At 42.4% G+C, this 67790-nt stretch overlaps 4 protein-coding genes across 4 annotated transcripts; 1 reads left to right on the forward strand and 3 right to left on the reverse strand.

The window, feature by feature from the left end:
• Nucleotides 1-14686: 14686 nt before the first annotated feature.
• On the reverse strand, nucleotides 14687-28208 carry stxbp6l (syntaxin binding protein 6 (amisyn), like). The gene is made up of 6 exons (XM_029495771.1): nucleotides 27928-28208; nucleotides 22926-23056; nucleotides 20189-20516; nucleotides 20017-20109; nucleotides 15479-15636; nucleotides 14687-15378 (listed from the first exon to the last, which is right to left on the reverse strand). The coding sequence occupies exons 1-6, from the start codon at nucleotides 28079-28081 to the stop codon at nucleotides 15355-15357; spliced, it is 888 nt and encodes a 295-aa protein (XP_029351631.1). The 5' UTR covers nucleotides 28082-28208; the 3' UTR covers nucleotides 14687-15354.
• Nucleotides 28209-31513: 3305 nt separating this feature from the next.
• Nucleotides 31514-43202, reverse strand: ddhd1b (DDHD domain containing 1b). The gene is made up of 13 exons (XM_029495768.1): nucleotides 42307-43202; nucleotides 41500-41676; nucleotides 41268-41396; nucleotides 40556-40703; nucleotides 40362-40471; nucleotides 39554-39660; nucleotides 39090-39346; nucleotides 34254-34329; nucleotides 33661-33810; nucleotides 33474-33538; nucleotides 33113-33291; nucleotides 32314-32571; nucleotides 31514-31907 (listed from the first exon to the last, which is right to left on the reverse strand). The coding sequence occupies exons 1-13, from the start codon at nucleotides 42992-42994 to the stop codon at nucleotides 31723-31725; spliced, it is 2529 nt and encodes an 842-aa protein (XP_029351628.1). The 5' UTR covers nucleotides 42995-43202; the 3' UTR covers nucleotides 31514-31722.
• A 301-nt stretch (nucleotides 43203-43503) lies between these two features.
• cgrrf1 (cell growth regulator with ring finger domain 1) lies at nucleotides 43504-49073 on the forward strand. The gene is made up of 6 exons (XM_029495770.1): nucleotides 43504-43877; nucleotides 44319-44455; nucleotides 46429-46606; nucleotides 46813-46957; nucleotides 47051-47158; nucleotides 47611-49073. The coding sequence occupies exons 1-6, from the start codon at nucleotides 43774-43776 to the stop codon at nucleotides 47914-47916; spliced, it is 978 nt and encodes a 325-aa protein (XP_029351630.1). The 5' UTR covers nucleotides 43504-43773; the 3' UTR covers nucleotides 47917-49073.
• psmc6 (proteasome 26S subunit, ATPase 6) lies at nucleotides 48531-57593 on the reverse strand. Its single transcript, XM_029495769.1, has 14 exons — nucleotides 57495-57593; nucleotides 57041-57120; nucleotides 55451-55490; nucleotides 55290-55342; nucleotides 54743-54810; nucleotides 54195-54309; nucleotides 53921-54008; nucleotides 53656-53717; nucleotides 53457-53580; nucleotides 52309-52370; nucleotides 51259-51379; nucleotides 51084-51164; nucleotides 49849-49920; nucleotides 48531-49765 (listed from the first exon to the last, which is right to left on the reverse strand). The coding sequence occupies exons 1-14, from the start codon at nucleotides 57577-57579 to the stop codon at nucleotides 49647-49649; spliced, it is 1170 nt and encodes a 389-aa protein (XP_029351629.1). The 5' UTR covers nucleotides 57580-57593; the 3' UTR covers nucleotides 48531-49646.
• Between the last annotated feature and the right edge of the window lie 10197 nt (nucleotides 57594-67790).

Consider the following 67790-nt stretch of genomic DNA (forward strand, 5'->3'; position numbering starts at 1 on the left):
GCAACAGGTGGAAACAATGGTAATCAGGGCGACGCACATGAGGAAGGGCAAGTGCTCTGAGAGGAGAGAGGAGAGGAGAGTTAGGACTTTCAAAATAAAACAGGAAATAAAACCAAGACGAGCCAACCTCACTACGATGTGACAGTCAATAATTCATACTGCCATACAATAGCTATTTTTATCTCTTTTCTAAATAAATCTCCGTTTGGTTTTTATTGGAGGGTTTTTTTTTTATTTATTTTTCTTTATTCAGCGACTTGCATGATTGATTTAGCTACAGTCTTATGCTGGATGCCTAAGAAATGCGCAACTCTTGGGACTGGCACAAGTACACCACTAGTCGGCGCCTTGTGGCTTGGATTCCTCATCGTTATCGTTAGTTATACTCACCAATATACTGACGAGGCCTTCTGAAACAATCTCAATTATTGGATGCAAAATGTCCATTATTCCCATTTTCATGCATAGGGTTAGGGTGGCATTTCATCCTTAGTGGTCCCACTGTCTCTACCTTTTGTTAAGATTTTAGGAGTACACAATTAATCAATCAGCAATGCTTTATTAAACACAACTTGAGTTTTATTTGATCTGTTTGGACACTGCCATGAATCTTGATTTAGTCCATTAGTTTTTACATGAATTTAATGGTTCTTTAATGTTCAACTGCCGGTCATCAGGGCCAACATAGAGAGAAACACAATCACACTTGCACCAAAGAGCAGTTTTAAAGTGACCTAGACATGCATGTGTTTGGACTGCTGGAGGAAACTGGAGTACCCAGAAGAAACTCATGGAGGCACAGGGAGAGCATGCACACTCTCATGGGAATCTAAATATTCATTACAATTACTATTGACATTTAGGAGGTTGGTGGTTTGTGAGATGTGCTATGCTGAAATAAAGGTGCTTTTGAGTCAATAATTGTAAGGTTCACAGATATCTTAAATGCAACATTTTATTGACATTGTTTTTATATGCTTTGCATTGTTTTAATGTGTTTTTATCCTCATATCCTACTTTCTGTACAGCACTGTGAAGCGTAAATGTATTATTATTATTATTTTGTTATTGAGACCAGGTAGAGAAGTCATATCTCAACAGATGAATCTTCAATACATTCTTAAAGTAGAGAAGAATGCTCTTACTTTGATGTTCTTCAGGAGCCATACACAGTATTACAGTATATACATGGTATTCACAAAAGAATCACGAGGGCCATTCAATCTGCCAGTGAGGCTGCAGAAAAAGCCACTAGGTGGCTTTGGTTAAAGAGGGCTGTGAGGTGAGGTGCAACACTCAGTTCTTGTACCTGGTGAGATGCAGGAGGAACCCACAGAGTCCCATGTTCCAGAGCCTCCCAATCCTGGCAGAAGAGTTCCACAGCAGTGACCCCAAGCCAGCAGATGGACAGAGTGCCTGCAGTTTGACCCGGATATGTCCAACATCATCCATGAAACCGCCAACTGTGAGCAAATTTGTAAAAAAAATCATTCATTTTGGTATAAAAGCATTAAGTTTGGCACAGATACTCTCTAAGGGCCACTATTTTGGAAAAAGGCGTTGGCCACTCAAAAATGCAATATGGCGGCCTCCTCCACACAGCCTCTGACTGGCAGCTGCAGGCTGCCCTGGGAAAACGGCTGACACTCCCACAGCACATTGTAACAACTTCGCTCAATCCAGACAAAATAATAATCTCAGAAGCCCAAAAACATCTGATCATGCTGGAACGGACAGTGCCTTGAGAAGAGCGCATTTAGAAAGCCATTGAGGGGAAGTGCACCACACTTTAAAAAAATCAAGCAAGGGGGCAGTAAATTCAGCTTAAATAAATATGCAGTTTCTGTCAGGGATGGTGTTGTGTTGCGGGTGAGGACCCAAACACAGAAGCCAGAGAACCAAGTAGGTGTGAAGATAGGACTTTAATTAACAAAACCAAAACTACAAAATACCAAAGACACTGTGAGGATGCACAGAACCAAAAACTACAAAAAAAACCGAGACGGAGGGACGACAGGTAGACAAGCACAGACAATAGGCTCAGACAGTAGACAGGAACAACAGGCAGAGAGACATGGGCAAAGACACAGGCAGGAGGGAAGGCAGGCCAAAACACCACCAAGAATAAAAGGGACAAGCAACAAAGTGACAAGTGACAAAAGACAAGGATCTCATGTAGACTAAACAGAAAAAAGGACTTAAATACACAGTGACTAGACACAGGTGATCCACATTAGGGCAAGGCTGCCTCTCAGACCGATATTGGAAGTTGGCTCCATAGAGGAGGAGCCTGATAACTGAAAGATCTGCCTCCAGACTTACTCTTGAAGACTCTAGGAACCACAAGTAAACCTCCATCTAGAGAGCGGAGTGGCCTACTAGGACAGTAAGGAACTATGAGCTCTCTGAGATATGATGGAGATTGGCCATTGTTAGCTTTATGTTAACAGAGGGATTTTAAATTTTACTCTGTATTTTACTAGCAGCCAATGAAGAGCAGATAACACAGGAGAGATGTGATCTCTTTTCCTAGTTCCTGTTAATATTTGTGCAGCAGCATTCTGAATCAACTGAAGGCCTTCCAGAAATTTGTTTGGACGTCCGGCTAGTAATGAGTTACAGTAGTCTAGCCTACAAGTTAAAAATGCATGGACTAGCTTTTCTGCATCATCTTGAGAGAGTAGGTATATACACGACACAAACAACGCCAAACTCATCTATCACTTCACCATTTCGCCTCGAAGTGACAGGAACAGTCAAATAATGTTTAGCATACTGGGATCCCTGTGTTTGGTGGGAGATTATTACTGTCACAGCTTTTATGGATTAGCTTGGACCAGCTCAGATTCAGCTGTGGGGTGTGTGGACTGTACATTAGCACCGATATCAGAGGTCCAGCCAGGCAGCAGTATTTTGGTGATTGACAGATGGAGGTGGCTGCCCAGAAGACATGTAGCCAATCTACGGCCAAACAGCGAGGGGCCAATTATGTCAGGAGAAACAGGGTAATTCATCATTTGGTTAGACACCTGTCAGACCACACAAAAGAGACTGGAGAGATTCAGCCAACATCCTGAGACAGAGATGATGCTCTTTACATGGGAAAGCAAACCTAGGGTTCACATTTGGAGCATACAGCACGAAGGCAACATGGTTGACTGAAAATTGAAGCAGAGGATCAAAGTGTTTGTTGTCCTAAGGAGGCACAGACAGATGTGGCTCACACCCAGAAGTGCACTAACACAGGTCCTCACTCTGTTAAAAAAATTTGATATTAATACTGTAGTGGTAATTGTGAACTTTTCATCTGGAATCATCCTTAATTATTGATACTGACTCTGATGGTCTCATCAGACTGCTTTTTCTCTACTTTTCCACTGGAGAATGTGGTGTAACAGATAGACTAACACAGGTTTCAAAGAGTATTGTTAAACTGAAGGTTCTCTTTTAAAAGTGAGGGTGCATGTCAGCTTCCTGGTCATATTTCTCCAGACCTGGCTCTGTCTACTGATCACAGGCAATAAACTCCTGAATAATGCTAAAATTAACAAATGCTTGACATTTGCTACACATCCAATTACTCAATATCCAAGGCTAACCACATGTTTAATCAACATTCATATCCCCCAGGGATTCATCCTACATCCACATTAGGCCCATTACCCTGGGTCCTCTTGCAGGCCTCAGTGTGTACCTTCTCCCAAAATCTCCCCTCCTCTGTGATTCCAGCTGCACAAAAGAATGTTGGTTGGGGAGCAAGCACACAATCTAACTCCCATAAAGGGGTCAGGAATATTAAATTAAACCCACACAGCCAGACAGAGGGCTGAGAGCAGGTTGGATGAACCATGGAGAGCTGCTTTAGGACGCCAAGGGCCTCTGCTTTGCTAAGCCCCTTATCAACTAGAGGTCCGGGAAGGGAGGGTTCTTTTCTAAAACAACAACTACTGTCAAACCACAGAGATTAGATGAGAGAGGGACAGTGAGACTGTCCAATCAGAGAAATCTAATCCATATCCCCTGCAAGAATGCACCATTCAGTTCTACTCCAGCTGATCTTAAAGACGCAGCACTCAATGTCCTTGAAATGTTTGGTCTAACTCAGCATGTTACTGAGCCCACCTACAGAAGAGGGCACACTCTGGATGTGATCATTACCAAGGGTGTTATTATCTCAAATGTGAATGTTGTTGATATTGTTTTGTCTGATCATTTTTGTGTTTCCTTTGACTTGTCTTTTACATCCAAACAGGTAGCTGGGTCTGCAGTATTTCAAGGAAGACTCATAAATGACAGCACAGGGACACAGTTTATGTAAATGATTAGGTTTAAAAATACCCTCTAATTCTAATGTTGATAACCTGTTGAACTCTTGTTTTAGTGTCTAAACCAGACTTGGAGAGACTAATTCATGCATTTGTCTCCAGCCGGTTAGACTACTGTAACGGCCTGCTCACTGGACTCTCTAAATGAGCTGTAAGACAGCTGCAGTACATCCATAATGCTGCTGCTCGAGTCCTGAACCAGGAAATATGACCATATTAGTCCAGTGCGCAGGTGTCTACATTGGCTTCCTGTCGCTCAGAGAATAGACTTTAAAACAGCTCTGCTTGTGTATAAGTTTCTTCATGGTCTAGCACCAAAGTACATCTCTGACATGCTAGAGCCATATGAACCATCTTGGGCTCTGAGAGCCGCGAGGAGTGGTCTCCTGGTGGTACCCAGAGTCAGGACTAAACATGGTGAGGCTGCATTCCAGTTTTATGCTGGTAAAATCTGGAACAGTCTTTCAGAAGATGAGAGATTAACTCAACTCTGGCAACATTAAAATCCAGGCTGAAAACAATTCTATTTAGGTGTGCATATGACAACTGAAAGCATTTTATCTGTGCTTTTTTTTAATTCATCAAATGATTATTTATGTTCTATGTAATGATTTTATCTGCCTTGTAATTTTTTGTATCTGTAATGCACTTTGAATTACCCTGTGTACAAATTGTGCTTTATAAATAAATGTGCCTTGTCTCGGTATATCCAGGAGGTCTCCCTTTTTTTCTGATTATTTGGTCAGGTTTAAGACATAATGATTAATCAAATCTCTCAGTGGAACTCAATCACACAAAAGAGGAGCTTCACTCATTCATTGTTATGACAATAATATCCTGTCAGAACAGAAGCATGTATCCAACACCAGGACAATCACAGAGAGGCCAAACAACAATAACACAAAAGCGTTGGCACAGTCATTACAGCTGTTTAAGTGACAGCGGAACTTATTCATACTAATTATTGAAGTGTGTTGTATCTGGTGGAGGATAATGAAATCCAGACAAATATGGAAGGGACTTAGTAACAGTTTAACAGTCAGTCTAGTAGTTTTCTCTTCACTTGTTTTTGCAATTTGAGTGAACAAGCCATTTAACTATAAACCAACCTCAGCCAAAATCAAATTCTCTTGTGTGAAGGAAAGAGGCAGAGACAGGGATCAGTAGAGAAAAGTAAAAAAGAGATAGGGAGGAAAGACTGAGACAAGGACGGTTGGAGACAAAAGGCAGGACAATGACAGGTACAGAGGGACAGTCAGATCTACACAAACACAAAGAAAAGACAATGACAAGGAGGCAGACAAGGATCGGAGGTACAATAATAGGGAAAAATCCAGGGACGCAAGAAGGAACAATGAAAGGGACAGTGTCATAATGAGGAATTGAGGCAGGAACAGGTAGGATCAGGGAAAGACACTGGTACAGAGCAGGCCTAAATGTGTGGTTTGTAGGAATTACCCAGCTGCTGATCAAACATAGGATTACATCTATATGTATGTGTAGTGCAGATATAAGAGGATGTGTCAGCAGATGATGGATGACCAGGGGAATCAGCTGCACCCCTGAAGTTTTTTATATAACAGGCTTGATTCCCCATCCATCTGAGTGTGCCCCAGCTCCCTCATCTGTCAGGGAAAAACCATTTTCTGTGCAGCAGTGCATGACGCCTAGGGCTATTCAATTTCTTTATTACAAAGCAGTCCTAGTGCACTGGACACCAGTCCAAATATTATCCAGCTGTGTCAAAATGTATTTATTCAAGGTGCTAAGAACCTTTACCCATAGTTACCACAATGTATAATATATCCTTCAGTGAATTAAAACGAATACCTCCCATTCGCCATTCACACAAATTAAATGTAACAGAAGGCGATGTGATAGCAGCCCAAATTTGCATGCCATTGTTGCAAGCTGTGGGTCAAGCTGTGTGGGGTTAACATGTGAGAGGTGAGGTTTTTGGAAACTGTGCTGAGCAGCCACACAGTGAGACAAAGACAGGGCTACCGTCATCATTAATCTTAGTCAGTAGGCAAGGCTGGCCAATCTGCATGACCAAGGCAGTGACAAATGCCACGACTGGGGCGTCACATCTTCCTGGCTTCGATTCCTGTTAATGTCACATCCATCACGGCCAGCCTTGTCTTGCCATGTCAGAGGAGATGAGACTAGTCATGGGTAAGAATTAATTGGTAGGACAGGAGCAAGGTAATCCGACGGAGGCAGTGTCTCAGGAGTACACCAAAACTTAAACAGGAATTCAGTCTTTTATTTACCATAAATATGCATTTCCAAAAACATGTTTAATTGTGACTGACAGATGGTCAAATGGAAGGAATTTAAAATTGCATTTTTTTTATTCTGTGTTATGACTTATAAAAACCTATAAAGTCATAAGATTAGGGAAATGTTTGGAAATGAGGACACATTTACTGAGACTGGGTTTGGCTTATGCAGCTCCTAGTGATATTCTACTGCCATCTGGTGGTAGAATATGTCCTGACCGGTTAAAACAACATGTTGGTCCCATTTAGCATGAATTCTGTATTACAGCTCAACTCCATGAACTTCATGCAACAACATGTTCCTGCCTACACCCCCCCACCCCACCCCCCCCTCCAATGCCTCTCTCTCTCTCTCTCTCTCTCTCCCATTCTCAACCCAACCGGTCGAGGCAGATGGCCGCCCCCCCTGAGCCTGGTTCTGCTCGAGGTTTCTGCCTCTTAAAGGAAGTTTTTCCTTGCCACTGTTGCCAAGTGCTTGCTCATCGGGGGATCTGTTGGGTCTCTTTAAATAAATTTATAAAGAGTTTGGTCTAGACCTGCTCTATATGTAAAGTGCCTTGATGTAACTTTGTTATGATTTGGCGCTTACAAATTTATCCATGAAATTGTGGTCTCTGGTGTAGAAAGGTGAGTGACTGAGTTCAGGAGGAGAAGCACAGCGAGACAGATGAAGTACAAGGGCTAACAGGTGAAGTATAGAAGACGATAGGGGAGGTATGGGAGGAGACTGGTAAAAAAAGATGCAAAAGTTTCAGTATAGTAGGTGACAGGTGAAGAGCAGGAGGAAACAGGTGAATTATTTGCCACGACGATTTGACATAATTAAAATTAAATGTGTGTACAGTCTCTGTCTATGTAAACGGAATGTAGGATGCAGAGCAATGTAAAAGGATGACTCAATCAGTACAGCTAAGTCTCAGGTCCTTCTCCTCTGTTTGGACGACTTACACTAATATCAGAAGTTAACTTAAAACTTGATTCATTAAAACAAACAATCAAACAACAATAACAATTAAGGGGTTTTTTGTTTTTAAAATACATGTGAATGAACTGTAGACTGTAGAAGAATAAATTTTAAAAAAGCTAGACAAATATTAATTGAGGCAGCATCCTGATCGCCACCAGGGAGCTCAGTGGGAATATTAAGGGAGCATGTGGTATTGAGCCCAGTGCAGACCTTGTGCCAGACCATGGTGGTGGAGAAGCAGCTGAATCAGAAGGCACGGCTTTAGATTTACCAACTGATGTAAACAGCCTTATTTTAGTTTGAACGTGTGGAGCTTGGCACAGAGCTGATGCTGTTTCTTGCTGAAGAGAGCCAATTGAAGTAACTGCAGTGAAAATACAAATAGGCACTGAAAATGTATTACAAAATGAACATGTAATGTAAAAACTAAATGGAAAACCAAAGACCAAACTCAACATGAAGTCGTGTGTGTGTGTGTGCGTGCGTGTGAATTCATGCAAATGAGTGGCATGTGACACTCAGGTCAGAGTGGGCCTTGTAAACAGGCATCACATTTGCAGCATATCAGGCTTGTTTTGTTGTCTCTAGGGGCACAGAGCTCACAGCACTTCCTTTTCTGCCCATGTCCTTGTTGAGGGAGAGCAGCCAGGGCAGTGGCTGGGGCTGGGCTTGCACACTCTTAACCAGACTGGCAGAGGCTGGTGTGCGGGGAATATGCTGGCGCCTTTGAATAAGAGGAGTCACCAATGCTGCCCAGATCTTTATTTCCCTGGTTTGCTTGGAATGTACACCTTGAAGGAACAGCGACTTCTGAAAGGAACCAGGCACTCATCAACTGTCACGTCAGGGCCTGGATTGTACATAAGTGGTAGGCGCTCCATCCACCTGTTTCTGATGGCAGCCAGTTTGTCATTTCGCCAGCGGATGGGTCGTCTATCTCTGTTATCAAATCGAATAATTCTTGAAAGGACATGAAACTGTTGTAAGGACATAGTTGTCTGTGCATCCCACAGACTTTTTGTAGCCTCATTGTTTGAGCGATATACTAAATCAACAGACCTCGTAGGCTTGGAGGTCTACCAGGTCGATTTCTCTTCAGGTGTCCCCAAACACACGCTTCCCCTCCAGGTTTGTCATCTCGAGTATAATTCCCTCAATGGACTCTGAGAGTTGGAAGCTGGACTTGATGTCATCCACACGAGATGTCACATACCGTGTTGGCCCTGGTGTCATCTTTATGATGTTTTCCACTCTTGCTCTACTTCCTCTGTCCTAGGGAGATGAAGACCAGAGCAAGTGTCTATTCTTGGACTGGAATGTCTCCTCAGGTGCCTGTTCTTCAGGTGCCTCTCCATCTCTATCTGTTGAGTGGTCAGTCTCCTCAAAGTCTGAATCAAAATCTAGGTTGTCTTCCACTTCCGAGACATCCTCTTCTATCTCTGGTTCAATTTCAGTGCCCTCTTCATCATGTCCAAAAAGATGGACCAGAACCTCTTTGACAGAGAACCACTTGGTCAGTGGCCTACTCATTGTGCTCAGAGTAAAAGGAGTGCAAGGCAAACATCATGCTATATATATGGCGTCTGTGTGAAGATGATACATTGATTAGTCTGGAAGGTGTGGTTCACATGGGGGATAGGCACAAAAGCGTGGGAAAGAGATGGGTTCACATAACAGACATCTGTCTAGTCTGTGTTTCCTCGGGAAGTTGGTTCACATGGGAGGATCGGCACATAAGCGCGGGAAAGAGATGTGTACCCGCAAAAGACATTGTTCAGTCTGAAATGTGTGTGTCAGTGAGTGAGTGAGTTGGGGTGGTGCGTATGGGGATGTTTTCTGTCTGATGGATGAATATAGTCTGGATACCCATTCATTTCCTATGGCAGTCACTTTTGACCGGGAACACCACAGGTGTAACAAGGTTGATTAAAACACTCAAAATTCAATGAAAGAGGCAATCAGATGTAAAACACAATATTTATGAGTGTTTGTAAATCAGTTGTAAATCAGTCAGATTTGACCCGAACACGACAGGAGGGTCAATCCCCCTTTTATTAGAAATCCTAAACCCTCACAATCCCGAGTCGAGACCAGGAGACAGAGCTGCAGTTTAAGATGCTCCACTGCGCCTCAGTCAGAGTCTCTATGTTTAGCGCTATAGAGTGTGTCTGTCCCCCAACCACCTAAAATGTTACTAAACCCAAATTAAACAGAAGAGGAGCTAAAAACAAAAACATCACTGAAATCAAAACAGCCACAAATTCGTTCTCAAATAACACTGCAATTAAATGTCGACTGTTAAATATTCGATCACTATCATGATGATAGCGATCATGATGATCTCATAACTGATCATCACATTGATTTATTTTGTATAGCAGAAACCTCGCTACAGAAGGATGAGTATGTCAGTCTTAATGAAGTTACACGCCCTACTCATGTTAATTTTCATATCCCTCGTACCACAGGTCTGGGGGGGGGGGTGGCTGCAATATTTCAATCAAGCCTACTAATCAACCCTAGACCAAAATCTAGTTGTAGGTCCTTTGAAAGCCACACTATTAGTCTTTCCCACTCAAATTGGAAAGGTGAAAAACCAGTTCTGTTAGTTCCAGTATTTCCAGAGTTTTCTGAGTTGCTATCAGAGTTAATACTCTTCTCTCATTATCCTGGGAGATTTCAATATACATGTTGATGTAGAAAGCGACAGCCTTAGTTCTGGGTTTCTTTCCCTGCTATACTCTATTGGCTTTTCCCAGCATGTGAATGAACCCACTCACGATTACAATCATATCCTTGATCTTGTTCTAACATATGGCATTGAAATTGACCAGCTAACAATTTTTTCTCAAAACTCTCTCCTGACTGACCATTACCTTATTACATTTGAGTTTACTTTAATTGGCTGCACAGCATTGAGGAATAAATTCAGATATAGAAGATGTTTATCTGAAAATGCTGTGGCTGAATTTAAAGAGAACATTCAGTGATCATTCCCAACAATGCCATATCTAAATTCAAATGAGGATTTCTCCCATACACAGGTTGATGACCTTGTGATTAGTACTATGGACACACTGTGTTCAAATCTTGACAATGCTGCCCCTCTCAAAAAGAAAGTAATCAAACAGAGGAGGCTGGCTCCCTGGTATATTTCCCAAATTTGTGCCTTAAAGCAGACATCAACGAAATTAGAAAGAAATTGATGTTCCAGTAAGTCGGAAGAGTCTCACAGAGCCTGGAAAGATAGCTTAAAAACATATAAAAAAGCTCTCCTCAGTGCAAGAAGATCATATTATTCAGCACTATTCAGCACCAGAACAACTCCAGGTTTCTCTTCAGCACTATAGCCAGGCTGACAGAGAGCCACAGCTCAGTTGAACCAGTGATCCCCTTAGCTCTAAGCAGCGACAAACTACAGACCCATGTCAAATCTTCCATTCACTTCTACAATCATTGAGAAAGCTGTAGCAAATCAACTACATGACCACCTGGATGGGAACGGTTTGTTTGAAGCGTTTCAATCAGAATTTAGAGCCCGTCATAGCACAGAAACAGCACTGATAGAAGTCTCCAATGATATTCTAATGGCTTCAGACCATGGATCAGCCATCATACTTCTCCTCTTAGATCTTAGTGCTGCATTTGACACCATAGATCATAATATTTTATTACAGAGACTGGAACATGAAATTGGGATTAAAGGAACTGCAGTAAGGTGGTTTAAATCCTATTTATCAGATAGACATCAGTTTGTTCATGCTAACAACGGCTCCTCCTCATGTACTTTAGTCAGTTATGGAGTCCCGCAGGGTTCGGTACTTGGACCAATCCTCTTTATGCTTTATTTTATCTTTATGCTTCCTCTAGGCAACATTATCAGGAAACACAGCATCAACTTCCACTACTATGCAGACGACACTCAGCTGTACCTATCAATGAAGCCAATTGAAGTCAGTCAGATAGTCAGACTATAGACATGTCTTGAACACATAAAATTCTGGATGACCCAAAATGTTTTTCTTCTCAACTCTGACAAAACTGAAGATATTGTACTCAGCCCTAAGCACCTCAGAGAAACGCTATCTAATCATCTCATCAGTCTGGACGGCATTACTTTGGCTTCCAGCTTCACTGTAAGTAACCTTGGAGTAACCTTTGACCAGCACATGTTCTTTGTCCCTCACATAAAACAAGTCAGTAGGGCAGCTTTCTTCCACCTTAGAAACATCAGGAAAATCTGAAACATCCTCTCTCAGGATGATGCAGAAAAACTAGTCCATGCATTTGTAACTTCTAGGCTGGACTACTGTAACTCATTACAATCTGGATGTCCAAACAAATCTCTGAAAGGCCTTCAGTTGATTCAGAACACTGCTGCATGAATATTAACAGGAACTAGGAAAAGAGATCACATCTCTCCTGTGTTATCTGCTCTTCACTGGCTGCTAGTAAAATACAGAGTAAAAATTTAAATCCCTCTGTTAACATAAAGCTCTCAATGGCCAATCTCCATCATATCTCAGAGAGCTCATAGTTCCTTACTGTCCTAGTAGTTATCTTCTATGGAACCAACTTCCAGTATCAGTCCGGGGGGGCGGACTCTTAAGCAATCTCCCAGTTCTAAACATGTGTACTGCATTTATAAACCACGTTTTCCCTGTTCCCATGTTGTCTCTCCCAGCTCCTCTGCTCTGTCTTCCTGTCCTCATCCTGAAAGTGGTGACTCATCGGCATCCCATGTTCCTGCTGCCTCCTGCTCCCATATCTTCATGAATTCCATACTACAGCTCATCTCCATGAACCTCATGCAGCATCATGTTCCTGCCTACACCAACACCCCCCCCCCATGCCTCTCTCACTCTCTCCCTGTCACACTCTCAACCCAACCAGTCGAGGATGATGGCCGTCCCCCCCGAGCCTGGTTCTGCCCAAGGTTTCTGCCTCTTAAAGGAAGTCCTTGCACTTGCAACTCTCGCCAAGTACTTGCTCATCGGGGGATCAGTTGGGTCTCTTTAAATAATTTTATAAAGAGTCTAGACCTGCTTTATATGTAAAGTGCCTTGAAATAACCTTGTTATGATTTGGCGATATACAAATAAGAGAAAGAAAGTTTGGGTTAATAAGACATGCATCCCTATATTCTGGGAGGAACTTGACTTTTGCCTGAAGCTCATCAATTTTATTACGAACAGACTGGATGTTGGTAAGAAGAATCGTATGCAGGGAAATCCGGCAAGCTTCGGCCTCTGTCGCACACCGCCTCGTCTTCCCCTTTTCCCTCGCTGCTGTCTGGTGCTTCGCTGCCCAGCTCTGGTTCCCAATGGAGGGGCCTGCTGGTCGGATGATCTTGGCAGGGGAGGCCAGTGATGGGTCCACGCACCCCACATCAAAGTTGCGTAGTAGCAGAAGAAGCTCCCGGCTGTAATGTAGAGTCTCATGGTGCCAACAGTGTCCGTTTAGGATTTGCCATAAAAGCATCCATAGAACAAGACAACTCTTAAAATTTGGTTGAAATATAGTTGCAACCGTCACACACTGGGAGTATGAATAATACTGAAAGCACACTCCCACTCACTCCACATTGCTTCTGCCTGTCACCATTACTAGCACTAAGCATGATGAAAAAACGCAGACAGTTTTTTGCCAATCAGAAAATGGTCAAAACATGGTACTCACTGCAGGCAGATTCTATCACAAGACCTAATAGCAACCACTACATGCACATTGTGATCACTGCAACCGATACTGCAAAGTCAGTCTATAACCGAATTTGGGTGCTCACCAATTTTCAAACCCACCACACTGCAAAGGCACATACACATACATATGCTGATTCTCCCTCTGCCTGACAACAAAAGAAAATACGTCAGGATACAGTTGGCTCACAATTGTCACGTAAATCCAGTGAATCAATTCAGATGCCATGGTGACAATGAAAGATAGTGGACAGGTCATGAATGTGACCGATTGGTCCAGGCAAAGCAGCAAACTGGCACTCTGTGGCTCTGTCAGGCACTGGCACTGGTGGAGCTGACTGCTTCTATCCTGGGACTTGGTAAAGGCTGGCTCATGACCTGAGAGAGTTAAACACATCACTAATAACTTTTCACAGATGGGCTTAAAGACCAGATTGATAAGTGGCCTACCTCTTCAGCATGGGTTTAGTGGTGCATCCAAACCAAGTTGTAAGGGGAACCAGTTGCACCACAATTCTGTATACGCTGTCATCTTATGATATCTTATTCTGTATAAGATATCAAAAGAGTTCCTCTCCATTCTCCCTTACCTGCACAGACAAAGCAGTCCCACCACACATCTACCAGGCCTCAGACAAAGAGGCTCACACCTGCCCTTGTAAAGAAGGAGCACTCTCTAATTACAAGGGGTGGTGCTCTACAGTGCCACCAAGTGCCAGCCCTCACATACTGATTTTTGGGGATGTAAGGAGGGTCAAAATTAATGATTTTTAAAAGTTTTACAATGGTAGCTAGGTCTATGGTTATTATAAACACTGAAGCAGAGGGAGCTTTTGCTGGCTGTACTGCCAAGGTGAGGAGCCGGAGCTGAGCTCAGGAGGGCTCCAGCCCAATTTAATCCCTGGTCAGTGTAGTGCAGTGCCATTTAGTTTTTGATTTATTGTTGTCAATGTTTATTGAAGCATGTCCTCTGTGGTTTACAGCTATTTAATTTGAATTCAAAGGCTATGTGAAGATAAAGTTAACAATGACTATTGCCTCTCTATTTTTTTATATTTATAATTTACAATAATTTAACTGGATTAACTTTGAATTTTTAGAGCATGATTGTGAATCTTCAATTACAGTTTAAATAGATTAAAAACACAGCTTTCAAACCACATTTTCTTTACCTGTCATAATGTTTTAATGGTGTGGCCAACTGGTACCACAACCAGTGAACAATAATGTCAATCACAATGGTTTCTGAAAGGCATCCCTTTTTCATCAACAAAATTTCAACTGTTTGTTTCAACTCTCAATATGTCGCCCAAAGCAATGCAAAGAACTGCTTGTTATACAGGTCCGATCTTATTTAATTGGGTCAATGAGAAGAGCATTATTAAAGGATGAATACATTAGAGACATTTAAATGATACACATAAATAGAAGATATAAAAGCAACATTTGGTTAGAATACCCTTGATTTTTCGTGCCAAGGTACCAAAGTAGTCACGCCCAAATAAGATGAAGCAACAAATAATAATGTGGAGGGTTTAAACATAGACAAAAGACAAAATATTTACATAGAGCTTTCATTTCAACTTAACCGCCCCCAACACTCCCAACTTACTCAATTAACCTCAAAGACTTGAAGATAATAATCTGGCATGACATAGTAAAAAAACAAAGTGAAGCGACAGATTGATACTCAGGACAATACAAACTTGACAACACACACAAACACACATTTATACATGACCAGGACTATTCCCTCTGAGTAGTACAACCTGTCATATATTTGAGTGAGGCAGGCAGACTGTCATGGGAAGTTGTACAATTGCTTCAATGTGATATTGAAAACATAGATTTGTTTGTTAAACAGCTTTGGCTGTTTTTCCTCATAGAGTAAAGAATTCATTTGAACCTGGAGGTCAGGTCCAAGGACAGTGTATTACTCTCAGCAATTTTAGAGGAAGCTGTTTAGTAAGAATCTAGGTGTCTAGGTGGTTTTCTCAAATGTCTTCTCTCATCATTTGGACCAGGCCACCAGAACATGTTAGTGTCTGCATTACAGGAGCCATCTTCCTTCTTCTCAGACTCTACTTTGAATACTTCAGGGCCAGCTGCATGGAAAAATAAAGCAACAGGGACATTATTTCAACATAAAAAAAAATTCATGTGGAAGAGCTGTGTGTTGTAGAAACATCTGTAAGTTAATGTCACCTTGTGAGCAGTGTCCGCAAACTGCTGAGCTGTGTGCATCAGCTCAATAGTCTTGTCTTCAGCACGTGTCAGTCTTTCTCCACGCTCACCGAGAGCCATATTCATCTTTTGGACTACCTTAGCCATAGTGCTGCTGGTGAAGTGCCGCTCAAGTTGACCTATTCATACACACACAAAAAAAAAAAAAAAAAATGGCCTGCCATATATATATTGCCAAAAATATTCGCTCACCTGCCTTGACTTACATATGAATTCCGCTCCCAACATTGTGGGAAGACTTTGGGATTGACCACTCATGGCAGTCATGTTAACAGGAAGGGGTCTGACCTCAACCTGACAGAACACATTTGGGGTGAATTAGAGCGGAGACAGAGAGCCAGGCCTTTTTGTCCAACATCTGTGTGTGACCTCACAAATGCGCCTCTAGAAGAATGGTCAAAAATTCCCATAAATACACCTTGTAGATAGCCTTCCCATCCTCAACAACACAGGGCCTGTGGATCACTTCAGATTTCTAGGTTCCACCTTTTTGCAGGATTTGGGGTGGTCCTCACACATAAACACTGTCTGGAAGTAGGCCCAGCTGAGGTTGGCAATTCAGGAAGTTCAACGTGCCACAGGAGCTACTAGTCCTATTTTACATTGTCATCATTCAGTCCCTAACCCTAACCCTAACCCAAAAACTGGTAGACCCCAAAGACAGGGTACCACACACTCACAAAGCAACCTGGTATATGCAGTCCAATGCATGGCCCAACACAGAACGGCCACCTCCTCAGGTCCAGTTTCAGCTGTATTTTTACACTTAAAGGAAAAGGCATACTCCTTTGAGGACAACAATGTTAAAATCCTGGACAGAGAGGACTGGTGGTTTGAAAAAGCAGTAAAAGAAGCCATGTATGTAAAAGTGGAGAAACCTTCTCTTAACAGGGAAGGGGGTCTGCTGCACCACCTATCTCCAAAAAAAGCACGGAGGAGAGTCGCGGCAGCACTTTTATTACCTACAATGCTGCACAGTCAACCATACCCAGGAGAATTAACAACTCAGTCTCCAACAACAGCTGCTCAAAACTGACCTCATGTGACTCCAACAACCATAACAACTGTCGTTCACCAGTGGGCTCACATGACTAACAATGGTCAGTGAAACTCCACTAATGGGCTATTGTCACAAGGAGCTGGAAGAACACTCCCACAGAGGTTAAGTACCTGGGTTCAACTCCACTGTTTGTCAGACTAGTGAGGACTAGTCAGATCGATGCCTTCTAAACTGATGAAGCCCATTGGAAAAGAGGTGAAACCTCTTTGACAAACCTAAGTCCGGTTGCGTTCAATTCAATTGTTGGCCAGATATGACTATGCTGGATGAATGAGAATATACACAGACTCAGGTCATTTTGGTATTTTTTTCAATCAGCACTGTGAAGTAATATTCAAGGTTATATTTTTTATATTATATATTTTATATTTTTTGAGCTGGCATTGGCTCCAGCACCCCCACGACCCAGAAACAGATAAGTGGGTGATGACAAATGAATGAATATTATCTATCTTATTCTTATTTATCTTTCTCTCCTGCCCCTCTTAATTTATAGTTTTACTTTCACATTTCATGTTTCCCAACTCCTGCAAGCTAATAGTGAAGTGTTGGGATCTCTATCCATGTGCTCTGAAAAGAACAATAGAGAGGCCTACATGTTCCCCCAAAAGCCTGAGTTGGAGTAGGCTGGCCGTTTGGAAATGGCACCACCACCCCCACAGTTCACATCTAGATGTAAAACTGAGTTTGAACAAAGACTCAACGTGGACATTGGCTGAAACCAGGCACACTCAGCTAATACTCAGGTAATAAAAGCGCTGCCACGACTCTCCTCCGTGCTTTTTCCCAGAGCAATGATTACATTAGAGAGCTACAACTTCCACCACCTTAAAGCCTAGGTCACGGGCTTCAGCTCATGGGATGAGTGCATGGACTGTTGTTATTGTTTTTCTTCTCTTTTTTTTGACCCGATGTAAATTGCTGTCATCAGCTGATATTATGTCCTATGTCCTATATTATGTTGACAAGTACGTCAACTTTGTTAGAGATGCAACAAAGTGCACCACCTTCCCGCGATCTTCTTGCTGCTGCCACATCAAAGCACGAGGCACGGGCTACTTGACCCCCTGCCAGGAACAGTCCGCGGACACCAAAAGCTTGTATTTGGTCTTTTATTATCATTTTGATTATTGTTCTTTTTTTATAGTTTTATTTTCTATTCTCTTGGTTGTTAGTTAACAGTTTTTAATTATAATCTAAAGTTACTTGAATGTCTGATGATACTGTGTTTTGCACGATGTTGATGCTCTTTACATTCATGTAAACAGTACATTTAATTGCCTTGTTTTTTAAACTATGGAATAAACTTGCCTCGCCATTAAATAATTAATATTCCATTTTTGCTGCGAGTGCAATGCATCATGGGATATCTTGCTTGGGTTAGTGACCATCGGCTATTCACTACTTTTCACAATGCATTGTGGGATACTTTGAGTGTACTACATTTGGTCGCAAAACACTAGCACTAACTAACTCCTCCCTGCACACACACACACACACACACACACCACCATTGTGACAGCTGTTGCCGCTGCTGTTGCTCTTGTAATTGCCATTACTATTTGTACTGCTAATGCCATTACATGTGTATTGCCTGTCGTAGTTAGTAATTAGTGTTTAGCTTTTGATAACTGAATTGTAACAGCCTTATGCCAAGTAATTTATTTGCAATAATTATTGCTGTGAATAAATGCTATTATAATTTAATCGGTCAATGTTTGTGATTGTCAGTGCTTGGGATCCTCCTTTAGCAACCTTGTGAGACTGAATTCTAGTTTGTCAATCTATTTATTGGTCCTGGTGCTCTGAGATTTACTATCCAGAAGTCCAGCAGACAAAGACAGGTCTGTTTCCCATTTTGATACTGGTAGATGCAGAGATTGGTGCTTGAGATATGTTCATTTAGTGTATTCCATCTTGCATTCCCTATATACAAACTCATAATATATATATATATATATATATATGAAGTGTGTGTGTGTGTGTGTGACTAAATTCCAGCTGTGACCTATCACAGACAGGCCAATTGTGTTGGTGTATGAGACAGTAAGTGACATCAGCCTGCATGATTGCAAGTTGTCACTGTTGTAATCCTAACTTGAGGTCCTTTTAAAAATCCCTGCTGGAGTGTAATGTGTTTGAGAGTTTTTATTTTCAACAGGTGTAGTAAGAGCTGGGCAATCTTATTATGTACGTTTCAGGTGACTCATACTGACAGACCACCTCATTGTCAGGTACTAAGTTTAGCTAAGTTGTGACAAGTGATAAATCAAAAATTACAATGGTAGAAAGATCTGAAAAATAACATGCTGTCACGACTTTGAGTTTTTTTAGTCAAAATGGAAAGGCTAGAATTTCTATGTGCTGCTGGGGACCTCCCTCTTCAAAAAACATCTTTTAACAAAGTTTTCAGCTAAGGTTCCCTTGCTTGTCTTTTGTTTTGTTTTCACAGCTGATGCCAAGTCTAGTAACAAATAATTATTATGTTTTGTAAAACTATTCTTTTATGTTCCTATGTGAGGAGGTGTTGCCATGCTAAAGAGCCCTCACCTATGAAGACAGTTTTCCTGTATGACTGACTATACCACTTCATGTCATGGGTCAAATAAGTTTAAGCGTCAACTGCTGCTGAACTGTAATTTGGTGCTTGGCTGCACACTGGCATGCCTCCCATACATTACACTGCCTCAGTCAGCAGGTTCAGTGTTGGGGAGGGCTCCCTCTTATTATCTGAGCCCTCCTCCTAAAGACTGGCTATTGTATCCATGAAATAAACAAAGTGTCCTCTCATCACACCAGCACACCACAGAGACTCCTTTCTACTACAGCACAGTGAGGACAATAGACAAAAAGACACAAGCCAAGGATCATGTCACCGAACCAAGCATGGTGGTCAATCGTGGAGGCAAGCAGGAAACCTGGAAAAGGAAGCTTGTTGAGCCAATACCAAGGAAAAAGAAGCAGAAGCCACAGTAGGCTTCCTGTTAAGTAATAACAGATGTTAGTAGAATTTGAGTTCAGCTCTGTGACATGAGATGATTCTTCTGATGATTGAGATTTTGGGATTGAGATCACTTCTCTGTACAGTGTGTTTAATATCATGTTAATGAAGTTGTGAATATACAATTTTTAGACCGATTTTTGACCAAACCAAAGTTAGTGAAGATTAACACTCAAGTGCTATGACCACTTTCATACAGACTGAATCTGTGATTATCATTTTCACAACAAAAACATTCCTAAGATAAACATTCCAATGGTAAAGAGTGGTTGTTTCGGCCATGGTTTATCATTTCCACCACTGATTTAAAAATCTCAAACCCAAATCTTTCTTTGTTCACACAACCACATCACCTGAATGCAAGTGGTATGACATCACAGGAGTTATCTCTTTGACAGACTTGCAAACTTCTATACTTTCTATGCATGCTTTGATTACCTGGTGTTCGCCTTTGTTTTGCAACCATCACGTTCTTAATACGATTCAAGAATGCCTTACAGCGGTAGATGACCAGATTCACGGTAGAGGCATCTGAAAAAAAAAGCAGATTAGAAATTGAGTCATTCAAGCATGAACGTTAGACGTATCACGAGCATCAGGCCATCACTACCTCCTGTAAGTTTGGACTGGCAGTTGATAAACTCTGTCTGTTTGGGAAGAACATAGCTCTTCCGTCTGACCAGCAGGGTTTTCGATGCAAATCCTGGTGAGGAGTCATTGAGCCCAACTTCAGTTTCTCGGTGAGCACCTAGACTCACTCTTCCTTGGGGGTTCTTCCAGCCCAACTTCCCAACCTTTCCCAGAGTCCCAGTTTTACCCTCCGAGTAGGTCTGGCAGGCATGGTACAAGATCTGGACAAAGATGCACTTCTCTGCAGAGGAGCTGGCCACCCACTGGTCCACAGTGTTGTCAAAGATTAGGTCAAACTCTGGACTGTCCTGGAGGAGTGCAACAACGCATACGGTCAGTGATCACTGTCTAAGGAACATTGAGACTCTGCTGCTCATGTTGACTTTACTGTCTGACAACCTGTTGTATTATATCCCAAAGGTGTTAAAGTAGATCGTGGTCCAGAGACTACAATGAAATCACCTAGGTTGACAAAATCAAATCAAATTAGATTTATTTGTATAGCGCAAAATCATAACAATCAAGGCACTTTACATATAGAGCAAGTTTAGACCAAACTCTTTATAAAATTATTTAAATAGACCCAAGGGTTGCCCGATGAGCAAGCAGTGGCAAGGAAAAACTTCCTTTAAGAGGCAGAAACCTCGGGCAGAACCAGGCTCGGGGGGGCCTCGACCGATTGGGTTGAGAGTGGGAGAGAGAGAGTGAGAGAGGCGTGGGGGTGTTAGCGTAGGATGAGAATGAGAGCAGAAGAGGGGGATATTCAAACAGGTGTAGGCAGGAACATGATGCTGCAGGAAGTTCATGGAGATGATGCTGTAGTTCGGAATTAATGAGGATAAGGGAGCAGATTTTTCACCTTTCCAGTTTGAGTGGGGAGGACTAAGAGTGAGGCTTTCGAAAGACCCACAGCCAGATTTTGGTCTAGGGTTGATTAATAAGTTTGATTGAAATATCATGGCCACCCCCCTAACCCCCAACCTGTACGAGCGAAATGAAAATTAACATGAGGGGGTGTAGCTTCATTAAGACTAACATGCTCATCCTGCTGCAGCCAGGTTTCAGTTATAAAAAATAAATCAATGCGATGATCAGCAATGAGATCTTTAACTAGTATGGATTTTGATGATAGTGACTTGATTTCAGTTAAGTTTTTGTTTTTAGCTCCTCTTCTGTTTAATTTGTGTTTAGTAACTTTTCAAAATTTAAGTGGTTGGGTGACAGACAGAGTTTCTATAGAGCTAAACATAGACAGAGACCCTATTCTATTCTCAGCAGGTGACCGCTCTCACTCAGGCGCAGAGGAGCGTGTTAAAATGCGGTTCTTCCTCCTGGTCTCGACTCAGGGCTGTCAGGGTTTTGGCTTTCTCATAAAATCAGCCATATTCCTAGATATGAGAGCGGCTCCATCCACGGTGGGATGGACACCATCTCTCCTAATCAGACCAGGTCTCCCCCAGAAAGACTTTGTTATCTATGTAGGCCCCATTTTTTTGAGTAGGCCCCACCAGTGTCACTAACTTCACATTCCTCAGAATAGAATCACCAATCACTTGAGTTGGCTTTTCAGCGGGTGTGTCGCTGAGAACCTGTTGAACGTGAACTGGTTCATGGTGAGCCAGGAGCTGCTGCCTATGACTATATCTCTTGTCTTGGACAGTTACCCAGCCACCTTGACTAGATCCGAGCTGCTTGGGAGCCACTGGGGGGGAGGAAACTCTCTTGGCTGCTGTAGGAGCTGGTCTAGGTCAGCCTGCACTGGCTACAGGGGGGTGGCTAGCTACACTAGCATAGGCTGGGCTAGCTGGGATTCTAACTTGCTAATTTTCGCCTCCATTTCTAACATCTTCCTACATCTATGACAAGAGGTGCTATCATAAAAGGAGGCAGAAGAATAGCTAGACATGAGGCACACAGTACAGGAGAGGAGTGGAGAGGGAGAGGGAGGAAGAGAAAGTGGAGAGAGAGAGCTAGAGGACATTGCTAATTGTGTAGTTTGATTAGCTGAGCAACAGAATGGGAGAGATGGGGAGTTCTATACCAGTGTTAGTGTGACAGTTTGCAATTCTTTCCTGCTCACCCGATTAATCCGATAGCAAAGACAGCACACGAGGTGACACAGAGCACAACTACCAGTGACCGAAAATTATGTAACACGCTTACCAAAAGCAGTCTGTAATTACCTTGTCATTTTGATTTTGTTCTGATGGAATAAGCCATTTGAACATTGTAAACTGACCACAAAGGGCTGAACATGGCCAACAACAGGACTCAAAAAGAATGTTGAATGCAAATCATGGCACATTGATATGAATGTCCAATGGCAGTGATCACTGTTTTTGCAGTCTGCCAACCTTCAAGTCAAATCAAATCAAATGTATTTATATCGTGTGAAATCAGTGTTCTCCACTTTTTACAAGTGCAGTGCATTTAATCTGAATGACCATAGCTTTTCTGCCAGCTCCAACCATCTCTAACCACCAACTCTCATTAATGAAGAGTTGAATGGTTTTGTTAATGTTTCAATTCTGAATAAAAACAAAAATAAAAAATAGAGGCAGTTGTCACTGAATTACATTTTAACTCATTAACTGAAACTCCCCACTTGAAATTCTTTTCCCACATGAAGCACTGATAACTGCATATAACATATTATTATAAACATATTATTCCAGATAAAATGATCTGGTAAGAACATAGTGCCAAGTGCTGCTCACCTTGTTTGGGTTGATGCCATTCACCTGTCGGAGCTGCTCCACTGTCCACTGAGACCTCCTGGTGAAGGAGGAGACGCCACCAAATTTCTTCACCTTTGTAATGAGGAGCTGATGTGGCCTTGTGTTAGTCACTACATAGATAGATCATATGCAAAAGGAGATCCCTGTTGATACAACCTGTGCAGGGTGCACTCTGCCCTCACCTGGAACATTAGCTTGGCTTCACTCCTGCAACCCCTGCAGCCCTGACTGGTAAGTGGTTAAAAATGAATGAATGAATTGATTTACTTAACAGCTGAAAATATAAGATGACTTCTTTTTACCTGTAACTCTTTTAGTCTGACATACAAATTCTGAGAGTAAGTCCAGTAGCTGACTATTTATGGTAATATTTGTAATATGGACGGTTCTGAGTAGAGAAACTACAAAAGCTGAAAGCTAGAGCCAGAAAGATTTCAGTAACTGTCCGTTTCATGTATTTGGGCACCAAATACAAATAAAAGCTAAAGCAGAACAAAATCATAATATTTAATGTTGAATCAAACTGAGAGATTTAAATATATTTTATGAATATAACTCTGATGTTAAATCTCATTCTACATGTCTACAGGGTGTAGACTGACCTCAACTGAGGTCAAGTAGTCAGGCGGTGGTAAGAATATTTCAAGGAATTCAATTCCACCAGCATGAATTCTGAGGAGGTGGGTCCACTCATCACTGGGTCTGAGGTTGCAACAGCTGTCAAACAGCTCAGCGGTGGCAGTGCCCCACAGGGGACAAGACCTGCACCAAGTTTCTCAACACTCTGGCTGTTGTAAGGCTGTCTTAGGTACAATGCCTTTGCAACATTGTGCAGATATTGAGGATGTTAAAGTTGAAGTGCCAGACTGGAGTGTTAGTTCCCATATCCAAGAAGGGGGACCAGAGGTGCAGTTCCGCCTACAGGGAGATCACACTCCCCAGCCTCCCCAGAAAGCTTATGCCAGGGTGATAGAAGACAGATTCTGTCTGTTAGTGGAGTTTACGTTTCAGGAGGCATCTAATTTTTGCCCCTGTCGTTGAACGCTGGACCAGCACTATACCCTGACCCAGATGCTGGAGAGGGCGGGGGTGTTTGCCCAATGATTCTACATCTGTTTTGTAGATCTGTTCCCCTGGGTATCCTGTGGGTGGTAGTCCTGGTGTATAGAGCTGATGACCCACTGCTACAGGGCATTCAATCCCTGTACTCTCAGAGTCAGACTATGGTTCACATTGCCAGCAGTAAGTCAGACCAATTCCCAGTTAGGGTTGTGCCCTAACTGGGGAGGTGTGCCCATTTGAGAGGAGACCCTTGGGAAAGGAGCTGCTGGCTTGGGAATGCCTTGGGATCCTAGCAGAGAAACTGGTGGACGTGGCTAGTGAGAAGAGTATCCGAGTTTCCATGCTGAGATGGCTGCCCCCTCGACCCAAAACCAATTAAGTGGTTGAAAAATAAAATGAGACTCTCACGTGAATCTCATCTCAGTGTTAAATCTAAATGTGCGAGAAGCTTTCTAAAGCTGAAATGCAAATTAAAATGAAGAGGCTCAGAGCATTTTAGTCTTTGGAATATGAATATGGTAAAATTAAGCTTTTAGATGGAAAATATGGGGTAAAAAACAGTGTAATAAAATTTAAATAAGATGTATGCTGAAATCAAAGCACCACCTGACCTCATTACCACCTTACTAATTTGGCTTTGTAATGAACTGAGGGTATCACTTTGAAACATTAATGCTCTGAAATTACTACTGAGCTCATGAGACATTAAAAACAATACTAATACGCTCATTACTGCAATATTGTGAAGCATTAATTTCTGGGTGCTCATACTACACATACTACACAAGTGGCTGCATGTGAAGCTGTATGTCAATACAAACATGAAGGAACTATGAACTATTTCAATTGGCAGATTCATTGAAAGCTCTCAGATCCATCTGTTAGACCAAATATCCCTTAGCAGCATGAATGAAGAATTATTAAAACACTAAACACTTATTGTCCATATTAGTTATTTTTCCAAACATATGAGTGGCTGTTATAGTGTGACCATTTTCTGCAGTCATTTTACTCCATTTTGACTGACAACTCTGCCGGTGAATGTCTGCCACGCAATATTTTCCTGAACAATGGCTGCTCTGATGTAACACTCAACAATACATCTGTTCTGAGTCACAATAACTTGTTTCCTAACATATCCCCCCAACTAACAGGTGCCATGATGAGGAGATAATCAGTATTAGTTACTTCACCTATAAGTTGGTTAAGCAAGTTAAGTAATAAGTAATAACCAAAAGTTTCTGAAAATGTAATGGTCATAAGTCGTATTTTCCAGCAGCTTTCCAATGGAAGTAGAAAGTAACCCATTTGGCACATTTGGTGCAAATTTGTCCCAAATTTAGTTTCCTCCAAAGTCATTACTAAAACCTTTGTTTAACAATGAACTCAAATTCTCTCAAATTTGGTAAATGTTTAGTCTATGAGTGGCTGAAAAGGATCAATGGTAACTCTGTGCACTGAATCATTGTTAGCATGCTGCTATCCTCTGTAAAATAGGGGAAAAAACAGGCAAGGACAGAAATTTCACATATCTCCTTTGGTTTATTCCAATTCCCTCATGCATAGTATCATGCACAATAGTTTTCACCTGGAATACATTCCCTGAGGTCCCTAGATATCCCTAGACACCAAGAACATGCATAAGAACATTAGTGTTGTGGAGCAATTCTTCATTTACTTTGGGTATCTCTTTTTAGTAATTTATTCCTGAAAGTATGGTTAGGGGTTAATGGATCAATTCCGCAACTTGGTAACATCTACAACATCTACACACAAGGGTTAGGGTTTTTGAGAAAAATCCAGTGGCAATGAAATGTGAACTAGAGTCTCACTGATTTATGTTTTATCTCAATAAAAAAGTGGAGCAGATTGACCGGCGTATGACCGGGTTCTGTTGTTGTTCTGTGGGTTGTTCTGTGGGAGGTGCTGCGGAAGTATAGGGCAACTGGGTCACTCAGCCAGACAGTGCTTTTTCTCTGATTCTGTTTGTGATATTCATGGAGACGTGGTGCAGCCATGGTGAGGAGGGGCTGCAGGTTGGTAGCCAGAGGATTGCATCGTTGCTTTTTGCGGATGATTTGGTCCTTTCGGCACCATTGGCCATAGATCTACAGTGCTCACTAGATTGGTTCACAGCTGAATGTGAAGTGGCAGAAATGAGGATCAGCACCTCTAAATCTGAGGTCATGGTCCTAAGTAGGAAACCAATGGATTTCCTACTCCAGGTGGGGAATAAATCCTTTCCCCAAGTGAAGGAGTTCAAGTATCTCGAGGTTTTGTTCACAAGTGAGGGAGCTCTGGAAGGTGAGATTGACTGGAGAATTGAGGCAGCTGGTGTGATGCTGCATTTGCTGTACTGCACTGTTGTCACGAAAAGAAAGCTGAGCCAGAAGGCAAAGCTTTCGATCCACCAGACAATCTTCATTCCTTCCATCACCTATGTTCATAAGGGATGGGTCAAAACTTGAGAACAAGATTGCGGATACAAGCGGCCGAAATGGGTTTTCTCCGTAGGGTTGCTGGGGTCACCCTTAGATATAGGGTGAGAAGCTCAGTCATCTGGGAGAGATTCAGAGTACAGCTGTTGTTCTTTTGCATTTAAAGGAGTCAGTTGAGGTGGTCCGGGCATCTGATAAGGATGCCATCAGAGTGCCTCCCTTTTGCGGGGCATAATAATATTGATAATAATAATCCATTCATCCCTCTTCTACCTCTTTTCCATTTCAGGGTCACAGGGGGTGCTGGAGCCAATCCCAGACAACATTGTGGGTGAGGGTTGGGGTACACCCTGGACTGGTTACCAGTCCATCACAGGGCCAACACACAAAGGCAAACAGAGGCAAACAACCACTCACACTCACATTCAGACCTACGGACAATTTAGAGTCACCAGTTGACCTAGACATGCATGTCTTTGGACGGTGGGAGGAAACTTGTGTACCCAGAGTAAACCCACACAGACACGGGGAGGACATGCAAAGTCTGCAACCTTCTTATTGTGGGGTGACAGGACTAACCACTATGCCACCGTTCTGCCATATAATAATAATAAAAATAGTAATTTTAGTAATTATTATTATTAAAATAGCATGTGCAAAAAATATTTAAGCCACATAATGACACCAGCGTGTTTAACCTGTTGTTTATTGCAATATTGATTTTAACTTATTACTTAGATTCACTGACTGGCGTGAAGTCAGTGAACCCTAATCATCTGATTCAGTCCTGTTTCTGGTTAGTCCGCCAACTCGCCTTGTGTACTTAGCAACAGCTAATGAGAGGACTCACAGGATCCGGGCTAATGGGGACCTTGGGCTCATGATTCGTGATTCAGTACGTAAGTGTTGATTCTGGACCAGCTCTAGTAGACTGGGGCCACTTCTGATTGGGGAGCATGGAGGAGCATTCACCGCAGTGCTTCATATGACTGTCTTATAAGAAGGAAAACCTTGCTTTTGCTCTGGGTCTGACTTGCTGAATTGAGTATTTGAAAGTTTGCAACCAGCTGCTGCATATAACTATTTTAGCTCTGTGAGGATAGAACTTGACTTAATTTCAATTGAAGTTAAATTTTAAATCAGTACATTAATTGTCAGATATGATCTATTCTGTGTTCATCAACTCAGTAAGGCAGACAGGACAGGCAGCTTTTTACCAGATATTGTTATCCTTGAGGGATCTGAAGAGCTGTTGGGACACGTTTGACCTCAGGGATTTAAATGTTTTAAGTTTTAATAGGTGAAGTAAAAGTTCAAAGTCTGGGTAAATATTAACGCTTTTTAACATTATTATGCTTATTCTTCCTCAATGTACATTTGGGGAGTGGACCTCCCTTCATGTGGTCTTCCATTAATAATATGTAAATAAAACATAGTGAATACTTAGAGAAATAATCCCCATCTACAGGGTCAGATTTTACCTGACAGGCAAATGAATGTGGCATAGTTTCCTTTGGGTCCAGCTGGCAAGAAGGACATCCGCTTCCTCTTTCTCCTCCACACCTCCACCGCCACAAGCATACGCTCATCATGTGGGACAAAAACCTCTTTGTTGATGGTAGAATGAACATTCATTGCAGTCCTGAGACCTACACAGGTGATGGATGGACATTTAGTCCTGATAAGGCAGTGGACTAATGTTGCAGTGTCATGTGCAACATAATGTCACAACCTTCACATTATGAAGAAAGCTCACTTGATAGTAATTATTTGAGGTTTTGAACACTGTACTTCGTATATACAAAAACATCATACACTAGTTCATATGATTTTTGATTTTATTTTGTCTTCAATACTGAAAACTATTTCCTTGACAGTGGCTGATACAAAATTTGGTTCAGAAAAATTTTGTAAGGTTGATACAAAGCAAACATAGAACCAACCTTAGGACAAAGTATATGTACAAAATACTTTGTATGAGTCATTATTAGTGTATGTGTGTAATGTCAATGTGCTATTACATTTGTGCGAAACGTTATTAGTAGTATATGTATAGTATATAGTATAGTACATTAATTTTTATTGGTATGAGGACTAATTCCTTGACCTTGGCTGACTATTAACTTGTATAATTGAACAACTTTTAGTACCTGTTGACAAAACAGCTAATATGTATAACTCAGTTATCACACAGTAATTTAGAGCTCTCTTAGCTTACCTGAACTCATCCTCTTCTTCTCCCAAAATCTGTCCTCTTGATTCCTGCAATGGTATCTAGTCCTGAGAGACTGTTTTGTTAGATCAAAGATTAAATCACTATCTTGTGAAATTCACACCACCTTTCCAAAGATTTTGTGATGAATTTATATCCAAGACCACAAAGCAGTGAGTCCATATCTATACCCGCCCTGTACTGAAGCTGACTGACACGTGGTCAGGCTGGACGTCAGAGGGCAGTAACCAGCTGTTACATACCCGCACACACACACACACACTGATGCACATGCACGAACAAACACACACAGGCTGCTTCAGTTTACTAATAAATCATGAATAAATTAAGATGACTCAAACTCCACTCACAGTTTCCACTCAGCCCTGTAGAAACTGTGATCTGAGAAACCAAATTGAGATCACTGGGAGTTGTGGGGTACATTTGTACCCTTTATTTTAATGATTAAAAGACATTTAAAGCACCACATCATCCTAGAAAGGCTTGAACAAGTTGAAAGGTGATAAAGAGAACAAAGAAACACTAATGCAAGGAAGGGGGTCATTACCTCTTTGCACTGGCCAGCTGGGACATCCAGAATTAACACGAGGAACAAAATGGCATTGTACAACAGCAGAATTTAATGTCAGCCCACTGTTGGCTGTCAGAGACAGGTTTCATGCTTTAGTCCTAGACTAGTCCTTGGCAAATGATCCTGAACGCTGCTAAGATTTGGCACAATTTTTTGTGAGCCTGAGGTAACCCACATTTAGAAGAGGGACGTTGAAACTTATGACATCAGTTCTGTTGAACCCACTGCCTGTAACTTATGTGATGCCATAAGTTATCCTGGTGGTCTGTGATTTAACTTTTGAGACTTTCATTATAGCTACATGAATTCCTTCCCTGTTGTTGAACAATTTTTGAAATGTCCAACTAAAATAAGTCCAACTGACGTCACACACACATAAATACTGCACTGTAAAATCTCTGACATGAACTGTGTTTGTCATCAGTCAAATGACCACCAGAACATGTAAGAGTTACACGTTACAGAGTTTTTCCATCTCAACCTGGGACAGAGTAGCAAACCTGGAGTCCAAGACCACGTCAGTCTCTGCATCCAGATGTTCATCTTCTATTTGATGAACTTGTCTCAGGAACATTCATAATTCCTTGAAAAATGTATGTGACAGCGGTTCTCTGATGAAAGCTTGTTGTCATGGTCACCCAGATATTTAGAAACACTACAAGACATTCTGTTATCAGCTGTTGACAAAAGGGTCATATCAACTGTTGAACAGATGAGCAAGAGGTTGGTACATCAGTGTGGTACTAAATACATCATTAACATCAGTAAAAACCACTGCACAGACTTGAATTAAAGATTGGTGAGGTAGTGACACTGGACAGGAAGCAATCCTACCTGCAAACATTTTCTAGCTCCTAATACCAACTCTGAGAAACTGTTCCTCTCTAACAAGCCCACTGGTTGTCTGTGCAGCAGTTTGTTTTGACCTCATAGTGGAGTTTGGTTGCTAGATGACATCTTGTGGCCATTGTAAATATGACAGGGACAGTCAAGGGCAATGATGGAGTTCTAAGAACAACACAGTCCACATCAGAAGGACATTGGAGTCGACGAATGGTTCAAAAACAATGATGGTATAGGATAATGGTATTCAATTCCAATGTGAAAGTAGTTCTTTCTATTATCCATGATTGTTGCATAAAATTAACTATTATTATTCTAGCCATGACAAGAAAGGTTGTCAAATGTTGAGGAAGTGCTTGTTTGAACTCATCATTAATCTAACCAATACTTGTCCATCACATGTCCAGATGTGACCATCTTTATTGTTATTATGGTGATGACGATCGGTACACCAACCAAAACCTAGTATACTTGCCACTGTGGGAGACAATGCCATTGGGTCTTTCGTGGTTCAGTTTAAACTCTGATTCCATAGCCATGCCCAGTAAGTTACATATATTCAAGGCTCCAGGTTGTAAAGGAGATTTCTTCTGTCCTCTTATTTGTGACTCATTCAGAGTCAGAGATCATTCTACGGTCTAGATGTGATGCAGCAGGTACTGCACAAAATCTTGAGGTTTTGTGACACCAAGGCAGTTCCTCCAGACACAGCTGCAGTTTCCTCCCTTAGAAAACACAGAGGTTTTAGCCTCTTAAAGGAAGTTTTTCCTTGCCACTGTTGCCAAGTGCTTGCTTTAAATTATTTTAAGAGTTTGGTCTAGACCTGCTCTATATGTAAAGTGCCTTGATGTAACTTTGTTATGATTTGGCGTTATACAAATAAATCTGATTTGATTTGATTTGATTAGATCTTGGATAGTCTGTCACAAGTGGCTAGCAAGTGACTCTGTGTCCTCCGGATACAGGAGCCACATGTAGGTGGAGCCACAGTGACAAAACTGAATTGGGCTGCCATGATGCACATGACTGTGACCTGTGCTTGGTGCTGCTTTAACTCAACTAGCGTAATTAACAAATTATGATAAATATCTTCTGCATTTTGTTTTAGGGGGTATAGTATGCCAGCATAGGGCTTCTCTGCCATGCTCTCTCTCTTTCACACTTTAACTCTCCTTTTCCCTTGCGGTTTCTGTATCAGACCAACAGATGGGATCCTCATTTGGATTCCTGAAACAGAGGATGGATTCCCCAAGGCCAGTGATCAGTCTTGACCGAAGGTCACATGGCGGTCAGGGTGTGTAAAATGGGACACAAATAGGTGTCTTGTGATTTGTGCTTTGTTAGAATTACAGTTGTTCCGATTTGTCATGTTGTGATCACCCTATAGTCTCCCATTTAGTTGAAAAGTCACTCTAGAGGCCATGGTGTTAGTGGTTTTAATGAAACAGATCACGAACTAGTATCAGTCATTAGCATGTGGATTGTTGTTCTTGCAGCGTTACTATAATTTTGATAAAAAAAATGTGTAAACATGACATGAAGCTCCATGAACGAAGCCTCAGTCTGTATTTCTGAAGGCGTTGAGAGAAAATGAATTGACCTCAAATCTGGCATGGCGCTCTGCTGATGTTACAATGTGTCAGAATGGTCTTCTGCAGGTTCAGCTGTTTCTTGAGTTCTGTACATGAAGGTGAGGAGGAAAAGAGCCACATCATATGAGCACCAATAGGCTGTGTGTGAGGTCACTGCTGACCAATAGCGACTCTCCACCAAGCCCTCCCGCAGCTCAAAGTCGATGCGCCTTTCCAGCTCCACTGAAACAGAGAGAAGGGTCATTATCTTGGACAGACTCTGACCTGTCTCTTGGTTGGTCTGACTGATCATTATTAAAACCACAGCCATCAACAGACCAGTAAATTCTGACAGCTGCCGTTAGGTTACTCAGACTAATTTGATTTTTGGCTCTCAGTCCAGATCAGAGAGAACTAAGCCTTTTGTCATGTCATAAAAAAAGATGACAGAGGCACATAGGTTCTCAACCCTCTCCAGTCCTCATCCAGCCACTGTTCTCTGCCATGTCCAGGACTTAAAAACTTGACCAAATAGATCTTGAGTAAAAGTATGTGATACATGCAATCCACCACAGAACAAAAGTCTAGATTTAATGGGACTGACCCCCCCACCAAGTCTACCTGTCTCTTTCCAGAGCATAGTACTTACATGAGGTGCTGTCCATAACAGCTGAGGTGGACTGGGACATGGTAGGTTCCACCTCCCTACTCTCCTCTTCTGTATGCTTGTCCTTCTCTTCACTGTCTGCCACTGTTGCTCTATCGTCTTCTGATACTGCATTCTCTGCTTCAGAGGCTCCAACCTCACAATCTGATGGTTCCTCCTCTACTCCACCCACCTGGCTGCTGGAACGTGAGAACCGGGAAAACAGGATTCCTCCTATTCCTTTTCCAAGATTTGCAGCACCTTTAGAGCAGATAAATCCAATCACCAGATGATGATTCAGTTTATTTTAACTGTTGTACTTGTACCACCTATATTTATATTAATGCTGCTGGATGTTCACCTTAGGGAGGCAATGATGAGTCACAGAAATAGAGCTGGTGAGAGTTCATTTACAAATGAGTATCAAACAGGTCAGGTCACCTTTATGCTAAGAGAAATTTACTATACACATTTACAATTTCTGGATGTGTTCCAGCTGCTTAGGTGTCATGGCTGTTTGGACGTCTTCAGAAAATAACGTAACTTTATAAGTTTGTTACTGAGCTGTCAGGGGTTTGTAGCACACTCTTTACTGGATTACAAGTAGTACTACTAAAACTATTTCACACAATGTTTTGCCCTTCTAGGTTGTACATCTTGGTACCAAAAATTTCATTTAAGTTTGAATATTTAAAGTTATTCCTCTGTCTGTTAATATTAATAAGAATGAAATTTCAACAGCTTATATTGTGTCCCATTGCATCTGACATCCACACAGCCATGACCTTGTCTGTGTGCTCACCCATAATGCTGGCTTTGCCCAGGCTGGTAATAGACTCTCCATAATGCCGTCGGGCCTGGGGTGGGGAGGTGCATGGGCTGGGGATGCTCTCTGAGTCTGTGACTGACATGGTGTCTTTCGGGGGGTTGAGTAGTGTGGGCCGAATCTGTTCATATGGTGTCGAGCCGGTGGTGTTGTACCTATACATTCATATCGAACTCAGGTCTTTGCCTCTTGTCCTCACTCTCTTTTATAAACTACTAGTTTAGCATAGCTCAATAAACAGTGTTACTGTAAACTCAAAGAAACATCGTCCCAGCCTCTAAGGATCTGCTTAACTAACAGACAAAATTAAAACGTGTCAGAAAAAAACAAGACTTACCAGTGGATCTGAACAGGTGCAATGTTACTGTAATGTTTTAATATGAGAGGCTCCAACCTGTACGCCTGAAACAGAGACAAATGCTTGAGCTGAAGATGTGACTACCAACAGGTCCTTTAGGTTACATCAGAGATACAAACATCCATTCATTAGACAAAGTAAGACATTCATGGAATTTCTAACTAACCACAGGGTCCGTGGGGTGGAATATGTTGAAAAGACGCTTGCAGATAGTTGTAGGGAGGATGTGGTCCTGTACACCATTATTTCCAGGCCTGATCCCCCGCAGAGCCAGGAATACAGCCAGAGGAGAGCCCATACAGAAGAAATTCTCCACCTGCAACACAGACAGATTGAGAGCATTAGAGAAAAATCTTTATAACTCAATCATTCATTTAAACATACTTTTTAGGTAGTATAAGAAGATCTGTAGTTTAATCAGTGACTCGGGAGTAAAAATAAGAAGGGCTGAAGTTAGGGTGGCATGGTACTTGGCACCATTGCCTCACAGCAAGAAAGTTATTGGTTTGATTTCCAGGCTTAGGTCCTTTCTCTGTGGAGTTTGTATATTCTCCCTATGCTTGCGTGGGCTCCTTCTGGGTACTGTGGCTTCCTTCTACAGTCCAAAGACATGCACATTAGATTAAATGGTGATTCAAAATTGCCTGTAGGGATGAATGCGTGTGTGAATGGTTGTTTGTCTCTGTTGAATCATATCTAAAGCATGTGGGGAAAAGAACACGGCTGGTGATACAGTAGATTACAAATAATTAGAAATACCTTGAATTTTAATGCTGGCACTGCAACACAGGATGAGGTCTGCAGACCCTGGAACTGATCCTCCAGGTCCCTTAGTCTAAAGGAATAATACAGACAGATTAAGTGGAAATCGATATCAACTTAATCAAGATGATACATTACTATGGATAAGAGAAATGTATTTGGTCAGAGATTGGCTGCAACGCCTGGAAACAGTATTTGTAGATCTTGACCACAGAGTAGATCAGTTCTATCAAGACTATCGAGCCTTCCATTCATTTCTAAAATCATTGAGAAAGCAGCAGCAAACCAATTATATGACCATCTGCATAAGAACGGTTTGCTTGAAGAGTTTCAGCAAGGATTTAGAGCCCATCACATCACAAAAACATGCCTTCAGACAATGGATCAGCCTCTATACTTCTCCTCTTAGATCTCAGCGCTGCATTTGACACCATAGATTATAATATTTTATTACAGAGACAGGAACATTAAATTGGGAACTTCATTAATGTGGTTCAAATCCTATTTATCAGATAGACATCAATTTGTTCATGTTAACAAACGCTCCTCCTCACATACTATAGCCAGTTATGGAGTCCCACAGGGTTCAGTGCTTGGACCATTCCTCTTCACTCTATATCTGCTTTCTTCAGGCAACATTATCAGGAAGCACAGCATCAATTCCCATTGTTATGCAGACAAAACTCAGCTGTATTTATCAATGAAGCCAAATTTATGATGACCCATAATTTTCTACTCCTAACACAATAATCCCTGACAGACTTACCGGAAAACTGGACACTCTCGGCCTCCCCCCTCTCACATGTGCCTGGATTAAGGACTTCTTAACAAATCGACCCCAGACTGTGAGACTTGGCCCCCACCTCTCCTCCACCCGCATGGTGAGCATCGGCTCCCCGTAGGGCTGTGTGCTGAGCCCCCTCCTGTACTGTCTCTTCACTCATGACTGCAGTCTGGCCCACAACATGATTGTCAAATTCACGGATGACACTACAGTGGTCAGACTCATCTCCGGGGTGACAAGGCCGCCTTCAGAGAGGAGATCCTGAAACGGGCAGCCTTGTGCTCAGAGAACCCCTTGTTCTGAACACCAAGAAAACCAGCGAAATCATCATCGACTTGAGGAAGCACAGCGCAGATCCAGCCTCCCTCCAGATCAACGGCAAGTGGGTGGGGAGGGTCCACACCTTCAGGTTTCTTTGCATCTTCATCTCCGCTGACATCTCCTGGTCAGAGAATGTCACTCACATCATTAAGGAGACCCAGCAGTGGCTACACTTCCTGAGAGTCCTCAGGAAGCACAACCTCAACTCCAACCTGCTGCTGACCTACCATTCACCCATTGAGAGCCTGCTGACCTACTGCATCACAGTATGGTACGACAGCTGCACTGTAGCAGACAGAGAGAGGCTGCAGAGAGCTGTAAAGGCAGCCCAGAAGATCATCGGCTGCCCTCTCCCCTCCCTGATGGACAACTACACCTCCCAATGCCTCAGCAGAGCCAAAGCAATCAGAAATGAAAGCTCCCACCCCGGCTCTGACCTGTTTGACCTGCTGCCCTCAGGGAGGCACTCCATGTGCTTAAAGGTTCGGTCAAACAGATTCAAGAACAGTTTTTTCCCCAAAGCAATAACCACCCTGAACTGTCATACACTCATAGACTCTGAAATTGATCATACCTCCCATGTGCAATATATTTATATCCAATCACTTCACTATACTTACTTCAATCTACTTCCTAGAACTGTGTACCTTACTGCTATGTTTATATTGTATATATTTCTCATATTTTGTATTTTCCCAAACACTTTCTTTTACATAGTCTTTTTTGCACTGATATGAAATGAAGTCACTCAGATAGTCAGACTACAGACATGTCTTGAAGACATAAAAGTCTGGATGACTGAAAATTTTTTACTTCTCAACTCTGACAAAACAGACGTTATTGTACTCGGCCCTAAGCACCTCAGAAAAATACTATCTAATCATCTCATCAGTCTTGACAGCATCACTTTGGCTTCCAGCTCCACTGTAAGAAACCTTGGAGTAATTTTTGACCAGGATATGTCCTTTGTCCCTCACATAAAACAAGTTAGTCGGGCAGCTTTCTTCCACCTGAGAAACATTAGGAAAATCAGAAACATCCTTTCTCAGGATGATGCAGAAAAACTAGTCCATGCATGTAACTTCTAGGCTGGACTACTGTAACTCATTACTATCTGGAAGTCCAAACAAATCTCAAAGGCCTTCAGTTGATTCAGAACGCTGCTGCACGAATATTATCAGGAACTAGGAAAAGAGATCATATCTCTCCTGTGTTAGCTGCTCTCCATTGGCTGCCAGTAAAATATAGAGTAGAATTTAAAATCCTTCTGTTAACATATAAAGCTCTCAATGGCCAAGCTCCATCGTATCTCAGAGAGCTCATAGTTCCTTACTGTCCTAGTCACTCCACTCTCTAGATGGAGGTTTACTTGTGGTTGCTAGAGTCTCCAAGAGTAAATCTGGAGGCAGATCTTTCAGTTCAGTTCCTCCTCTTCCATGAACCAACTTCCAGCATCAGTCCGGGGGGCGGACTCTTTAGCAATTTTCAAGACCAGGCTTAAAACTTTCCTGTATGACAGAGCTTATAGTTAAAATGTTAAAGTCCTCTACTCTTTAGCTATGCTGCTGTAAGCCTAGGCTACTGGGGGAAGGACTGAGCTTCTCTCTCTCTCTCTCTCTGTCTGTCTCTCCCTGTCACCCTCTCTCCCCCTCTCCCCCAAATGCCTATCTAACTCTCTCTCTCCCACTCTCAACCCAACCGGTCAAGGCAGATGGCCGCCCCCCCTGAGCCTGGTTCTGCCTGAGGTTTCTGCCTCTTAAAGGAAGTTTTTCCTTGCCACTGTCGCCAAGTGCTTGCTCATCGGGGGATCTGTTGGGTCTCTTTAAATAAATAAATAAATAAAAGGTTGTCAAATGTTGTGGAAGTGCTTGTTTGAACTCATAATTAATCTAACCAAGACTTGTCCATCACATGTCCAGATGTGACCATCTTTATTGTTATTATGGTGATGACGATAGGTACACCAACCAAAACCTGGTATACTTGCCACTGTGGGAGACAATGCCATTGGGTCTTTCGTGGTTCAGTTTAAACTCTGATTCCATAGCCAAGTTACATATATTCAAGGCTACAGGTTGTAAAGGAGATTTCTTCTGTCCTCTTATTTGTTACTCATTTAGGGTCAGAGATCACTGTCCGGCCTAGATGCGATGCAGCAGGTACTGCACAAAATCTTGAGGTTTTGTGACACAAAGGCAGTTCCTCCAGACACAACTGCAGTTTCCTGCCAATACAACTGGAGCCAAGGTTGATAAACACAGAGGTTTTAGCCTCTTAAAGAAGTTTTTCCTTGCCACTGTCGCCAAGTGCTTGCTTTAAATTATTTTAAGAGTTTGGTCTTGACCTGCTCCATATGTAAAGTGCCTTGATGTTATGTTATGATTTCGCGCTATACAAATAAATCAGATTTGATTTGATTTTGATATGTGGATTTTACTTTGACGTATTTCACCAACCTAAGCACTGTTGGAGACCATGCATACCCTTTCACTGAAACAGTATTCCTAGATGACCATGGCCTTCTTCAGCAACATAATGTGTTGTGCCACAATGTAAACCCTTTTCAGGAATGGTATAAGGAGCACAATGACAAGTTTGAGGGGTTGACTTGGCCTCCTAAATCGCGAGATCTCATTTCAATCGTCCAATCCATTGAGGCCCCACCTTGCAATTTACAGGATTTAAAGGAACTGCTGCGAACATTTGGTACCAGATACCACAAAACACCTTCAGGAGTCTAGTGGAGTCCATGCCTCGATGTGCCACTGCAGTTATGGCCATGAAATGGGGACCAACACAATATTAGCCAGGCATTCATAATGTTTTCCCAGATTGGTGTATACCCAGCTCAGAATTTACCACATCACTGAATTGTAGACACTGTTGAACCAGTTAGCCATGTTCCAGCCTGCACTATCGAAGACTGTTTGATTTCAATAATGCAGTCTAAAATTATCCTGATCTGTCTGTGCCTGCACTTGTTCCCAGCTTGACTCCAGCCTCTTACTGCAGTCCACCTGCATTGTCTCCCTCAACTCGCTTCCCTGCCCTTTGGAACCTGCTCACCTGAACCCCCTTTGTATGCCCCCTGCCCGACTTGGCTCAGCTCTGTTTGCTCAAATCCAACCTTATTTCCCTGCTGTCCGCAAAATCTCTTTTCATCAACTCCTGGCTCTGTGTACTACTCTGAGGTCCCCAATCTGACTCTAACACAATCTCAATTTCACCTCAACCCAGGTGAATCAATCTGCAGGTATTGTACAAACCTTTCATGCAGTTTTTTGTCGTTGATGACAGCTTGAGGCTTGGGTTCCCTTACTCGGCTGTACGTTTTTCTGCATCAAGTCACGCACACCCATTTTGACTGGGACCTAATCCTATGGCCATGCCTTACAGCTATATATTTTACTAATCTCTACATTTAAATGCTTTAACTATGTACCTAAATACACATGCACATGATATCAACACAACCACAGTTCATGTTTAATAGAAAATTAATTGCACTGTTTGTATGAATACAAAGCTCTGCAGATCTCAGTCTCTGGATCAGGGATGACACCTTCACTCTAATTAATGGGTGCATTCATCTGTCAGCTGCCAGTTACTTCTGAACCAGTGTTAACCAATTCCACATAGTTCTTTCCATACTGATAAAAATTGTAGTTACTTGAACGTGAACTGCTTTTTGATCACAATCACACTCACTGACAGTGACCATGCACTACCTGAGGTGTGTTAGTCTCAGCTGCTCCTGAAGGTGGCACTCCTCGTCACTTGGCCAGCGGAGTCTCGTTTCCTCTCGGTCTGGCAATTCTTGGTGATGGAAGCGTATGGGGTCCCAGCCTGTCATGATATCAAAAGTGATGACGCAGCCCAGTGAGTGTGACACTATTGACACCTTCCCATTTTTCTCAAAGTCTGGATTCCGTGAGCAGAAGAGGGAGTAGAGACGATTCAGCTCCAGCGTCAGACCCCTGGTGATCTACACACACATAGACACACATAATTACAGAGTATTTTTAGTTGCAATGATGATGATGGGGTCAGGTAATGCCTGTTATTTCCCAGCTATAATTTGGAGTTCTGAATTACAGGTGTGTACATCTTAGTTGAGATTTAGGCAGACTAATGAGATAAAGGCTCCGAAAGTGGGAGCACCACCACAGCCTTCAAAACATGCCAACCCCACCTCATCTCTGTACAGGGGGCTGGTATAGTACATGATGTCCATGGCACTGCTGTTAAGCATGTCTCTGAGACCTCGTACTTTGTCTGGAGTGATAGAGTCCACTGTGTCTGCAGAAGAACACACAAATCCACCAACACAGTTGTTAGTGCTCTATGATTTACTGTCTAAGGACACAAATTATCTCGGTTTCCTACAATCCTCTGCCTCTTAACTTCCTGGGAACCTGGATAACACTTAAATTCTTTAAACAGTAATTAAAATGGCTCATTTTGCCAACCCTAACCCTAACCCTCTGCTGGGACACAGAGACTCTCATTCTGCTGGATGAGGCTCTCTTCTATGACCGCTAATCCTGGTTTGACTGTCACACCAGGACCCTGGATACATCCACCACAATAAGAAACTAGACTACAAACTTCCAAATGTGGTCACTTACAATGAATTACAAGCTCTGATGCTTGTGCAGTTAGCTGAAAAGGCATTTGCTCTGATATATTATGCAAATTAATACTTAAGGCTTTGTAGTATTTTCAGTAGCCAGTGAAGTGATGTTAAAACAAACATATCAGCCTGAGATCCATGCTAGACCAGTACCCTGTTCACTATAATAGCATCACTGAAAATATTTTCTGCACTTTTGATTTGCCAAACTGTCATTCTAATGATTATATACCACTTAATGGTAACCTTGAATGTTGTGTCATTACATCCTATGTGTCTGTCTTTCCTAATGCTTAATAAAATCCATATGTGCTGCAGATTTTAAAAGGTGGGCAGGTGGCTCAGGTCATGCTGAGTTGTAGTGCACCTCCATCCAGAGCCAGTTTAGACCTCCACTCCACTGGAAGGAACTCCACATGCTCTGTGCTGCGATCAGAGAAATGCTTCTCCTCCATCTTCCTGGCAGCATCTCTCATCCTGTGCTAAGAAAAAACAAACTTCAAACAATGGCACCATTTCCCTCAGCTCTTTACATTCCCGCTGCAAAGCTGCATATCTCACATGCTGGTGTTTCTGATTATACGGCCTTGGTCCATCTTCTGGCCAATGCCATGCACCACAAAAACAATGTGCGTGGTTTCGGGTGGGGTGTCCTCAGGTGTTGCCTCCTCAACATAGCCCCGATGAAGACGTGTTCCACTGCTTGAGGCTGAGGACACCAAAAGGAATACTATTACACAGGATGCTGTGTGCTAACAGTCATTGTTAATACAGGTCACAGTACTGGGAGTAATTCTTTAGAGTTTGCTGTGTGATGACTCAGTTCTGTGTGGTCCTGTGTTAATAAATAAAACCCAAATGATGCAACAATAGATTTCCCTCCTCCTTTCTGTCAGTCCAGACGAGGAGTTTGTAGTTTAGTTTGAGCTGCTCACAGAAAAAGTTCACACTAGACACCTCCATGTTAGTCAGCTGAAAGGGGTGCTCTGCTGAAGGTGCTGACTTATGATAAGAGAGAATGTGGAGGAAGGCAACTGTTTCCTATATTATTTTTTCTCTACAGAAACCTGACTGAGGTTTGGGTAACCAGAGGGTTTTTTACAGCTGAGACATGTTTCAGATATTGCACCTTCAGTGGTGAAACAAGCAGAACATTAAAGGACTGAATGATTTCCCTGGAAGGCATGAGCATGTAAACCATGTGCCCTTCACTCATGATGTATCACACTGTGAGCTCCACAGACCTGTGCTGGTCCAATAAGTTCACACCAACCTTTAGAGAAGCCTAGTTTCTGAGTGACAGTGCGAGCAATCTTGGAGGTTGTGGCATCACTGTACAGGTAAACCTCATCCACACTGTGCCAGTCCACGTGGCTCCTGCTCAACTTCAGACTGTGGACAGCTGGGAGACAGTCACACTGTGATTAATGGTGGCATACTTCAGATTGCATAATTAGTTCACCACCCCCCAACCCACATACTTGTAGGTCTTTTTCATTCCTTACCATCTTTGCTGTCTACTGTTGTGATCACTGCCTCCATCTCGTAGGTGTCCCTCATCCGCTGACCCCTGAAACAATCAAGGTGCTCCAGCTCAATAAGATCACTATCATCCTCCTCCAAGGGCAGCCAGGTCCCATCAATGAACCACTGACCCCTCATCACAGGGATACGGTCTTGCTCTGAGGGATATGACATAATACAAGTAGCACAGAAATTATAATGGTTGTGATACTGTGTGTGTGTGTGTGTGTGTGTGTGTGTGTGTGTGAGAGTATCTCAGAAACTAAAATTATGATAGAACCTAATTCGAAACTCAAATAATTATTTAAGTAATGACTGAGCCAACGGTTAAAAAAACGAATCAGTTATTGATCAGTTCATGCTAGGAAAAGCGGTGGATGGGGAGGTCATCATTAGTGACTGATGCTCTTTGTCTCTGAACCAGGACAGTCATTGCTGTATACTATTAATGAAGAAAAGTGTTAAAGTTCCTATTCATCAGGTGATCTCTGCACAAGGGACTAATGGACGGCGTGTGCCGATTGCCTCGAAAGGGAAGAACCTGCAGCATTCAATGTTTCTATTTGAACAAAAGTATACTCGTGCTACATATATCGGTGTAATGGCGGTGATAGTTCCGCTAACTGGGACTTCTATGTTATCTCTGGTTATTGTTCTGATAGACGGCCCAGTTTAGTGCAACTGACAACAATGTAGCTGCTGTTAGTAGCAGGGTGGTGCTATTAACCGTTATGATAATTTATGATGATTTATGATGATGGTAATTGAGGACATTAAATGTTGCTCACGGTTCCAATAAACTGGGTAGCATTCTTTCTGCCGGATATCCACCTCGTAGAGCCCCCCTCTAACACACACTGCCTCCACAATGATGCTGATGCCGTCCGGGTCCTTAGTCTCCTCTCCGTACTGTTGACCTGACAGCTCCGCCCAGACTCTACCGCAGTCATCGGGCCCGCTGTCCGGGTGAACATCTTTTGCATCGGGCTCGGAGAGCACGACGGGGCGTTTGACATTGTTGGGATTTTGCTCACAAAATCTCCGATAGACGATCTCGATTTTTAAAGAATCATGTCCGACAAATGGTTTCCACGTCCGTTTGTCCTCTTTGTAGAACCACCGAACCTCCTCTGGCCCCAGTTCCGTGACAATGTCCCCGCGGTGCCGAGAACTATTGGACCGCACTCGCTTCTGGGATGTGACGTTCCCGTTACTTTCTGTGAAGTTTGTCTCGATGTCCAGATACGATGAGTCCGAATATTCCTCCATAGTCAGGCCCAGCATCATTTCATCCTGGGGCAGCAGTGGCAGGTGTCCGGACTGCATCTGGTTAGTGTCTCCAGAGGCAGTGCTGTCTGCCAGGGAATTGTCTTCGTATCCAGACACAAACACATCGTTGGCCATGTCCCACTCGCTGCTGCTGACGGAGTTGTTCTCCGAGCTCTGCTGGCGGACAGTCGGTTTCTCATTGCTCATTGTGCTTGATAACCCCGTCAGGATGTTAGACTGGATTAGCTTGTTCTTCCTCCACAGCTGTCAACATCTGTTTGATTAACTGTACCGACCCTTTACATTCGGCTACAGGAAAAAAACGCACAAGCAGAAAACGCATAGATGGTCACTGGAACAGTTGCATCCCGTTAGCAAACGTTCCCTGTCCCGATTTTTGTGATGAATTCCAGTGTAAAAAAAAAAACGGTACTGATAAGAATATAATCTCAGTTGTTCCCTGCTGTCAAATCAACTTCCTTTTCGGAAATTCAAAGTAAACTCCGAATTGACAAGTAAAAGCCATGGTGACATTGAGGATTATCACAAAATAACGCATGTCCTACATGTTAAGAGGGTATACTGTATGAAAATACAACTGCCAACATATGTTTAACATGTGTTTGCCAGAGCATAGCAACATGCCAAGTTTATATACTAGCTTTTATTTTGAAGTTATCCTTTTAGACGGATTTCCTCTTGTTGCGTCACTGTAATTTGACTCGGTTTTGTTTTGTTTTGTCTTTTAAACAAACCCGACAGATAACAATCAGTGAAATATTTCAGAGAAAAGCGTTCTCTCGGAGACAATTGGGGTTGGTGGGGTAATATTAAATAAATGTAAATGATTTGAAATAGGCTCAGTGTTGGGATTTGTACTTTTTAGGACACCGTATGTGTATCGGAGAAGTTCTGTCATGGCCGCAATGGAGACAGTGCATCAGATCCGATTATAGATTGCTAGTCTTGGGCACAGATAGTATGAAATGGCAGCTGTTTTCCTGGTGACCCTGTATGAGTATTCCCCACTGTTTTACATTAGTGTGGTGTTTTTGTGTTTCCTTGTCACCGCTGCTATGGTGCTCGGCTGGTAAGTCACTAGCTTAGCCACAGACCTGACAGCAGCAGTTTGACGGTTTAATATATGCATTTCTGCATTTCTTAAGCATTTGATTATAGCTACAGGGGTTGATGAGCTGATATACGAATGAGACAAACATAAGTCAAACACAAGATATTATTGTGGATTATTGTTAATGTAACTGGACTAGTGTTAATAATGCAAATTATCCGATCACTGCAAACAGCTGCAGATATAGCCTGTGATTGATGTTGCTCTAAAACCAGACTTCGTTCTATTTACACTCTAAGAATCAGCCCGTTTCCTTGACCGTCAAAAGGCTTCAACTTCGCTTCCCTGTGGCTGTGTTAAGGCCAGGTTTCTTAAGTGAATAATGAAAATACAGCACTACGGTCAGGTGACTGAGACGGAGGAGAGTGATGAAAACCAACTGTTCTCTCTGTTCCTCAGGTTTGGCTTTGATGTCCCTGTCATTCTTCGCAGCTCTGATGACATGGAGACTTTTCTTCAAACGCCTGAGAAGAAAATGGTTCAGGTGACCAATCCATTCGCGCTGGAGATGGACTTTGGAGTCGCGTCTGTTACTGGTAAGAACAGTCATCCTCAGTCAGAATGGGGGCGATATATGTGTGATCGCTGCTCTGTCATTGTAAACTAATCATTACAGTGTAAAACCATGATACTGCTCCCCCAAAGGTGAAACTGTTAAATAAATCTGATTGTCTCTAGCCACTCTGGATGCAAATACTTTGGCCTCCAGTTCCATTGTAAGGAATCTTGGAGTCATTTTTGATCAGGAAATGTCCTTAGTCCTTCATATAAAACAAGTCTCTGGGACAGCCTTCTCTCACCTATGCAACATTGCAATATCATAAACTGTAAGAGCCATGTATTCACCTTTGTTTGAAGGTTGTTTTCCTCCTAGTCACCAGAGGTCAATGAAGTGTCGTGGTGCAGGCTGAAGGTAGCTGCAAGTGTGATAAATTTGAGTTAATTATGTGCGTTTTGGCTGAAGTGGAAGGAGCCAAACTGTTTTCAATTGTGCTCGGGTTTCATTTTTTGTATTCATTGTGATAAAAGGCTTATTGGAAGCTAAAGGAACCGTCCTCAGAAATAAAAGGCATTTTGAGTTAAATCACAGCAACTTCTGTTATCAGTTCGTTTTGTTTACGTTAAACTGTGTACACGTCCTAACAATTTCATGCCCACTATCAGCCGGTAGCAACTAAGTATAGAATTACTCAATACAGAAAGATTCTGTCCCAAGAGGACTAAGAAAAACTAGTGCATGCATTTGTTACCTCTGTAATTCACTGTTATCAGGATGCCCCAACAATTCTCAGAAAAGCTTTCAGGTGATATTAACAGGAACTAGAAAAAGAGGTCACATTTTTCCTGTGCTAGCTTGTCTTCATTGGCTCCCAGTAAAATTCAGTTCTGAATTTTAAATCCTTTTCATAATATACAGAGCTCTTAGTAACCAAGTGCTATCATCTCTGAGAGCTCACAGTTCCTTATTGTTCCAGTTCCAGTTCCAGTCACTTCACTCTGGGGATGTAGGTTTATTTGTGATTCCTAGAGTCTCCAACAGTACATCCGGAGGCAGAGCTTTCAACTATCAGGCTCCTCTTCTATGGAACCAACTCCCAGTTGGTTGGGGGGTGGACTCACTGAGGGATCGCCTCAGTCACGGCTTTGAAGATTAGGCTTAAAACAATCCTTTATGACAAAGCCTATGGTTAAAAACCTCAGGTTTCAATTCTGTTTTTTTTCCTCTTGTTATGCTGCTATAGGCCTACACTGCTGGTGGTTGCTCTGAGTACCTCTCTCGCTATCTTGGTCTCTCTCCCCAATGCATATACATTACATCATTTCATGTTTCTAACCTTGTTTCTTCCCGTAGTCTGTGTTTTGTCACTCCTGTCCTCTTTCTTTCTGTGCCCTTCCTACAGGTGCTGAATCATCTCTCCATGTTCCTGCTCAGTACCTGCTGCTGCAATAGTTACCTTTAGCCATCATTACACCAATTACTCACTTCCTATTGTAACTTCTTCTCCCCTACTGCTAATAGTTACTACTTCAAATTTAGTACTACCTGGTTGGAATCACTTAATGTTTTCTGTATGTTTATTTGTATTTTCCATGGCATCCTCTCTCCTCCTGCTTTTTTTCTCTTTCCCTCTACGTGTTCCCCCCCATCCTCTCCCTCACCCTGGCTCTGACTGTGTCTCTGTCACTGCATTTTCTCTCTCTCTCTCTCTCTCTCAACCCAACAAGTCGAGGCAGATGCTGCCCTCATTGAGCCTGGGTCTGCTCAAGGTTTCTGCCTCTTCAAGGAAGTTTTACCTTGCTACTATCGCCAAGTGCTTGCTCTTGGAGAGATATTTTGGGTCTCTGCAACAACTCCATAGAGAGTTTGGTCTAGACCTGCTCTATGTGTAAAGTGCCTTGATATGTAAAAAATGTATATCAAGGCACCATATAAACTTGATTTAAACAATCTTGATTATTATCATCAGTGGTTCCATCTTAATTTTACATAAGTACACACTGCTTTCAGGTGGTGCATCAGTGAAACCCTGCTGTCTGGAGCCCTGTGTGCTTAGCTGCTTCTGGGGCTGTGAGATGAGTGCACTGCAGGAGGCGCTGCATGCTCACCAGCATGGCCAGAGACTTAGCACCTCCCAGGATTTCCATGCAGCCCTGCACCTCTGCTACCACCACTGCGAGAGCTTCCAGTATCCTTCACTGCCTCTACTACAATGAACAACTCATTCACATATTAGTCTGTGACTGTGTGTGTAAGAGTGGCTTGATTTGTAATAGCATGGCGGAGTCATCCTGTAAAAACAGTTGACATATCTTCAGGAGCTCCAGATGCCCCTCATTGTTCGTTGTCTTAAAAGCAACTACCTGTGTAGCTTCTTTGACCCCAGCTTTTCAGTGTCTGTGTTGGACACGAGGAACTCCACACCCAGATTCCTGTTGATTGGGGTATTACAGACTTTGGATGGTTGCCAAGGGAACGCTACCCTCTTGTGGCTGTGTTGACACTCGCAGAGCCAGATGCCAGAGATGTGTACAACATTGTGAGTCGTTTTATTCACACACATAGGTGCCATCTTCATCTGTGTTGAACATTAACGATGCAGCAAGTCACTGTGCTGTCTTCATCCTCTCAGGTGGCCAGTGTGACAGTGATTCATGTTCCTGATGACAAGTACAGCCTCCCTGCAAGGCTCCTCTTTCAGTACCTTCTCACCTCCCATGGGAACATGTACGAGTTAAAGGTAGGTTTCTGGTCAAGTGGAAGTAATAGTACTGTTAATGATTTTCCACTTAAGCACATTATATACACATATTTAAACAGAAAACTCCAACAATAAGCTAAAACTTGACCCATCTTTTGATTGACCATCCCTCTCTCACTACAGTCAGTTATACCCCTATGACAGGGAAGCACTCTCCTTCTGGTGGAGGACTTGATCCAAGGGATGGTTCCAATGCTGTAGAGATTTAAAATGTTCTGGCTGAGGTATCCCTCCCTTCAGTTTATTATACAGATGGGACTCACTAATCCCAAATTTCCACTTTAGAAATAGACAATTAACTATATGAAAAGGTTTTCTTTTACAACTGATCTGAGTTTGACCCATGATAACTGTAATGACATCACAATTCTGTTTGAATTGTATTCATGTGTCAAAACTCAAGTGAATGTCAGCATTTTTCTCTCCTGCAGCCTCTGTTCATGTCAGCTGACAGCGGTGGTATTTCTGGGGCCCCCGATTCAGAGCACACCACCAGCGAAACCCCTAAAGAAGCTGGCAGATTGGAGCAAGTGGCTGATGAGGATGAAAGCTGGACAGAAGGAATGGGCAGAGACTGTGTGGTGTGTCAGAATGCAGCAGTAAATAGGGTGCTGCTGCCCTGCAGACACGCCTGTGTGTGTGACAGCTGTCTCTCACACTTCCAGCACTGCCCAATCTGCAGGTCCTTTGTTTTGGAGTCCTTTACCTTAATGCAGGCACAAACTGCGGAGTACTGACTCTACATCTGGATGGTGAACTGAGTTGCATTCAGCTTCCATGATATGTCTGTATATTCTCATTCATCCAGGTCACAGTCATATCCGGCCAACAAACTGAATCGAAAGCAACCGGACTTAAGTTTGTCAAAGACGACATTTTGAATCCTATCCAAGGGGCTTCATCAGTTCATAACGCACCGGTCTGACTAGTCCTCACTAGTCTGACAAAACAGTGGAGTGGGACCTAGGTATTTAACCTCTGTGGGACTGTTCACAAAGCGCCTTGTGACAATAGCCTGCAAAACATCTTTGACAAACTTAAGTTCAGTTGCTTTCAATTAATTTGCTGGCCGGATAAGCTTCCATGATAGAAATACTCACCTGGACTGTAGAGAAGCACTTAGAATATCACAATTGCAGCAAATACACTACCAGCATTCACACTGGCTCGTGAATCAGAGCATTGTGAATATTGACACTCTTGACTGCAACCTGAGAGCTGCAAGCTGTTCCTGTGGTTGTAGTCCTGCTGCAGTGCATTGTCATTAAAATCAGTTTAACTAATTTACCTAATTGAATGACAGCTGAATGTACAGATTACTTTTATGTTTACACAGCTTTTTAATGTATGATTAGACCAATTTTTATTGAGCCCAGCCACTACTGCTGTATAACCCGACTCTAAATGAAGGTTTAATTTGGAAAGCAACTGGTGACAGACCAACTTACTCATGTCCAGCAATGTGCACCACTGACCACAGAGACCATGGTTGGGTGTGGGTCTTAACTGTGATTATGCCTTTCCCATGCAACTGCTAACTGAGCAGAAATGAAGTGTGAGACATAAACTAGTAGAAGTACAAGAGTTGGACACTTTTTTCAGATACCCAAGATTAAACTGTGTCTGAAACTGAGACTGTCTCTTTTTCCCCTTTTTAAACCTTCAATTTAGGTTCTGTATACATTTCTAACAGTTTATACTGTGTCTCTGAGAACTATTCTTTAAACAAAGGATTCTGTCAAATTTCATTTCTAAATACAATGTATATTTGGAAATGCTTGTGCTATCTGATTGTATGACCCTTAAAGAGCATCAGAATGGCTAGGGAACTATCCAACTTTCCCATTGACTAAGACAAATCCAGAGAAAAATAAAATATACCTCAAACTATACTGTCAAAATTTGTTTGCAATTTAGCACCACTGGCCATCATCGAGCTAACAACCCACAGCTTTATCTAGTTTACTTTACAAACCCATGCTGAAATAAGAATATAATTATGTCTTAAATCAGAAAACAGAATTGCCTTACATCGCAGTGCATAACACACATTAGTGTAAACCTTATGTATGACAAATGGAAACATTCTACAACTTGAAGAGACAACCAATGGGTCTGTCTTTGAGCCAATACAACTGATATCAGGACAAGAAGACCCAACAAAAGCTACAGGTCCTCTTTTTAATTCATCATGCCAGTCAGTCTGATTAGCCCACCCCTCCCCACACACTCAGTTGAAGACCACAGGGCTTACAACATTAAGGTGTATTTCAGTAATGAAGTCATTTATACAAGTGGTGAGTCAGACTAACAAGTAGAAACAGCAGTTACTGCTGAGACAAAGTTGCCTCCCACAAATGTAACACTTTTCTGTTTCTGGCCTCAAAGCAGAATACACAGCAAATCAATAATGCAAAAAAAAAAAAAAAAAAAAAAAAAGGTGAGAAGAAGCACTGATAGTAAGGATCTACACAGGTTTGTAGTCCAGCTTGGATTCCAGCTTCTTGGAATCAGCTACCTTCCTCACAGCTTTCATAAAGTCCTCCTGAGTTACATACTCCCGGTCAGAGCGGATGGCAAACAGACCTGCAGACACAGATGATTAAGATAATTGTCATTTATGGTTAAACATGGACTGATGCGATGATTTTGAAAGACTTATTTCCCACCTGCTTCTGTACACACATTCCTTAGATCAGCTCCATTGAAGCCGTCTGAGAGCTTCACAATGGCCTCAAAGTCTATGAAAAAGCACAGAAGTCGGCCTGTATTAGCTGTCCAATCATGCCAGTGCCTGCCTAGTTTAATTACTTGATTGCAAATGTATAGATTTATACATTGCAAATTTTTTTCATTATTATTACCAAAAATGTTATAGTTGCATCCATACCTTCATATTAATGATGACAGGAAGTGATTTCTGAACATTCAGCAGCTCAGGGTCAATGTTGCCAGATTGGGGGGAACTTTTGTTCTTGTCAGGTGGGGGAAAAAAATACACTGGGCAGGGGGATAAAATTTGGGCTGCTTTGGTTGGCATTTGGCGGGCTTTCAATATTGTGAAAACAGCACCCAACCCTCTGTCTCGTTTTTTTTTAAAGAAAAAATAACCCAACTAAATAAATTTGGCAACTTAACAGTGACATCAGTTCAGCAGACGCACTGTAGCCACGCTGAATTTGAAGTTGGTGGCCCAGCTAAGTTCATTATGCCGAAGTGGGGAAAATGCAGGAAAACCTGCAGAAAGGAATGGTAGACCAACCCTGAACTTAAAACCTGGATTGCACCTGTCCAAGGAGTGGACTCTAAAGCCCGTTGCAAGTATTGTAACACAGAAATAAGAGCTCAAAATCCAATCTCAATCAGCTGCTGTGCGGCCAGTTTGTGTGTCTTTCAGCCCCACAGGTGTGGAAAGCAGCAAGGAGAAAAAGAGAGAGGGAGGGAAAGGCGCCAAGAGTTGCATAATTTTGTTTTCTTTTAAATTTTTCTGCATGTAGTCCTTATGCAGGTCATTTGTGGTGTAAATTATAAAATTTCTTAGGCCTAAAAGCTTAAAAGGTGTACCTTTTTACGTGCAGCTGGCATTATTACTAATTTGGGCCTGGCGCTAGGCTGCCAGGGGTTCATTTTGCAATTTGTGTAGCCTATGGTTGATTTACTGCGCCCTTATTGGTTGCAATTTGCAAAAATGTATCTATCTTTCATTTGTGGTTATTTGATGCCGATAAAAAGCTCTGGATACTTGTGAGAGGTTTCTATTGCAGTGTTGTGATTTTACGGGTTGACACAGGTGTCTGGCAACTTCATGGTTTGGGCTGGTTTTTCAGTGGGTTCTAAGCTGTGATTGGGCTGGAAACTGTCAATCTGATCTGGCAACACTGCTCAGGGTGTCAAAGGGACTCACCTATCTCTCCATGCTTGGTGATGGGACTGGAATGGATCTTCAGGATATCCAGACGAGCCTGTTCATTGGGCAGCTCAATGTCTGAGCAAGACAAAAAGGCAGCAGTTTGTTTGCTTGCTTGCGATTATAAAAGTGCTGAGAAATAAGTGACAAGTAGGAGACCAGATGATCTTACGGATCTTGCGATCCAGTCTGCCAGGTCGCAGCAAGGCAGGGTCCAGCGTGTCAGGTCTATTGGTAGCCATGATCATCTTGACTCTGTGCAATGTGTCAAAGCCATCCATTTGGTTCAGCAGCTAGAACGACACACATATTGTCATTTTGGGTGTTTTTCCTGTTGCCAGTAGGTTCAGCTATACTAACATTACGACCACATGGCTAATTTTGTGTTCGTCTGCCTTTTGCTGCCAAAACAGCCCTGACCACTTGAGGCATGGACTCCACTGGACCCCTGAAGGTGTGCTGTGGTATCTGGTAACAAGATATTAGCAGCAGATTCTTAATTGTGATATGGGGAATTTGGAGGCGAAGTTAACACCTCAAAGTTGTTTTTCTCTTCAAACCAGTTTTGCTTTGTGGCATAGCACATTATTCTGCTGAAATAGGCCACAACCAGAGAATACCATTTCCATGAATGCATGTTCATAGTCTGCAACAATGCTAAGGTAGGTGGTATTTGTCAAAGTAATATTTACATGAAAGGCAGGACCCAAGGCTTCCTAGCAAAACTTTGTTCCAAGCATCACACTGTCTCTTGGTTTGCCTTCTTCCATCGCCATGTGTTGCTCAGGTAAGTAACGCACATATTGCTCCAGGTGACATTTAAGAAATTATTTATCACATTACTGGCGAATTTGGTGGAACGCAGGGGATCAGCATGGGCATGCTGCAATGCACTGTGTATTTTTCTATCAGAACCAGCATTTATTTCTTCAACAATGAAAAATAGTAGCTCATCTATCTGTTGGATCAGACCACATGCTCAATTGATGTAAGTGCAGCCACATCAATATGAAATAACTTGATAATGCATTTGAAGATCAACTTTGAAAGAGGTTCATTTTCTCAATAGAGCATGCATGCACCAGATTGTTCATTTGCTCTTGCTAAAGATTCATTCATTTGGATGATGTTGTAGCTTCCAGTAAGAAATTAACGGCTCATGTATGGGTTTACATTTAAATAAGAGTGATGGCTGTTTTATACATCACATCTGTGATCTTACCTCCATCAGAGTCCTCTGGATCTCTCTATCAGCAGAGGTTCCCTCAGAGAAACGACGGCCCCCTGCATCGAACAAAACATGTGAACATGATGCATGTACAATCTAGAACCTCAGGACCTGGTATTATTCATTCATTTATTCTTTGGATTTGTGGACCCTAGCCCTAATCAGCGCCATCAGCTCCAGTCATACACAGCTGACTTTTTTTTTTTAATCTGAGGGGTTATAGATGATGGCAAAAATGATAAGATAAAATTAGTTTAACATTTACTGTGTTTACATGGTCTTTAGTATCCCGGTTTTGATTGGGTTTTTGAGGTATCCTGTTTTTGTGATTGTGCATGTAAACACCGTATCCCGAATTCTTCGGCAGCAACTGTAAACAAAAGACATATAGGACATAGCGAACGCCTGTGCAGATAAGATGCAGTGATCAGAGAACGGGTTACTGGTATTTATCAAGTACACATGGATATAAATAACTGGGTTTCTCTGTGTCCCATGTAAACATCAATTGACGGCCAGCTAATGTTACAGTTAACTGGACCTGGTGCCAACTCAGTTACGCTAACGTGGGTAAACTAATTGATAGCATTAAGATAATATCTACACCCCATGATGCATTAACTGCTGACTGCATTTTAAGATGGCCTTGTTCCAGTATTTCTCTGAGAAAGACCACTGATGAAGATGACACTAGTCAGGTATCATTAACCTTTTACTGACCTAATTTTAGTGTTTTATTTATTTCTTTTTTGACATTCAGCCTCGATTTGACATTGTGTATGGTTGAGATGTATAAGTTGTACGGGAAAAAGCCATTTTCAACTGGCCAGCCAATAAATAGGTTGTAAGAAGTAAATCTGCTGTCAAGTGTCATTTGTTTACACCCCCATGGCCTCCCAGAGAGCCTGCCACCGCTGCTGAAAAAAGGTCCTAGAGGAAACACTGCAACCATTAGTGTAATTTCTTGCTGAATTGAAGGTTAGCCACATCCTTACTACCTTTATCGTTTACAGTTTTTGTTTCTGACAAAAATGTTTGGAAATATTGGTTGATGCCTGAAACTGATAGGAAAGTGCTTTAAAAATCACCTGATCTCAATGCTTCGGATAGAGCAAAAAGAAAATAAAGACTTAATCACTCACCAATGGCATCAATCTCATCCATAAAGATGATGCATGGCTGGTGGTCCCTGGCATAGTTGAACATCTCTCTTATCAGCCTTGCACTTTCACCAATGTACTTGTCAACAATAGAGCTGGACACCACCTACAGTAGATGCGCACTCACACACTCAGAAAATGCAAATCAGTGGGAAACTCTCAGCGTGCTATTGATACACACCTTGAGGAAGTTACAGTCTAGCTGACTTGCCACTGCCCGGGCCAGAAGAGTCTTCCCTGTACCTGTTGGAAAGGGAATATCATCGACACAGAATCAGCTGTTCCCACACATTATCATTAGTTTGGTATCACTAAATTAGATGAAGAACTTGAGGCATCTGAAGCAGATTAATTTGTTTTTGTCTCAGATATGAATACCAGCTACGGTGTGTTTTTTGTGCACACACACATAATGGATAGATAGTGTGTGATGTCGAGCCACAAACCTGGAGGTCCATAGAGCAAGCAACCCTTAGGGGGGATGATTCCCACCCTCTGAAAGAGCTCAGGGTTGGTCAGAGGCAACTCAATTACCTAAAACACACCCCCCCCAAAAAAAAGAGAAAAAAAAAAAACAAACAGTCTCAATTATGCAGCTTCTCATCAAAAACAGAAGTCTCAGACATTGAAAGCCTATAGTGTTTTCATCACAGCGCCAGTGTATGTGTCTGAGTAAGCAACACAGTCACCGCCAAACTGTGCTGTGGGCTTTTATTGTACCTCTCTTAGCTCCCGGATCTGCTCGGACAAGCCTCCAATTTCAGAGTAGGAGACACTCCCTGGGTCCTCATGAGACATATTGTACACCAGAGGGTCAACCTCTCTGGGTAGGTACCTTTGAAAGAACAGGAAACGTGTGTTGAGCTCTGACAGGAAAGGGCATCATACCAACAAACACAAATCCCTAGAGTAAAAGGGGATTTTCCAAAAAATAAATACATTTTACTGTGCTGTTGATGCATAAAACTGTCAAATAAATCAACATACAGATGGGAAAGTTGTGTCATTTTTCAGGATCCAAAGACTTAATAAAAATATACTGCCTGAAAAACAAAGACAAGACAGTAGCACCTACATCTGATAACATCATAAACAATAGAGACTGTATTAAAAAATAAAATACTCTCCTTAGTAAGTGATAAGTTAATATGTATTTGAGTTCCTTGGCTACTGATCAAACTCATCATAAGGCGCATCAAAACCTAACCCTACCCAGTATACACCCTGTGAGAAAAGGTTCAATGAGAGTTTACAGAAACCCAGCCTACCTCATTATAGTGAGGGTGGTCATGTCCAAAGCCACTCTGGTTCCTGGCTTTAACTGGGACTTGTCCAACTGAAAAAAGATGAGGAATATAAGTATAAGCCTTAGTTTTTAACTGAAGTCACTGAAACAGATAAGCAGTTGAAAATGAATGGATGAATGAAAGAAAAATAGTATATGATTGTGATAAATTTTTGCAAATTTTTGTATTTGGCTTTAGTTTACACAATCAATTTTGGAATCCTCAGAAAGTCACTGACAAACAAAATCATCATCAATACAACAGAATAGAGCAATGCAACCTGAGACTAAGAAGCAGATAACACACCACATGGTACAGGTATGTGTACACCAACTCTGGTGTCTCATACTCAGAGAATAACAATATAGCCTCTATAACACTAGTGGACAAGATTACAAATGGATGAAGGAAGGAAGGATTAAAAAAATATATATATCAATGAAGCTGCATTTGTTATGTCTGTTTTCCTTTAATTTCTTGAAAATGAAATAATCACACTATCATATGATGTTAAGAATTCATCACTCACCTGCCTACGGCATCCAACCACATACCGGGGTCCATTAGTGGCCTTGACAATGACTGACATTATGTACAAAACATACAAGTACACTACTTTAGCATGAAATTTTTTAAAAGGTTTCAGCATTGCAGCTCTTAGGTAACATGGGCCTGCAAAGGATGACTTACATTTTTCCTCAGTCAACTGTTTGAGCACTTCTCCAACAATCTGTGGGTAGTAGGACAAAGCTGAGGTCAGTAATGACCAGGCAAAGTACAGATTCTGAATCTATAGTAATGAACTACATATATACATTTTTACAATTCAATTTTAAATACAGCAAAGTCATACTGTCATAGATCATAGACAGGGCTGGCATAGACAAATTTATCCCAATAATGTTCAGAGATAAACTGATAAGAATGTGAATATATTGGTGACTGAGATACTTTGTTATGATGTGGCCCCATAAATACATCTGATTTGGATACTTTTCCTGCTCTATTAACAACAATTTTCTGTGAACTGTGGTGACAAATATAAATTCACGACAAGTATCATCAGTAGTTGTCCTATAATGAGGTGACAAAACAGACGTTATTGTACTTGGCCCTAAGCACCTCAGAAAAATACTATCTAATCATCTCATCAGTTTGGACGACATCGCTTTGGCTTCCAGCTACACTGTAAGAAACCTTGGAGTAATTTTTTAACCAGGACATGTCCTTTGTCCCTCACATAAAACAAGTTAGTCGGGCAGCTTTCTTCCACCTGAGAAACATTAGGAAAATCAGAAACATCCTTTCTCAGGATGATGCAGAAAAACTAGTCCATGCATTCGTAACTTCTAGGCTGGACTACTGTAACTCATTACTATCTGGATGTCCAAACAAATCTCTAAAAGGCCTTCAGTTGATTCAGAACGCTGCTGCACGAATATTATCAGGAACTAGGAAAAGAGATCATATCTCTCCTGCGTTAGCTGCTCTCCTTTGGCTGCTAGTAAAATATAGAGTAGAATTCAAAATCTTTCTGTTAACATATAAAGCTCTCAATGGCCAAGCTCCATCGTATCTCAGAGAGCTCATAGTTCCTTACTGTCCTGGTAGGTCACTCCGCTCTCTAGATGGAGGTTTACTTGTGGTTGCTAGAGTCTCCAAGAGTAAATCTGGAGGCAGATCTTTCAGTTATCAGGCTCATCTTCCATGGAACCAACTTCCAGCATCAGTCCGGGGGGCAGACTCTTTAGCAATTTTCAAGACCAGGCTTAAAACATTCCTGTATGACAGAGCTTGTAGTTAAAAAGTCCTCTACTCTTTAGCTATGCTGCTGTAGGCCTAGGCTACTCTCTCCCCCTTTGTATGCGCTGATAAGAACTATCCTTCTTAAAAAACACAGTTTCACCCAGTTCTATGCATTTATACTGCATTTACTAACCATGTTCTGCCAAAGTCTCTGTCTCTCGCAGTTCCTCTCCTCTCTCTCCCTGTCATCCTACAGGTTTGTGACTCATCGCCATCCTATTCTCTCTCTCTATGGCCACCCCCGCGAGTCTGGTTCTGCTCGAGGTTCTGCCTCTTAAAGGAAGTTTTTCCTTGCCACTGTCGCCAAGTGCTTGCTCATCGGGGGAGCTGTTGGGTCTCTTAAAATAATTTTATAAAGAGTTTGGTCTAGACCTGCTCTATATGTAAGTGTAACTTTGTTATGATTTGGCGCTATACAAATTAATCTGATTTGATTGTCAGTAATGGGGTTAGTGTGAGATGAAATGTCTTTACCTGTCCAACGCTTTGCAGAGCCTTCAAGTCATTCTCTGACTTCTCGTACTGTTTAGTTTGCTCTCTCAGCTGCTCTCTTACTGAAAATGAGAAAAATTACTACTCAGTATCTGAGTTAGCGTAACTGTTCACAATTACCTTCGCCCAATGCTCTTGGTAGCCTGACTGACACGGGTATATCAATATTAAAGTTACACTGACTATCGTCAACTGACTTAAACTAGTCATTGACCAAGTCATTATCTGAGACATTACTATTCTCTATTCGCCGTAATACAAATTAGCATTGCTACCGCCAACCGTTTCACTTCCATTCATTTCTATTGTATGCTAACTGCATGACAAAGCACTAGCTACCTTTCAAGCTAACTGAGACTACTTGTCCAATACCACCGATTCCATGGCGAACAAGACGTCTCCTATCACACAGACATACAAATGAACTATCTCTTACATTCTTTTAACCGCCCGTCTACTTCTTTGTGTTCCAGTAATTTTTTCCTGTAGTCCTGGAGGGCTTTCTCCCTGCCGTCCGCCATGACGCCACACTGAATGCTGGGTAAATGTAGTAGTTGTCGTTTTCGTCATGATTCGTGTTACTGCTCTTCCTCTTTTTGGTTTATTGGCAGTTGGTGCATGCATTGCCGCCACCTACTGATCTGGCATATGAACTAAGGATTTTTTCTGATTTATACCAAACAAAAAATCCAAAAAATAAATAAACCAAACAAAATTAGAGTATAGTTAAAGCGAATTGAGCACTACCTAGGCACTTAAGAGCCTATTCATTCATTTTGGGTTTTTTTTATATTATTGACATTTTGTGCTCCAATCTGTCTTGGTACTCCCTCCAATTGCTGTTTTTTAAATGTACTTTTGACAGTGCCATTAAGTATGTTCCATTGTTTCTTCCAAACTGCTATATCCATACCAGTGCTATGCTCCTTAATTCTCTTTATTTAGCCTAGTATGATCATTTCTTCATTGGGGTTCCACTCTCTCCTGCTTGTTGTCTCATTCTTGTGGCCCTGCACTCCCAACTAATATCTGTATGGTACTACTCCTTGTTTTCAAAGCGTTTATGTTGCTTTTTCTGTTGTGACACCTATCTTATCCATTGTGAGCATGGACTAAAATTATAATAAAATAAAATTGATATTTTCAAATAAAGTTCTTAAGTTTTTTCTTCAGAAGAAACTCATGAAGAAAGTTGAGAAAATACTTGAGAATAAATGGTTTCCTGGAAAACAAAGTTCTCAAATTTGTTCTTTTCACAACATTTCACGACAGTTGAAAAAGTGAGAGAACCTGTTCTTTGTTTTCCAGGGGACACTTCAACCTCAGTTAGCTGTGCTGCAGCAAGGAAAGAAATCTGGGCTCTGTTGACATTGCAACATCTGCGACATCGCCTCCTCCTTGTCCTTCCTCCATCAACCCAGTTACCCTGCAATGCTACAATACTTTCAACCCCACCGGTTCATTAATCGTTTTGTCTCAGCGCCCTTCTTTTTCACCTCCGACTTGAAATTCACCCACGTTTTTTTTACACTTGTGCTGTCTCTCAGCTGAGACAGCCTCAGCCACTTTTGCCCACCCTCTAGACTTCTTTTCAGCTGATACTCCCACATTGTCTATTTTTACAAATCGTAATTTTTTTCTTACAATAATTTCCAACCTCAAGCTCCTGCTTTGAGAAGTTTTTGGACCTCTTCTTTTCCTTCTCCATAATTTACAATGTTTATTTATGACTAATGTCCTTTTAAATGTTTACTGGCTTGTATGTTTGTGGTTATGTGGTTCTTTAGCTGCTAAAGATAGGTGTAATTGAATGCGAGAGAAAGATAAATCACTCAATAGATCTCTAAATGATTTGACCCCTCGCTTCTAAATTGATGGCTACGCAACTGGTTTGCAAGCTTGTTAAACAGATTATAAACTCATTTGAAAGGAACTCCACTGTTGGTTATTGCTGTGGAAAGAAGGGAGGCCCTCCTGTCCTTCTACATGTGCTTGGTCTTGCAGTTTGGCGGTGCTGGCCTCACACAGGTCCTATGTTCCTCCTGTTGTGCCTTGTTATCCTTTGTGACATTGTCAGAGGCGCCTTAACTGAGCTAAGGACAAAAAGGGCGTCAATAGTACCAATACCTGGTTTAAGCACAATGGTATCCCTGTGCCTCATTGGACAGGGATACCATTGTCCTTAAACCTGACCTAAACCCCATAGAGAATCTTTGGGTTGAAGATCTGAAGGCTGCTTGTTACGGCCCGAGTGCCGAAGTGTGTGTGTGTGTGTGGCTTCTGTGCTTGTGGTGGTAAACATGTTCTTACTCTTCAGTAGTCCAACAGTTCTGTCTTCAAAGTCCTTTTTGAAAAATCTTGACGATGCCGCCCCTCTCAAAAAGAAAGTAATCAAACAGAGGAGGCTGGCTCCCTGGTATAGTTCCCAAATTCGTGCCTTAAAATAGACGTCAAGGAAATTAGAAAGAAATTGGTGTTCCAGTAAGTCAGAAGAGTCTCACCAAGCCTGGAGAGATAGCTTAAAAACATATAGAAAAGTTATCCGTAGTGCTAGAAGTTCATATTACTCAGTACTAATAGAAGAAAGCAAGAACAACCCCAGGTTTCTCTTCAGCCCTGACTGTTTATTAGACCCAATACCAACTAGTCTCTTTAAAGAGATTTTTTTTCTTAACCTTCTGGTTGTGTTCACCTCTCGCCCCTTACTTTAGTGTTACCGGTCAAAATTGACCGGTAACACTAAAGTTTTAAAGTTTTAACTGCTCTTAAATTAGCACAAAAACCATTTTTCACCACCAAATTTTTATTCAACATTCTTTAGCTGTGAACAATGTCACAAAGTAGTGTTTAATATTCATTTATAGAATTAGACGTAAAATAACTGCAGTGAAAATACAAATAGGCACTGAAAATGTATTACAAAATGAACATGTAATGTTAAAACTAAATGCAAAACCAAAGACCAAACTCAACATGAAGTCGTGTGTGTGTGTGTGTGTGTGCATGTGAATTCATGCACATGAGTGACATGTGATACTCAGGTCAGAGTGGGCCTTGCAAACATAGGCATCACATTTGCAGTATCTCAGGCTTGTTTTGTTGTCTCTAGGGGCACAGAGCTCACAGCGCTTCCTTTTCTGCCCATGTCCTTGTTGGAGGAGAGCAGCCAGGGCAGTGGCTGGGGCTTGCACACTCCTAACCAGAGTGGCAGAGGCTGGTGTGCGGGGAATGTGCTGGCACCTTTGAATAAGAGGAGTCACCAAAGCTTTCCCCAGCTCTGCTAGGAAAAGTCTCCTCTTGAAACTTTTCCCCTGATTCCAGGTTGGGTCGATGGCTGTCCACACCACCTATACGTTGAAAGCATATGTTATTCGTCACTGTCCCTACCATGTTGAGCTTTCTTTTCAGCAGCTCCTGACCAAGAGCATATAATGTGAAGAAGATGTCGCATGTGATATTATGCCCTTGGAGACCGGTTGTCATATCCAGCACAACACGCATGCCCTGTTTTTTTTCAGCCTTTCCAGTACTGGGTTTCCCCATGTATACCTACATATTCCAGGCATAGCTGCTCCTGGCGTCACATGCTGCCCAGATCTTTATTCCATATTTCCCTGGTTTGCTTGGAATGTACACCTTGAAGGAACTGGCGTCATCTTCATGATGTTTTCCACTCTTGCTCTACTTCCTCTGTCCTGGGGAGATGAAGACCAGAGCAGGTGTCCACCCTTTGTTATGATTTGGCGTTATATAAATAAATCTGATTTGATTTGATAAAAAAAAAAAAATATATATATATATATATATATATCGTCTTAAGAAATCTATTTTGTTTCTCCGGATCTCTGGGTGTGGCATCTTTGGTGCTCTGATCTGACTGATGGTTTCACATGGACCTTTCATGAATGCCCACAGGGGAGGTAGGACAATGTGATAGTTTGCTGGAGAGGACTGGCTTGAGCTGGGATACGTGGAAGACAGGGTGGACTCAGACCTTTACCTTTACCTTGGACTGATCACCTGTTGCCAACCTGTTTCGTCCCCGTTCCTGCATGCTTGCCTAGCAATCGGACTGATTACCAGATCCCGACCTGTTTCTGTTCTGACCCTGCCTGCTTATCTGATCCCCGGCAACTGACCTCGCCTTCAGTTCTTGAGCAACAAGACAACCCGTAAATCCCTACTGTACTGGCTGCCTGACCCCTCATCCATCCACCAACTCTTCATCTGCATCTTTGTCTTCTGTTCTGGCTGCCGCTCCTAACATGCCCCCCCCCTCAAGCCACAGATGCTCCTGAGGCACGTGTAGGGACACCTGAATACTACATCAGGGATCCAGAGACCTGTGCGCCCTTCGTCACTAACTGTACCCTACTCTTCACCCGCCAATCATGCACGTTTTCCATGGTGGCATTTGCCATTAACCACGTGATCGGCCGTGCATGGTTGTAGGGAACAGCAGAGTGGGAACGACAGTCACCAGCCTTCCTGAGTTTCCCAGCCTTGATGGTGGAGCTTCATAAGGTTTTTGGCCAAACTCCTGCCCAATCCGAAGTTGCTTGTGAACTTCTTAAATTGAAGCAAGGGCAGCGGTCAGTGGCAGACTTCTCTATAGACTTTCGCAGCCGATGCGGCCAGTGTGGCTGGAATCCCACAACCCAGGTCGATACCTTCATACACGGATTGGCCGACTACATCAAAGATGAGCTGGTGTCACATGAGGTTCCTGCCTCTCTTGATGACATCATCAACTTGGCCTTCCGCATTGACCTCAGGGTTCAGGCTCGGCAACGGGAACGATGCCAGGGAGCCACCAACCCCTGCAGTTGGGACGCATCTCCCTTACCCCTGCAGAATGAAGGCGATGTCAGTTACTCTGCCTGCAATGTGGAGGAGGAAATTTTGTCACCACCTGCCCACTAAAAAGACAGAACTCAGCCCTAGCTGAGGAGGTAACAGGGCCTCCTCACACTCGCCATCCCCTGCTCCAAGCTCGCCTGCTTCTTCTGGATGGTTCTCACACCCTGGCAATCCTCATCGACTATGGAGCCAATTCCTGCCCAGTAATTGGGTTTTGGGCAGGTCCCACTTACTCATCCAATCCCTGCACGAGCCCTCAATGGTCACAAGATGGGCACCATCACCCACCAGACATTGCCAGTCTCCATGCTCATGTCTGGGAATCATTATGAGACCATCCAGTTCCACATTCTGGACTACCGTGATCTGCCTCCGGTCCTGGGACAATTTAGTAAACACACAAAGACCACTTATTGGTTGGAAGGAATATGTATATTACGCAATATTGGAGACACAGGAAGGTACAAGCAATGTCTCGAAATCAAAGAGTTGTGCACAACAGTTATATCGGGCTGTTGACCGCATTCCTGTTCTACACAAATTTAAAATACATCCTTACATGGAGGTTCAGGAGGCCCATCTTCAGGCCCAAGTTCAGGTCATGACGACTAGCTGAAATCTATGACTACACATAGGTACAGATGTTTCCGATTACTTACAGTTACATGAGTTATGGTTGTTTTTCACAGTAGCAATTGTTGTTTTGAATGATGAACGTCCTGCTTTTCCATATTACACTACACAATAGCAGAGCCAGCAAACCGAAGTCTACCTGGTCTGGTATTGGTCCTTTAACTCAGCCATCCCCACATTATCTATTTTTTATTTATTATCTGAATCTAAACTTTTTATTTTGAAAAATGACTGGATTCTCTCTGTTACATCAGTCTATGTCTCACTCTTGATGCATGTCAAGACGTCTTGGTCACGTGATACGTTACCATGAAAATGAAACCCAGAAGCTAGTGAAATGATCAAAAAAGGACAGTTTCTTTGTGAAGGGGAAAAGGCCCAGTGAGGAGACAGGAGAAGAGCCTGCTACTTCCATGAAAAAGAAAGCTGCATTTAGGTTCAGGGTTAGGGGGCAGAGAGGATGTTACTCATGTTATGTTGTTGGCGCAATGTTACGAGGACACTGCTAATGAGTGCCCAGCGGATGCATGTTTATTATGAAATTTAGAAAATAGCACAGTTTTTATGCCGAACGTGTCATTTTATTTTGTTGTATTTATCCACCATACCTTAAAGGAAATATTATCTGAGATTAAACTGGTCCGTGGCGCAGAAAAAGTTGGGGACCGCTGCTTTAACTAGTGATGATTGACTTATCGACTGATCACGGTAAGTGACCTGTAGTAAAGTTGAGTTTCACAAACACAGTTGCACGCTATACTAATTGTCTCTGCCCAGACATAAGCCTCTTACTTTTGTTACTCTGAGTTCAAGGGAGAAAGGAAAGCGATCTGCTTTGAGTGTCTGCAGCACGTTCGTTGGCTGAGGGTCGAGCAGTCCATGCCTCACTCTTCTGACGAGGTGATATGAGAGAATTCCTCGGCAGCAGCAAGGAAGATCACGGGTGGAGGACAGTATACTTTGTTACATCTTTAACAAAGTTGTCACATTTTTCTTCACGGAAACGTAAGATCAGCTGATTGCACAGCAATCTATATTGGGTCCAAACTAGGGAAAACAACAACAGAAGTCTATGTGCTTGTCCCATGAGTTGAAGATTGTGATCTAGGATTAAGGTGGTGGCACTCAAGTGTTTGAGATAGTCCTCCCTTCGGTGGCCAAATTGTGGAGAAAGCTTGGAGTAGCTCTCTACTGTACCTGGTGCACTGGGAAAAAGCAACGAAGGGGTGCTGCTGCGGTGTCTTTATTATGTGTGGCGTCACCGGGGACCCCTGCTGAGTGTGCCTGGTTTTGGCCAATGTCCATGTTGAGTTTTCATTCAAACTCAGATTCACATCTTGGTGTGACTCATGGGGGTCGTGGCACTGTTTTCAAACCTTCAGCCCATTCTGGCTCAGGCTTTTGGAGGGACATGTAGGCCTCTGTATTGTTCTTTTCAGAGCACATGAGTAGAGATCCCAACAGTTGTTAAAATTTTCAGACATTTAGTCTTTTCCACTTGTTAACAGTCACAAAACAACACTGAAGTGTACTTCAGTTCCAAATTATTAAACTCCACACTTTTAGTTTTTTAAAAATATTCAAAATTTCAGCAGGATTTTTCAGATCACTTACATGAGTTGTTAAATTCAAGCTCCTTTTGCCATAAACGTCTCCAAAGGCTTATCTACTGTGAAGAAGCATTTCTTACTAAATGTAGTTTTAAATAGTTTCTTACACACTCACTCTATTCTCCAAAAAGTTTCTTCTTCTGCTAAAAAGATGTCACTCTAACCGTACATAAAAAAATGAAGATAAAGTTTTATGGAAATTCTTCAGAGTTCATACAGAAAATGTTTTACTTTTCCAAAAAAAAAAAAAGAAAAAAAGAAAAAAGAAAATCACGTGTCATGCGGTATGAAAACCTTTTTCTTCCACTCTCTAACACAGACTGCTACACAGTGAGTGTCTGATTCTGGCTTCATACTCTTGACTGACAGCACTTGTTGCTAATGAACATGTGCACCTGTTTACAATGAAATCAAAATGGCACGCTCTCCTAAAGCAAAAAATACAAGCATAGATTCCTGCATATATAAATAAAAAAACTATTAATTTTACCATATTCTTACATCTTTTTTATCTTTTTTTATTATTTTTATATGAATTGAACTGTACAGAAACATGAATCATGAAATAGGAAATTAAAAGGCACAAAATATTATCTTAGTGTTTTTGCCTCGGCAGTCAGCATTCCTTGGTTTGCCTTTGTCAGCTGTGGGCACCCATTCCTCCTTACTGGTGCCACCACATCTGTGTCCTGTGTCTGTTATGTACTGGTGCTGAAGAGCTTACAGTGGGCAGGGCCTCCGTGCATGTCAAGGCAGAGGCTACTGTCATCCCAAAGGTTGGGAGGGGTTGCGGTGCCCTTCGTCGCCTGGCCTATGTTGGTTCGCAATGGCTGCTAGGGTGGCTGGCATGCTCCTGTCACTATACTGCGCTGGGGGTCAGGGTTCTGGCGGGGGGCCTGCTGGATTCCCTAAGAGTCCTCCCCCATCCCGCCTGTGGGACCCTTCGACCACTGCAGGAACAACCCTCTGGCGAGCCCTCACTTGCCTGGTGTGTTAATTGCACTAATATCACTCTTCACTCACCAAACACTTTATCGTAGATGTTTGGTGAGTGAAGATCCATTTAGGCACACAGTGAAACACATGATTTTTATGCACCACACCTTGGGGGATGGACTGGTGGGTTCAGGGCACACTCTGTTGGGGCAGACTGCAGGACAACAGTGCACTGCAGCCCTCTGACTTGCTCCCATCTACCTCTCCTGTCCCCTAACCTAAATGCACCACACCATATCCAATGTCACTAATTCATGGTACGTGCTTCCAGGACAACAATTGAGGAAGGGGGATACTATCACTTACTTACTGCTAGTCATGGAATGGCTTGGGGGGCCCAGCTCTCCACAGCATGGCGGGTCTCCAGGCATTTTGTAGCAATGCAGCACCGATCCCTACTGGTCACTGTGAGTCCAAAGTCACTGCTGCTGTCTCCACTGCCTTTGTGCGTTAGGAGCTCAGGGGCTCCTGCAGTCCCTGAAGGCCTTCCCCCCAGTGGGGACTCCACCTGTGTCCGCCCCAAAGGGGCATTGCTTGGGCCCTCGGATGGGCCCTTGGGTTGTGGGGATGCCTTGTGCCTCGTGCCTTCCGGTGGGTGGGGGTTGGGACTTGGGGTGTGCGGTGGGTGTTGGTGGGCCCTCCTGTCGAACTCCTATGTGTGCTGGCTCAGGCAGTTCAGTGGTGCTAATCGTTACCCCTCTGAATCTCTTGGGGCTGCAGTGGCTTTCTGGGTTTGGCGCCTCTTAAGTTCCCACACGCTCGGTGGCAAGCCTGGAGACTCTGGTCTGTGGCCCCTAATGCCACTCTGGGCCCTGGTGATGGTCTCACTCATATTTAGGGAATGCCCACATGCACGCACATCTTAACTTGCCAGCTTATGTTGGGTCGCGTCATAAAGAATTGATGAATCCTGCCAAAAATGGGCTGAACTGTCAAACAATCTATAACTATGTGCCCTATCTTTGACTTGGCTCCTCTGATGGGACATCTTCTCCTATATGGAATCCCATCACTGCCCTCCCTGCCTCACAAAGGTCATTTCACTCAATAAACAACTAGTTTCAACAAACTACTTTCCAGGTAGGGCTGGTAATGCTCAACTGCACACACTGAAATAATAAAATCTTTAGCTACAATACTTAAAGTGCAACAATCTCACAAAAAATTTATACATCTCGTGGTGTTGCAGACACAAAACACAAATAATGAATATCAATATCCCTTTGCTTTTCCTCTGATTAACATCAAGCTGGTGATTTATAACACTCATTAACTGTTTTGCAGACTGGAGTTTTAGTCTATTTCTTTAACTATAATTTGACTAAGCTCTGCTCTATTTGAGGATGAAGCAGACTTAATATCACTCTCTCTACAAAACTGTGAGAGGATGTGGATGCCAAAAAGAAGAAGCAAATTCAGATTTTTAGAATAAAAACCTTATTCTAAGAAAATGTGTTAGTGTAATGCTAGAATCCAAACAGGTGACAGCAAGGAAGTGTGTCTTTTTCATTTTCTTAATCATCTTCATCATCATGATACCACTACTAATGTGAGGATTTCTGTATTGTTCATTCATATAATGAATTCATATTAATGTGAGTAGATACAGAACCACTTAGCCCAGACATTTGTTGTGTTTGCTGGATAGATAAAACATCTCAGTCACACTATTCTATATACTATATAAAAGGGCCTGATCTTTTAATTTGTCATGCTGTGATACTCACTGAGAGCCTTAATCTACAGCTCTGTTGATGGCGGACTATAATACTCATCCAACACCCATCCACCCACCAGTGCCACCCGACACATCACCATCTGCCCACAGATGAGCCAGTGATACCCCTATGAGCCAAGAAACCAGGCCTGGGGACCAGTTACCATCTCTGTGGGAAAGCACAGCCCAAGTGCCAGTCAGGCCCCTCGTGCAAAAGACTGTAGGACCCTGCAAGGCCAAAGAGACTGCAGGAGAGAGCAATGATCCATGCCTCAAGGACAGCCCCTGTCCCCTAGAAGGGGGAAAAAAACTGTGAACTGCAGGGAACCAACCTGTGCCAGACCAACAGAGGCGACCAAGGCACCATGCTGCAATGGACCCATCAATACAAAACACCAGGAGACAAAGCCCAAGCGCAGAACCTTAGAAAACCCCAGGGACACACTCAGTCCCCCAAGTAAAAGAGCATTAAAATCATAGCAATGTTTCAATGTCTAAATTTCCCTGCATGTCTCTTCTGAGGCTTGTTGTACTAAACGTATCATCGCCATCACCAGAATAGAAAAATGTCCTGGTTGGGAGTCAAACCTTTGTTTTATAATTAATTCGGGGGTAACCAGAGACAAACTCACGAGAGCCCCTCCCTACCTGACTTGAAGGTCTGCTGCTACTCCCGTAGGAAATAATTCACTATATCGATCAATAAATCAATATATTATTCAATTGAACTTCATTTGTATGGCACTTCATTTGTATGCTCTTTTCAAATTGCAACATTGCACAAATTGCTTTACACATTAAAAAATAAAAATAAGCATTATCCCTCACCCAGGCCACATCAACATCCACTCGCACAAAGACACTCGGATTAAAGCAGGGCATTATTTTTGTCTTGCAAACGTAATTAGGACGCCAA

The sequence above is a fragment of the Echeneis naucrates genome, chromosome 24 (genome assembly GCF_900963305.1).
Source record: "Echeneis naucrates chromosome 24, fEcheNa1.1, whole genome shotgun sequence".
NCBI classification, from domain to species: Eukaryota; Metazoa; Chordata; class Actinopteri; order Carangiformes; family Echeneidae; genus Echeneis; species Echeneis naucrates.

Bases quoted from the DNA above. Each gene is read 5' to 3' on its own strand.
- ddhd1b (XM_029495768.1), bottom strand. From the start codon at position 42,994: ATGAGCAATGAGAAACCGACTGTCCGCCAGCAGAGCTCGGAGAACAAC. The intron at 40,472-40,555 runs GTGAGATATGCA...TTCTTAGCACAG, and splicing joins ATAATCAGAAACACCAGCAT to GATGAGAGATGCTGCCAGGA. The intron at 39,661-40,361 runs GTGCACTACAAC...GTTCTTCTGCAG, and splicing joins TAAACTGGCTCTGGATGGAG to ACACAGTGGACTCTATCACT.
- stxbp6l (XM_029495771.1), bottom strand. From the start codon at position 28,081: ATGAATGTTCATTCTACCATCAACAAAGAGGTTTTTGTCCCACATGAT. The intron at 20,517-22,925 runs GTGAGCAGCACT...GCACTCCTCCAG, and splicing joins ATGGCATCAACCCAAACAAG to GACAGTCCAGAGTTTGACCT. The intron at 20,110-20,188 runs GTAGTGATGGCC...TTTTTTTTTCAG, and splicing joins CCAGTCCAAACTTACAGGAG to ATGCCTCTACCGTGAATCTG.
- psmc6 (XM_029495769.1), bottom strand. From the start codon at position 57,579: ATGGCGGACGGCAGGGAGAAAGCCCTCCAGGACTACAGGAAAAAATTA. The intron at 52,371-53,456 runs GTGAGTGATTAA...TGTTCGATGCAG, and splicing joins GGATGAGATTGATGCCATTG to GGGGCCGTCGTTTCTCTGAG. The intron at 49,921-51,083 runs GTGAGTCCCTTT...GCTTTTTCATAG, and splicing joins CACCAAGCATGGAGAGATAG to ACTTTGAGGCCATTGTGAAG.
- cgrrf1 (XM_029495770.1), top strand. From the start codon at position 43,774: ATGGCAGCTGTTTTCCTGGTGACCCTGTATGAGTATTCCCCACTGTTT. The intron at 44,456-46,428 runs GTAAGAACAGTC...CACTGCTTTCAG, and splicing joins TGGAGTCGCGTCTGTTACTG to GTGGTGCATCAGTGAAACCC. The intron at 47,159-47,610 runs GTAGGTTTCTGG...TCTCTCCTGCAG, and splicing joins GGAACATGTACGAGTTAAAG to CCTCTGTTCATGTCAGCTGA.